Consider the following 72,089-nt stretch of genomic DNA (forward strand, 5'->3'; position numbering starts at 1 on the left):
TAAGCAGGTCAACGCCGTCTCTTCCTCCTGCTTCAACACCCTCCGCATGATCTACAAGTGGATCCCCACCGAAACGAGAAGAACAATCACCCAGGCCTTTGTCGGCAACAGGCTGGACTACGGAAACGCCCTCTACGCTGGAACCTCGGCCAAACTCCTGAAACGGCCTCAATGCATCCAGAAAGCCTCTGCACGCCTGATCCTAGACATCCCTCACCGCAACCACATCCCACCCCACCTGAGAGACCTGCACTGACTCCCTGTCAACAAGAGGATCACCTTCAAAAGCCTCACCCATGCACACAAGGCACTCCACAACACCAGACCTGCATACCTCAACAGACGACTCAGCTTCTAAACCCCCACCCGCCAGCTCGCTCCGCCGTCCTCACCCTCGCCGCAGTCCCCTGCATCCGAAGAGCGACCTCAGGTGGCAGATCCTTCTCCCACCAAGATCTGGAACACCCTCTGCATTCACCTACGGCAGACCCAAGACCCGCAGATCTTCAGAAGACTCCTCACGACCTGGCTCTTCGAGCAGTAGCGGCACTGCCCCCCCCGCACACCTTGAGACCCTCACGGGTATGTAGTGCGCTTTACAAATGTTATGATTGATTGATGGGTGCAGCGTGGGTGTTCCCACACATCCCCCATGCATTCTGGCAGATTCCCAGATTTACCATTACGGGTAGACCTGGGAATGTGTCAAAGTGCTCCGTCTCCCCAGGTGAGGTATAACGAGGAGAAATAGGTCTATTTTTTTTTCTCCTCCTTGTATGTGAGCTGCAAGGCCTCAGAGGATTGTTTTTGTGCAGGAGGGTATCCCTCCTCTGGATTGTTCTATTACAGGTTACGAGGTCGCTCTAAACTCTCCCTCCCCAAGTTCCCAGCAGAGGGGTCTACGATATCACCTCTGCACTTAGTATCAGCATAATATCATGCCCCATGGGGAGGGGGTAGAGAGTGCAGTACGCGCTCCTGTGGCACACTGGTGGGGAGGGGGCAGTTGGGACCCGAGCTCAGAGACGAAACGTGGACATATGTCTGCAACCGAACTGGTATGGTCTGTTCAAGCAGTCGGCTCTGCATTTTTCACTATAAAATATTTCAGCGAGCCTATACACCCGGATAGCATTCACAGGTTTTGCCTCAGAGATGATGCGAACTGAGCTAGGTGCGCCTCTCCAGACACAGGGTTGGTCCAGCTGGCGTGGTCCTGCGTATGGCTTTTGGAATGAGGTGCCGTCTGCCCCGTGTGACATGGTAGACTGCACTGTGCCTGCTGACCCAGTCATCGCGCTGCGGGCGATGTGAGGGATCGAGATACACTTTATAGACTATTTCTGGCATTGTCCCTTCTGTTGGCATAGAAGCAGATGAGGTAGAAGCCGGGCACCTACATTTAAGCACTGGCTATGGGATCTGATCTACTGCAATGTACAGCTAGAACTTAAAGCAGAACTACTCTCGGAGGCATCTAGGCCACAGGACATTTGGGGACCCGTCAGATCGTATTTGCGAATTCATGGTGCAGAAGCGGATTATGCTCAGCGGTCGCCATGAAGTGGCATTGGCTATGGACATGGACACTGCCCTCGAGTTGTGCTCGTAGATCCGAGCCAAGGAACTGTACGGCTGTGGCTTGAACCTGCCTTGACCTGTTTGTTTGCCTTAGCTAGTGACTGCTATCCACGTTCATGTCTCAATCTTGCTAGATTTGTTAATCCACCGTCGTGCCCTTTGTTGCATAGGAAGCTTTCTCACTGTTCTATCATCATCATGTTGTGATACCCTCAGAATGTATGTGCTTATTGGGATATAACCATATACAAGAATTTATGTAAGTTGTATCACTGCATTGGAGGAGTGTAATAATGGAAAGTAAAAAACAAACATTAAAAATAAATTATAAAAATAAGTAGAACATGTAGAAATGTAAGATTGTAAATTGTTATTAAAAATCCAATTCAACGGTGAAGTTGGATTTTTAATAAATAAGATAAAGAAGCTGTTAAAAAATTACCTTTTCCCGAACTGAAGTTCATGGAGGCTAAATTTTATTTGCTCTCCCGCTTCTGCCACCCAGTAATTGGCAATTTATATAGGTGTGAAATGCTTCACAGGAGCAAGTAGGCTTACCTGAAAGGGCAGAGATGACCCATCTGAACCTGTTCGAATATGCAGGGTGGGGGCTGTGAGCTTCCTTTTTGACATTACAATGTCATATCCTCCTGGAGTGTCAAAGCCCACTTGACAGGTCTGCTGGGTTTACATAAAACACTCACGGTTGCACTTGAAAGCCCAGAACAGGATGCCAAGAAATTCTTGTGTATACACTGTCTGTCTGGTTGCTGAAGGATGTGCTTTGTTCCACCAGACTTCTGTCTTTGGGTTTTACACATAACACTAAGGGCACCCTTGAAAGGAAGGGGAAAAGGATGCCAAAACAATTCTTATAGATCCACGGTCTGGTTGCTGGAGAACCCAACCAGGCCTCGAAAAACCATCAAAATGTTACAAGACCTGCAGGTCTTGTGAGTTAAATAATCTGCTCGACCTCTTTGTAATGCTGGTGACCCATAAACTGGTTTCAAATTATGTGAACGTGGGCAACTATTTTAATTCATTGAGCCACCATTTTCATCCTTATCACATATGAGAGCACCTTCAAATGTGTGAGTTCAGCATGTCTGCAGTACAAAAAACGTGTTTGATTTAATAGACTAAACTTTTCTTCCATATACAAATACAAATCTAGCCACAGGATGCACACGAGTTGCCTCTTCATTCATTATTAACATTGTCATCAGGGCGGGGCAGCAATGTTTCTCAAATCATGTTTAAAAACTATCACTTTTAATAAATAGATAATTAACCTCTTTGCCGCTGCGGAATTTGACGCGTGTGCAGATCAGACGGAACCCGGCTGTTTGACGCACACGCCCACCGTGACATCAGAGGGCCGACCAACGCATCGAAGGGTCGCACACTGTCATTTGTAATCTTCAGTTTTTACATTGAAATGGTCACAAACCTTCCCACTGACATGCAGCTTTACTGATAAAACTAAATAGTGTACAAACAATGTTTAGGAATGGAGTTTCTGCAAATATGTGTCATTTGTACATCACCAAGTGAAGTGTTGTGATTTGTTTTGCTTCTATTTTGCTCTTTGTTTGCATCACACTTCTTAATTACAAAAAAATATGCTTTCATAATTCCAATATATTTTTTGAAATATTTGTAATATTAATTAACAGGCTATTCATTTAAATGTTGTGTTGGAGAAAAATAGCTGACCTCTTCAGACAGCTCACTTGACAAAAACCTCTAACTCTATTAACAGAGAGAAATAAACTCAATTTTTCAAGGAGCAGTTAGTACAAAGACAAACTGCCATTTGACCTCTTTCCTTGAGCAGATAGCAAATGTGTGAAGATAAAACCAAGATTTAATGGCATCTTTATTGCCCATTCACTTTCTGAATAATAGAACACCTGCTCCTTTCCGGCCTAAATTCACTCGCCAGATGTGACTAATAAGTGCTAAAAATAGTTCGACCTGATATCATTTTACTCGCAACTGCGAGTGGGCTAGTAGATTTTTCGAGGCCTGCCTAGTATTGTTTTAGTAGACTTTGGTCTCTTAGTTTATTACAGGTACAGTGACTGCCCCAAACTGGATTTTAGTCTTAGATGTGGGAGGACACTGATTACCAAAGTACACTTCCTGAACACAGCCCCAAGTTTAGTGTGGCGAAAGACTTTTGACATCTTGAAAATGCCCAAAGTGGGGAAGGTTGGGCACAGGAACTGGTATCCCTTTGGATAGGATGTGTCCAGAAGTCATTCATACACACTAGTTTGAGCCAGGCATACATGTGGCATTTACAGGCACCCACAACACAGAGGAAGAACAGAGGAGGACTGGACCGGCCGTCTGTGACCGGAGAGGAGCCCTGAGACTGGACTGGTCGTCTGTGACCTGAGAGGAGCCTTGAAGGACTGGACCGGCCGTCTGTGACCTGAGAGGAGCCCTGAGACTGGACTGGTCGTCTGTGACCTGAGAGGAGCCTTGAAGGACTGGACCTGCTGTCCGTGACCTGAGAGGAGCCCCGAGAGACTGGACTGGTCGTCTGTGACCTGAGAAGAGCCCTGAGGGAATGGACCTGCCGCCCGATACCTGAGAGGAGCGCTGAAGGACAGGACCTGCTGTCCGTGACCTGAGAGGAGCCCTGAGGGACTGGACCTACCGTCTGTGACCTGAGATGAGCCCTGAGGGACTGGACCTGCCGTCTGTGACCTGAGATGAGCCCTGAGGGACTGGACCTGCCGTCTGTGACCTGAGATGAGCCCTGAGGGACTGGACCTGCCGTCTGTGACCTGGGAGGAGCCTTGAAGGACTGGACCGGCCGTCTGTGACCGGAGAGGAGCCCTGAGAGACTGGACTGGTCGTCTGTGACCTGAGAGGAGCCTTGAAGGACTGGACCGGCCGTCTGTGACCTGAGAGGAGCCCTGAGGGACTGGACCTGCCGTCTGTGACCGGAGAGGAGCCCTGAGAGACTGGACTGGTCGTCTGTGACCTGAGAGGAGCCTTGAATGACTGGACCTGCCGTCCGTGACCTGAGAGGAGCCCTGAAGGACAGGACCTTCCGTCCTTGACCTGAGAGGAGCCGTGAAGGACTGGACCTGCTGTCCGTGACCTGAGATGAGCCCTGAAGGACTGGACCTGCCGTCTGTGACCTGAGAGGAGCCTTGAAGGACTGGACCTGCTGTCCGTGACCTGAGAGGAGCCCTGAGGGACTGGACCTGCCGTCCGTGACCTGAGAGGAGCCCAGAAGGACTGGACCTGCTGTCCGTGACCTGAGAGGAGCCCTGAGGGACTGGACCTTCCGTCCTTGACCTGAGAGGAGCCGTGAAGGACTGGACCTGCCGTCCGTGACCTGAGAGGAGCCCTGAGGGACTGGACCTGCTGTCCGTGACCTGAGAGGAGCCCTGGGGGACTGGACCTGCTGTCCGTGACCTGAGATGAGCCCTGAGGGACTGGACCTGCCGTCTGTGACCTGAGATGAGCCCTGAGGGACTGGACCTGCCGTCTGTGACCTGACAGGAGCCCAGAAGGACTGAACCTGCCGTCCGTGACCTGAGAGGAACCCTGAGGGACTGGACATGCTGTCCGTGACCTGAGAGGAGTCCTGAGGGACTGGACCTGCCGTCTGTGACCTGAGATGAGCCCTGAGGGACTGGACCTGCCGTCTGTGACCTGAGATGAGCCCTGAGGGACTGGACCTGCCGTCTGTGACCTGAGAGGAACCCTGAGGGACTGGACATGCTGTCCGTGACCTGAGAGGAGTCCTGAGGGACTGGACCTGCCGTCTGTGACCTGAGATGAGCCCTGAGGGACTGGACCTGCCGTCTGTGACCTGAGATGAGCCCTGAGGGACTGGACCTGCCGTCTGTGACCTGAGAGGAGCCCTGAGGGACTTGCTGTCCTTGACCTGAGAGGAGCCCTGAGGGACTGGACCTGCCGTCTGTGACCTGAGAGGAGCCCCGAGAGACTGGACTGGTCGTCTGTGACCTGAGAGGAGCCTTGAAGGACTGGACCTGCCGTCCGTGACCCGAGAGGAGCCATGAAGGACTGGACCTGCCGTCCGTAACCTGAGAGGAGCCCTGAGGGACTGGACCTGCCGTCTGTGACCTGAGAGGAGCCCTGAGGGACTGGACCTGCCGTCCGTGACCCGAGAGGAGCCATGAAGGACTGGACCTGCCGTCTGTGACCTGAGAGGAGAGGAGCCCTGAGGGACTGGACCTGCCGTCTGTGACCTGAGAGGAGCCCTGAGGGACTGGACCTGAGAGGAGCCGTGAAGGACTGGACCTGCTGTCCGTGACCTGAGATGAGCCCTGAAGGACTGGACCTGCCGTCTGTGACCTGAGAGGAGCCTTGAAGGACTGGACCTGCTGTCCGTGACCTGAGAGGAGCCCTGAAGGACAGGAGCTGCCGTCTGTGACCTGAGAGGAGCCTTGAAGGACTGGTCCTGCCGCCCGTGACCTGAGAGGAGCCCTGAGGGACTGGACCTGCTCCCTCTTGTATTGGGGGAAAAGTGGACCCTAAGGGTCATAAGGCTGACCTCTATTATAGTTACAGCAACACAACAAACTATGAGGGGCCTTTTCCTGCAACTGCCAGCAGCAACTGGACTTGGGCTGGACCCTGCTGTTCGCCTCTGCTCAACACCCTGTGAGGTTCTAAGTGCCTCGCTTGAGGTTCTGGGGCATTAGACGTCTACTCCTGTGGTGGATTGGGACTGAAAGGCCTAATGCCAGAAGGGAAAACCTTAGAAACATAAGAGCACTTCAAACAGCTAGGATAAGTAGGAATCGCTTGGCAGCACTGTGGATTACTAAGAATAACATCCTGGTTCAGTGGATTGATTAATATGAAAAGGCGATACCAACTTAGTCAAAAACCTGGGATTTGTACGCACAATAACCCAATTTTCATAGCCTGCTAAATAAGGCTCCTGAGTGACAGAATATATATATAGCTCACATCACTCACTCTACACAAAAACATTCGGTACCAGAAAAAAGAAATCCCACGATATCTGTTTTAAGGGTGGGTGAGCCCACTGGTTGAAAAGTTGGACTTGTAAGGTGCGTAACTGAGATTTGTGGAATCAATGGCCTCTCTTAGCAACCTTTGCTCACCAAGTCTCTCTGAAGAAGGTTTGCAGCTAATATAGTTTACTGTTACGGATCTGCTTTCAACCTCTTTTTTTAAATGTAGGAATTTAGGGGCATATTATCAAGGGATTTATCTCCGCTTTTTTGGCTTTAAAAGCCAAGAAAGCGGAGATAAAATTATCTCCCTATCAGCAACAGGGTGCTAACACGCAAATTCGCATGTTAGCACCCTTTTTCTCTACGCTTCCCTTGCATCTCTAATGAGATGCAAAGGGGGCGTTCCAGAGAAAAATAATAGGAGAAATGTTGTTAAGCGACATTTCTCCTATTATCAAGGATTTCGCTAACCCTGTTAGTGATAAAAAAAAAGCAGCGCTAACCGCGGTTAGCGCTGCTTTTTTTACACCTGGTATTTTCCAGACTTAGCCATGATATCCTATGGAAGGTGGATATCATGGCTAAGTTTGTGAGCCCCTATCATCAAGCTAACGCCAAACTTCGAGAGATTATCGTTGGTTTTCCAGCGATAATCTCTCATTTGGCAGTTAGCGCGAGGATATTTATCACTTCTGAGATAAACCTTGCTAATAGTAAGTTATCTCTGCGATAATTTCTGGCGATGCTTAGCGTTAAAAAATTTGTTGCTAAGCCTCGTTAGCGATAAATATCGCTAATCGTTGGTAATATGCCCCTTAGTCCTAAAAAAGTTGCCTCTTTTTAGATATAATTGGCTTTTCCATCTTCTCCACACTAGCACTAAACAGCATGTACATTAATATTGCAATAAATAAAATCCTATCTTGCCATTGTATTGCTTTTAAATCACTGTGAGGTCCCACTCTTACAATACAATACTGTTTTATTTTATACAGCAGCTTCATACAAATATATCCCGATACAGTTTACTGGCACAATTAAAAAAAGACACAGCACAATGTCACAATGTGAGTCTGAGAAATCAATAACGCAGGAGGCACAGCAGGGGGTGACGAGTCGAGTGAGGGCCCACGGGACGGCACAAGGGGGTGGAACAGCAAGCGAGGCGTGGAGGGTAAATATGGCATGAAGACCCCTTGGAAAAGGAAAGGTCACGGGGCAGGGGAGTGGGAGGACTAATACCCAGGGTGGTATGAGGACCCCCTGGAAAAGGCAACACCACAGGTAATAGGGGAAAGGGGCGGTAGAGCCGGGGAGGCGTGGAGGACAGGATAAAGGAAGTGAGAGGCGTATAAGGAGGATACGGGTAAGGAGTCCGAATGGCGATAGAAAGTGAATTACTATAGAAAGGAGGGGGAAAATGGGACAGCACATGATCAAGTCCTGGTCATTCCTCTTCTGATTAAGCCTGGCTGAGGACTGGAGAATAACAACAAATGCACATGGCTGGACCCGTTCATCGGCCGGAGGAAGAGACGATGAGCTTCCAACCTTTAGTAGAAGTAAACCTGCCTAGTGAACGGACAATGCATGCAATGTACACCGTTGCACCAGCCCAGCGACTGGAGGAACCAAAGAAGAGCTTCCCATTGGAGTCGGAAGAGATGGTTTATCAAACGAAGGACAACTTAGAAGTCTTAGTGCTTGTGAAAGGTACTGAGCCAATATCTGCGCATGGACTTCTCATTTTAAGAGGGTTGGCTTTTTAAGAGAGTAGGTTGATTGCCGGCCATCAAAAGCACTGGCCTGCCCCCCTCCCAACCTAACTAAAGGGGTGGCCGAACTGAGGCGCTAAGGTTGGGGAACCACGGTTACAAGACAATTCGACCAGGACTGGATAAGATGGTGTCCCTACGGCGTATGGCAATAGTGAACAATGTATCCTATAGCTCCACGTTGGCATGATATCTGATGCATGTATTTAGCTAGGGTTGCATTCTGGTATCTCTGGAGCAGACGAGATAACTGTACGCCATCTCTAGGCACCAGGTATGGTTACACAATGAATGTACAGCTTGGGTAGGTATGCGATCAGGAAAATTGGGCCCATCTTATGAGATGGCAGAGGAATCCGTGAAGGAGGAAGAATGGGCAAGCTTTGGATCGAAACCAGAAGTTTACCAACAGATAAAGGCAAACTTCCTTACAATAACGGAAGAAGTTAATCTGGTTCTAGAATCCTGACCATTAAAAAGAGTACCCATAGAATTCACTAGGTCTACTCAAACAGTGGCCATGTCAGCATGTACTTCCCCGTTATTCAGACTCAATATGGCTTTTAAAGCACATACTAGGCACTCCTCCACAGAGCAACGAGGCTCAAGAACACAAATCCCTGTTAGGGTGCCGGCAACGAAGTAACTGGTCTTAAATTCACCACATAACCATCAATGGGCTCAGAAAGTGGCAGCTATATCACTGAAGCCAAAGTGGGCCGTCCTTATGTTTCAACTGCTAGTTGGCCTCGAGAGGTGGGACTGAATTCAGCATTTCCCTGCGAGAGGGGAGCCCAGAATCAAATTGGGAGGTGCTGGGAACACAAGGAATTTTTTTTATGGGTGTTGGTCAAACTTGAAGGCAAAGGCCTCAACTTTGCAATGTGGGAAGGGAGAATCCACTTACTAAAGACGCGTGTTCCTTTGGCCTTAGTTCTTTGAAAAGTTTCAACACCTTTATGGTCTACTAGGCTTTGAAATTTAGGAACCTTGGGGAATAATTATGATTTCCCCAAGGCAGAGGTTCTTCAGAGGGCTAATGGGGGTTTAGGTACAACAGGGGTAGAGAGGGACCTCCCGGAGACAGCAGTGTCTACTCAGACTGTTGTCTCCCAGGGCTTTGATCGACGCGGCATCTGAGAGGCAGTTGGATTCTCTTGGGTGGCGCTGATGTTCAACTTCTGCAGTCCAGGAATTTCCTGCCCAGTCTGGACCAAATGCAGGATTTCTGAGAAAGGCACAGAAGAGTCCTCATCCCCTTCCTCAACATTGCTTCCCAGCTCCTTGTTGCCAGCGGTTTCGCCATCCTTCAACTCATCGCTGGCTGGGTCTTCTTCACCTCCATTCTCCCCACACCTCGGAGAGGTAGGATCCTCTTCACGTGGCTTTATATCTTGCCTCTTGTCCCAAATCTGCACCACCTCCTCCTCCCCGGCTCCCTTCTCTTGGGTATCCATGACTGCAGAATCAGAGGTTCAGGAATCCTTGCGGGCTCCGGATTTCCGTGGAGTGCTCAGAGAGGAAGACCAAGCTACTGACACTCTCCAGTGCTAGGAATACACCTAAAAGAAAAAAGCAGTTTCATTACTTCACTTATATAACCATCAATTTCTGTAAATGCTGAAACATTAACAAGCAGGTCAGATGACATCAGACTATGGGTAGGAATTATTTAAGTACTTAATATAGCAGGGTACTTGCTCCAAGGAGTTGCCGCGCACTCTACAGAAAACGATTCTATTTCTTTAGACAAGGTCCTGCGTGTACAACAGAACAGTGCATTGGGCTCCGACTTATACTAGATTACAGAAGATTGGATATGACGGGGAGCGGAAACACGAGGACAGACTCGGGCTGTTTTTAATTTTTAAAGCAATTTATTGAAGTATTGACACAAGCAAATGCAAAGGGCTCATCCAACATGCACAGCAGATCCCTCATGCCGCCATCCCACATAAAAAGCAACTCTTGCGCTACGCCATCCCGGACACCCTTACGCTCCGCCATCCCGGACACCCTTGCGCTCCGCCATCCCGGACAGCCGTGCGCTCCGCCATCCCGGACAGCCGTGCACTCCGCCATCCCGGACAGCCGTGCGCTCCGCCATCCCGGACAGCCGTGCGCTCCGCCATCCCGGACAGCCTTGCGCTCCGCCATCCCGGACACCCGTGCGCTCCGCCATCCCGGACAGCCTTGCGCTCCGCCATCCCGGACAGCCTTGCGCTCCGCCATCCCGGACAGCCTTGCGCTCCGCCATCCCGGACAGCCTTGCGCTCCGCCATCCCGGACAGCCTTGCGCTCCGCCATCCCGGACAGCTTTGCGATTCGCCATCCCGAACAGCCTTGCGCTCCGCCATCCCGAACAGCCTTGCACTCCGCCATCCCGAACAGCCTTGTGCTCCGCCATCCCGGACACCCGTGCGCTCCGCCATCCCGGACACCCTTGCGCTCCGCCATCCCGGACACCCTTGCGCTCTGCCATCCCGGACACCCTTGCGCTCTGCCCTCCCAGACACCCATGCGCTCCGCCATCCCGGACAGCCATGCGCTCAGCCATCCCGAACAGCCTTGCACTCCGCCATCCCGAACAGCCTTGCGCTCCGCCATCCCGAACAGCCTTGCGCTCCGCCATCCTGAACAGCCTTGCGCTCAGCCATCACTAACAGCCTTGCGCTCAGCCATCCCGAACAGCCTTGCGCTCAGCCATCCCGAACACCCGTGCGCTCCGCCATCCCGGACAGCCTAGCGCTCCGCCATCCCGGACAGCCTAGCGCTCCGCCATCCCGGACAGCCTAGCGCTCCGCCATCCCGGACACTCGTGCGCTCCGCCATCCCGGACACCCGTGCGCTCCGCCATCCCGGACACCCGTGCGCTCCGCCATCCCGGACACCCGTGCGCTCCGCCATCCCGGACACTCGTGCGCTCCGCCATCCCGGACACTCGTGCGCTCCGCAAATCCCGGAGAATGTGCTCCGTCATCCTGGACACCCATGAGCTCTGCCATCCCAGACACTGTGCGCTCAGCCATCCCAGACATCCGAGCGCTCAGCCATCCCGGACACCCGTGCGCTCCGCCATCCCGGACACCCGTACGCTCTGCCATCCCGGACACCCGTACGCTCCGCCATCCCGGACACCCGTACGCTCTGCCATCCCGGACACCCGTACGCTCCGCCATCCCGGACACCCGTACGCTCCGCCATCCCGGACACCCGTGCGCTCCGCCATCCCGGACACCCGTGCGCTCCGCCATCCCGGACACCCGTGCGCTCCGCCATCCCGGACACCCGTGCGCTCCCCCATCCCGGACACCCGTGCGCTCCGCCATCCCCAGAGAGAAGCATCCTCTCTTTTCCTGCCAACTCAAGAACCCATCTTTGGGATTGGAACGGACAGTGCTTGAAAGTGTAAAACATTCATCCATATCACATCAAGTCTCCCCAGGCATGAGAACAGAAGTGTCATTCAGCTCACATCCGGTCGCATGGAGACAAGTGAAGAGGGAGTTTGCAAGGCTGACTGCCAGATATTGAATGGCCCCCGATAACTATCAGAATGAACATGAATTCTGTAAGAAGCCGACTTGGGGCTCAGAGTGGTTATGATTAAAAATCTCACATTTACCAGCTCTGTCAAACCCTGCCACACACACATTTCTCTAGGTGCAAATATCACTGGGGATCACTTGTGTGTGCACACAATGTATTGTGCACTGTGAAGGGTGACTAAAGATGGAAGACTAATCTTGGAACACAGCACAAGCGGCTTGTGTGGAGACTAAATTGTCTGCATTTTGTGGTTAACAGTGCTAAACAGAAACATCCTGCCTCCATTTTGGTATTTGGGATTATCCAGTGAGTTTTCCACCAATGGCCTTGCATCCTCAGGGCCCTGCTAGCCTAGAGTATGGGGTCTGTGTATTTGCCCACAGAAACATGGCTCACAGGAATACAGATCCGTGGGAGTCTTGTGGCCCAGGAGCCAGTGTTTGATAACACTCTGGAACCTCTGCGGGCCAGCTAGCTACTGACACTCTCCAGTGCTAGGAATACAGCTAAAAGAAAAAAGCAGTTTCATTACTTCACTTACATAACCATCAATTTCTGTAAATGCTGAAACATTAACAAGCAGGTCAGATGACATCAGACTATGGGTAGGAATTATTTAAGTACTTAATATAGCAGGGTACTTGCTCCAAGGAGTTGCCGCGCACTCTACAGAAACAATTCTATTTCTTTAGACAAGGTCCTGCGTGTACAACAGAACAGTGCATTGGGCTCCGACTTATACTAGATAAGTCTGCGGGCCAGCTGAGCGAGAGTGCGGCGCCTCTGCGGGCCAGCTGAGCGAGAGTGCGGCGCCTCTGCGGGACAGCTGAGCGAGAGAGAGAGCGGCGCCTCTGCAAGACAGCTGAGCGAGAGAGAGAGCGGCGCCTCTGCGGGACAGCTGAGCGAGAGAGAGAGAGGCGCCTCTGCGGGACAGCTGAGCGAGAGAGAGAGCGGCGCCTCTGCGGGACAGCTGAGCGAGAGAGAGAGCGGCGCCTCTGCGGGACAGCTGAGCGAGAGAGAGAGCGGCGCCTCTGCGGGACAGCTGAGCGAGAGAGAGAGCGGCGCCTCTGCGGGACAGCTGAGCGAGAGAGAGAGCGGCGCCTCTGCGGGACAGCTGAGCGAGAGAGAGAGCGGCGCCTCTGCGGGACAGCTGAGCGAGAGAGAGAGCGGCGCCTCTGCGGGACAGCTGAGCGAGAGAGAGAGCGGCGCCTCTGCGGGACAGCTGAGCGAGAGAGAGAGCGGCGCCTCTGCGGGCCAGCTGAGCGAGAGAGAGAGCGGCGCCTCTGCGGGCCAGCTGAGCGAGAGAGAGAGCGGCGCCTCTGCGGGCCAGCTGAGCAAGAGAGCGGCGCCTCTGCGGGCCAGCTGAGCAAGAGAGCGGCGCCTCTGCGGGCCAGCTGAGCAAGAGAGCGGCGCCTCTGCGGGCCAGCTGAGCAAGAGAGCGGCGCCTCTGCGGGCCAGCTGAGCAAGAGAGCGGCGCCTCTGCGGGCCAGCTGAGCAAGAGAGCGGCGCCTCTGCGGGCCAGCTGAGCAAGAGAGCGGCGCCTCTGCGGGCCAGCTGAGCAAGAGAGCGGCGCCTCTGCGGGCCAGCTGAGCAAGAGAGCGGCGCCTCTGCGGGCCAGCTGAGCAAGAGAGCGGCGCCTCTGCGGGCCAGCTGAGCAAGAGAGCGGCGCCTCTGCGGGCCAGCTGAGCAAGAGAGCGGCGCCTCTGCGGGCCAGCTGAGCAAGAGAGCGGCGCCTCTGCGGGCCAGCTGAGCAAGAGAGCGGCGCCTCTGCGGGCCAGCTGAGCAAGAGAGCGGCGCCTCTGCGGGCCAGCTGAGCAAGAGGCGCCAGAGCGGCGCCTCTGCGGGCCAGCTGAGCAAGAGAGCTGTCCAGGAAAGGAACTTGCCGCTCCTCAGATCTCGTTCGTGTCTTCTGCTCCAGCCTTCCTAAATGGAAATAAAGCTAGACTGTTCTATATCCTTTCTGGTGCATCTTCTAGACTTGGGGATAATTATCTCTTACATCATGACAGAATGAAGCATGCCACCAACAAACACTCGTGGGGGCAGAAGCGAGTCTCTTATAATACACCAGAGGGGAAGCAAAGGCTCCCATAAATATATCAGGGAAAACAAGGCTCTTGCTAACCATAAGGAGCGAGGCACACCCTCCATTAGACTACAGCAGCCCCACCAAGCGATAAGAGGGGAAGTAAGGCACTCATATTAAGACTGGGGGTGACAGACACACCATATGCTACAGCAGAACAGAAGCCGGGCAACCCCTTCAACAGAGCAATCAAGAAACCAGACAGACCACAGGTGGCGAATAAAACCTCTCGTAGACAGGTACATTTTAGATAGACTCTTACCTACTCCTGCATACTCCTAACCAGACAGTAATGTGTAAAAACAAATAAAGTTTTAACGGCCCTGCAGGTGCTCAGAATTGTAAGGCCAGATAAAATGTACTGGGAAGTTTACAATGGAGTGAGTCAAAGACGGTCACAGATTTCCATAAAACTCTGGTCAAGGACACATGTAACGCTGCCAGGGAGTCCAACGCCGGCCTTGGTGGCCCCCTGAGGAGATTCTTAAGACTTGGTTCAAATTCCCTTTTGTGTGAGGGAAACAGGAGGTTTTTGGGCCTCGGGAGAGAGAAGGGGGTACACCACCCAGAAGACATGGAGATGGAGATACTTTGTCCTCCTCTTATAAACCAAAGATCTTTGGTGCGGCTCGGTCCCACCGCCTGACGCTCCAGTCATCAGAGACCCAGCAGGTGCTGTACCCTCCAAGGCAGTGGAGTCCCACATGTGGGGCTCCCTGCTGAATCCATGCAGACTCACCAGAGAAACGCCTGGGCGGTGAGGGTACAGAACGTCTTGCACCATAGGAGGAAAGTCTCCTGGACTAACATGGGGAATCTGCAGGACAAGCTGCCACAGGCAACAGATAAGAAGATCATGCCATAGATCAAACCCCAGACTTGGGGGAGCAGCAGCAAAAACAAGCAAATGTTTAGAAACGAATGCAGACCAGACCCAGGTCAGGGGCCGAACTGGACATGTGCCACCTCACATCTGCATTCGATTTGCACCTGAAACGATACCCCTTTGGCGGGGACAGATCACATGGACGTAGTCTTGGAAGGACATCGAAGCACCAGCTAAGGACCCAGCTTCGACTTCAATCGTCATCCGCCTTTGACCCCGTACAGAGCACTGACGTCTTCCGGCCAGGCTCTACCGGACAAATACCACATACACATTTATAAAGCACAACCCCAGCTGGGGAGCAACACAGCACTGTTCATTCATGAGGGGAGGAGAAACCAATCAAGACTGAATATATCAAGGGCTTAAATTACATCTCTAAATAACACCTTCACATTACAGTTTGCACATTCACAACTGCATTGCGTTTCACATATCTGCAGTTCTAGACAATGCCAGATGGAGTCATTTACTTAATAGCGCAGGATTTTCAGTTAAGTGACGGAGCTCTGATTAGAACCTGTATCATCTGGAAGCAAATGGATATGGCCAATTTTTTTTTTAACACAGATGAAATCTTACAACTTTGCACACCAGGACTGTCCCACCACTTAGTGCAGTTTTCGTTACGGTTGATCAGTGGGACACTGGTTTGAACAGAAAATGCCTTCAGAGACAGTAAAACAGCAACCAAGGCATCTCCTCAAACAAGTTTATCTCAATATCTTTTGGGCGCTAGGTCAGCCCTCGGATTCATTTTTCCCAAGAGGCAGACAGTTCATTTTGTACAATATGTGAAATGTCACTATTATTTCAAATTTTGCCCACCTGTCCATAGCTTAGCCGCTAGACCACTACTCTAACGCCTAGCCAGAAGCTGGATTGGCTGTCGTGAGACTACTACTAACAACGTACAGCGGTTCCGTTAGTTTTCTTTTCACTAGGATACCCTCGAGAGGGATAGTGGTTTTACAAATACTCATATCATGCCTTTATCCAACCTGTAGACATCAGTCAAACAATCTTAACCAATTCATATAAATGTACACAAGCCTATCTTGGTAAATAACATAATTCTATATTTTCTGGTCCTAATGTTTAAATAATGAAGAGAAGAAACAGTGCTGAGCAGCGATTTAAACAATCCGATCCACAAATCAAACCAGGTTTGTCAAATAAATGTTCAGCAGAAGTCCAACAAAACATCTGTATATCTCCCTAATGTAACCAGTGGACAACCCTTGAAAAAAGTTTGAGGTTTTGACTAACCCTGGGCGGCCCGCTACGCTCGCGAAGTTTGCGTAGTTTGTGCTACTTCGCCCTACGCGAATTGCACTTAGCACAGTACAAAATCACGTAATGTAGTTGGCATTTTTTGCTCGCTCGCGGTCCTCAACGTCAAGTTGGCAACCGCGATCGAGCAAAAATCACATCCCGGCAAGACTTTTTCCTCGTTCACGATCAGCAACATCAAGTTGGCGATCGCAAACTAGTAAAATAAACCTCTTGGCGAGATTCTCAACGCGGGGAGGTCAGGTTTCTCATTGCGAGTGGTCGCGAATGCTCGCGACCGCTCGCTCTACTCGAGCGGCAGAAAACGACAGCTCGCACTGTGCGAGATGCTGTTTTCAATGATTGCACAGTGCGGACAAGCATCTGCCACTGTGCAATCATCGCGAACAGTGCAGTTCGCGTAGCGCTAAGCGTATCTCACGTAGCGCAACTACGCGAACTACGCCCAGGGTTAATTTTGACCCAATAATGCCAATCTGTGGGTCTCATTGGTACAAAAGCCATCTGTTTATTAACCTACAGAATAAACAAGAGGGTCAGAAGAATTACTTTAACTGGCTAACAAGTACTACAAATACAGAGTCGTAAATCTCTACACACCACACTAAGCAAAAATGTGTAAGCTTCAAAAGAAGAGCAAGATCTGTCGCCAGAGCAAACCATTCGTCATCAATGATTTGATCAAAAAAATCTAAAAACAATCACACATAAGGTGACCAGAGAAAGGTTTGAAAAAAGCTTGCATTACGATCCATAGTTTTTCTCCTACTCCTCGACTCTAGACAAAGGCCCGTCTTTCGCACATCAGTACTGACCCTGCTCCTCATGGGAACAACCCATCCTGAAGTGCCAGACATGGGCCCTCAGAAGGGAACACAAGATCCGCCAGAGTGGATGTGGCCTCATCAGCGAGGCGAAGCTTGAATCCTGTGGCCCTGTGGACTAAGGATCCATGTTTGGGCAAACTGTTGGCCACTTGGGACTCAGATTAATTGAAGCTTCCCAACCATAACTTTACTTACTTCAATGTGACGCCCTTAGTGCAACTAATATGCCCAGATATGGGCCCCAAGCTCACTGTCACTGGAACAAAGCTGCACTCCACTGAAGAACCCCAACTAGGGCAAACCGATCTTGGGCTGGTTGTCTTACAGTTCAGAGTTCAGTTGGCGGGTTGGGCAGACCTGCTCTTTCTGGAGCAGGATAATACGTACCAGAGATAATGATTTTACAAGAAATAATAAATCCGCAATTTAACGAAACCAAGGGCAAATTCAACAAATTTGACACATACCGATTTTCAACGAAACTTTGCGACGCTGTCCACGAAGATGGTAAGAGGGGTGCTGGTTGCAGGCTTGGTGCCCCACAGGGCCCTCTCCAGATTGGCAATAGTCCGGTCACCACTGGACACCTAGTTGACTGGTGTTGCGGTCACAGACCAATCCTTCCTGGGTCGATAACTCACTTTGATGACACCAGCAGCTCTCCCACAGCACTCCTGGGCTGAGTGAAGTCGGGTCCAACTCTGTGTCTTGGCCCTCGATGCCGCTTGGCGGCGATGGTAGCAGCTTAAAAACTTTGGGCTACCAACTTTCCCCAGCAGGCTTCTTCAGCTGTTGTGTCCCTGTGCTGCGAACACTAGGTCAGGCAGCTGGCCATTGGAGTTTTCTTAGCCTGACTGGGCTCTGGGGACAGGTCCTCCTTAAGCAGAACACGGCAGGTACAGTCCCTCTCTGCTAGCAGCCAGATGCAGCAGGTGCAGTCCTCGTCTGTGCAGCCTCTCTGCTGGTCCCTCGGTGCAGCAGGTGCAGTCCTCGTCGGTGCAGCCTCTCTGCTGGTCCCTCAGTGCAGCAGGTGCAGTCCTCGTCAGATCAGCCTCTCTTGGCTTGTCCCTCGGTGCAGCAGGTGCAGTCCTCGCCGGTGCGGCCTCTCTTTGCTCGTCCCTCGGTGCAGTCCTCATCCGTGCAGCCGCTCTTTGCTTGTCCCTTGGGGCAGCAGGGCAGTCCTTCTTCCAAATCAGTTGAGATCCGAGTGCCCTATTTATTTTCAGAAAATGCACCCTGGTCAGGATGCAGTTGGTAGCCCATAGGCTTCAGGGTTCCTTCCCTCCTGATGACCAGTTCCTAGGAAATGTGGCATCTGGCTATCCCAGGAGGCACCATTCTGCCCACTCTGAACACGGCGAGACCCCTCTATCGACACTCAGAGCTCCATAGCCCACTTCAGAGGTGCGGTTACCAAGGAGCTACATGTCCCTGGAAAAACTGGTTTGACAACTGACTTATCTACTGTCCCCAATACCTGCCTGAACAATAGAGCAGCCCATCTCCTAAGTGGTACCCGCTTGCCCTTCAAAGGCAGGCTCTCCATTGAAGCTCATCCTTTGGGCTAACACCAGAGTGGATTGCTGCAGGAGGAAGGTAACCCCTCTCTCGCATGCAGGCCCCTATCGTGTCCTTTCCTGGGAGTCGTTAGCTTTCTTCGCTCCCGGGGAGACATGCCATCTGCAGTAAAAGCCCGGTGTACATCAATAAACAGGCACTGGAAACTTTGGGCAACTAAAGTGGAAGCTTCTAAAGTTGCACTTTGTCCACAGAGACATTAACTTCGATTTAACCATTCAATCTGATTTAATGCACCGATTGTTTGATACCAAACGGTACCAACCTTAGTAGCCCCATTCAGAAGTTATCAGGCCTGGGGTGCCAGCCTGCAACTCTGTACTTGCCAACGGGGCTACTAGTCTTTCCACAGAAAAATACACAATTTGGGATTTTTACTGCTAGAACATGTAGAAGTCCACTTTAACATACAGCACCCCGCCTTACACACAGCACCCCGCCTTACACACAGCACCCCGCCTTACACACAGCACCCCGCCTTACACACAGCACCCCGCCTTACACACAGCACCCCGCCTTACACACAGCACCCCGCCTTACATACAGCACCTCGCCTTACACACAGCACCCCGCCTTACACACAGCACCCCGCCTTACACACAGCACCCCGCCTTACATGCAGTACCCCGCCTTACACGCAGCACCCCGCCTTACACACAGCACCCCGCCTTACACACAGCACCCCGCCTTACACACAGTACCCCGCCTTACACACAGCACCCCGCCTTACACACAGCACCCCGCCTTACATACAGCACCTCGCCTTACACACAGCACCCCGCCTTACACACAGCACCCCGCCTTACACACAGCACCCCGCCTTACATACAGCACCTCGCCTTACACACAGCACCCCGCCTTACACACAGCACCCCGCCTTACACACAGCACCCCGCCTTACACGCAGCACCCCGCCTTACACGCAGCACCCCGCCTTACACGCAGCACCCCGCCTTACATGCAGCACCCCGCCTTACATGCAGCACCCCGCCTTACATGCAGCACCCCGCCTTACATGCAGCACCCCGCCTTACATGCAGCACCCCGCCTTACATGCAGCACCCCGCCTTACATGCAGCACCCCGCCTTACATGCAGCACCCCGCCTTACACACAGCACCCCGCCTTACACACAGCACCCCGCCTTACACACAGCACCCCGCCTTACACACAGCACCCCGCCTTACACACAGCACCCCGCCTTACACGCAGCACCCCGCCTTACATGCAGCACCCCGCCTTACATGCAGCACCCCGCCTTACATGCAGCACCCCGCCTTACATGCAGCACCCCGCCTTACATGCAGCACCCCGCCTTACACACAGCACCCCGCCTTACACACAGCACCCCGCCTTACACACAGCACCCCGCCTTACACACAGCACCCCGCCTTACACACAGCACCCCGCCTTACACACAGCACCCCGCCTTACACACAGCACCCCGCCTTACACACAGCACCCCGCCTTACATACAGCACCCCGCCTTACACACAGTACCCCGCCTTACATACAGCACCCCGCCTTACATACAGCACCCCGCCTTACATACAGCACCCCGCCTTACATACAGCACCCTGCCTTACACCTCATTAGGCCGGCCATAGGGGTGACTTAAATATATTAAAAGTTGATGTTTGGGTTGTGTGATTACCTTAAATGGCAAAGTCGAATTAGCAACTTTAAACTGCTGTTCCGGTCGGCAATCGCAGCCTGGAAGCCATGTTTTAACTTGTCCCACTCAGGGTGGTACAACAAGTGCTGCAGTCCCGACGGGGACACTACCTTCGAGGCCCTGGGTACTTCCGGTACCATATACTAAGGACTTAGAAGTAAGTTAGGCTATGCCATTTGGGAACAAGCCAATTAAACATGCATAATTTTCAGGGTGAGAGCACATGAACGGAGTCCTGTTTAGCAGGACTCGGGCCATTTCAGAGCCGTTACACCAGTACATAGTAGTCAAAATGGGGGCAAAAAGTGAGGACGAACCTGCAAAAAACCTGTTGCCTTACAATGGGGAAACCGTACCATTTGGGATTAGCGTACCTGCAGATAGGACCCGGGCCCAAGGATGGCGCTCTAGTATAATTGGACGTGGGTTCCTGTGAACCATAAATCTGGCTATGTCATACATGGTTTATGCCACGAGTGGATTAAACCATTCTGTTATTATATTTTAGATACATCACTGATGACGAATGGTCTGCTCTGGCAACAGATGTTCTCTTGATGTTTATGGATTTCTGCTCACAATGAGTTATGGTGACATTAACAACACAGTATCTGCAGAACAATAGTTCTTGCGGACCCTCTACAGTTGGATTTTGTTCTGAAGAGGCGCACAGACTGGCATTACTGGGTCAAAACATCCACATTTTATCAAGGGCTGCCCACTGATTACACACAAGGACGGGCGACAAATCTGTGTTGGACTTCTATCATTGATTTGAAAACCCTTGCTGGATTTGTGAATCGGATTGATTAACTCACACGTTTACTACTGCTGAGCACTGAGCCGTCTGCACTATTGTTGATTCTCTACTAGCTAACCGTTGGACATAGAAAAAACAGAGTCCTTTTGCTTACCGTGAGAAGATGATGTGTACATTTATATGACATTGTTAAAATCAAGAGAAAAACAAGTAATATGCTGTTCCTAATGGTTTAAATACTGCGTAAATTGATACTTGTATAGCGCACTACTCACCCGCAAGGGTCTCAAGGCGCTTATACGAATACCGCTGTGGAACCCATCCTGGCTTTCCCTGTGAGGTGTCCACTCCTGGGTACCCCCAAGGTGGAGGCCAGGCATCCTTAGCGTTGTGGGGGCCGTTGTGGAGATTAAGCAAGCTATTGCCCAGAGTTGCAGAGTGGGACTCCATGATTGGAATAGGCACCGAGGCGAGAATTATCAGGTCCGTGGAATTTTTGAGCCCAAGACCCACCGAGGCGGGGAATTGAACCCTGGTCCCGGGCTAGACCTCTGCATCAGGGTCTGCCGCTCTAACCATTGAGCCACACTTCTCTAGAAGTGCTCGACTAGGAGTGATTATGGGGTGGGAATCCATTTTATTGGAATATAGGGCCCTCACACACCCAGATGGGTGTCATGCTTCATCATCGGGCTGCTCCTCGTCGGGTCGGCGCTGCAATACCCAACGTGCTCCCAATGAGGGGCACTTTGGCGTATCAACTAATATATACTGGTTGGATAAGCACATAGTACCTATAAAAGGAAATCCCACAGAACCATTGCAGATTGTTACTGCAAGTTTCCTTTGCTTCTGTTTTTGGACAGAACATACTGATCATCAAGTCGTCTACCTGGATAAAGCGCAAACACAACCTGTTGTTCCGCCCCACTGCTGTCCCAAATAAGACTAGAATTAGGACTGAACAAACAAGCACTTATGACAAAAGCTCGACTCTTGCGCTACTTTGTGAAGCTCACGGCAGGCCCTAAAAGAGCCTTTAAAGAACTGAAAGCAAGGCCTGCAGGGAAATAAATTGTATTAGGATCCTTTTATGACAACAGCAACTGAATGTTTAGAAGCTCAGAATATATTTACACAAACACTGCTGCCAAAAATAATAGCCAAGATTCTAGCCAAGAATGCAAAATTAATATCGTGGGAGGAAGACCGACAAGAACTAGCGCAAAAGGCCCACGCAGACATATGAAAGTCATTTTCTCAGGACCAGGAAAACGCCTGATATTTATCGAACTCTATGAACCCGGCCCTTAAAATGACACTTGAGGATGCAATCTGTTCTAATTCCATTAAAAACACACAAATTTGAACATTTAAGTCACCATCAACTACGGCTGCCGACTATGCTGCTTTCCTGGAAGCAAACAGGAGGCACACTGTAAACCCAGTTGAGACCGGGTGTGATTAGTATGTAACAAACAACGTCTCAACAGGTAATAATGGAAAGACAGTTAATAAAACATACACAAGGAGTTGCAAAAAGGGAAGACAGGGAGACTGAGGAAGTGTTTGAAAAAATTTCATGTGGTTTATGTGACCAGCCTGTCTCCGGCAGAAGCAGTCGCTCCACCCTGCCTCTTGGTATCGTAGCGCTGTTCTCCCCACTGCTGCCAAAACGATTCTGTGCCTTATAATCGATTTGTGCTAATTTGTGCCTGCTTAGTTGCTGTAGTGCTTAGCATTGCTTGTAATTTATTGTGCCTGTGTATGTTCCTAGCGCTCCACCGCTCGCATTGCCTGCATTGCTCCCTGAGACTTAGTAGTGCTTGATTGTGCCCACAGCATTATTTAGCATCGTGCCCCAATCTCGTCCTGTTTGCCTTGTGTTATTGTTGCTGCCATTTTGTTGTGCCTCCAGCCCCTCCCTCCCCCCGCTCCCACCTCCCAGCTGCCCCTCCCACGCTCCGCCCCCCTCCACTATCCATTTATGACAGATGCATTTTCACGCAGCGTTCACGCGCAGCGGACGCGCCCAATGCGCGCTAAAGGTAAGCCCGTCTACGCCCGTCCGTGCCTGGACCGCACCCAGCGCCAGACCCCCTGGTCCTCGCAAACCCATCTCCTCCCGCATCACATACGACGCCGCAACCCTCTCAGCCCTCAACCCGGGCCGTCCACCAAACTGCCCCAGGACACACCCATGGACCATTCACCTGCCACTCATGCAAGTTCGACTGCATCAGGACCCACACCAAACCCACAAACCCCAAACAGAGCTCCGGCACTAACCACCGCTCGGTTCACAAACACGCCATTGACCTTTGGAACCTACTCGACACCACATCCCCTGACGTCACCTTCCTAACAGAAACCTGGATGAACACCTCATCAGCTCCCGACATCGCCATAGCCATCCCGGACGGCTACAAGATCATCCGAAAGGACCGCACCAACCAAACAGGAGGAGGCATCGCCATCGTCCATAAGAACTCCATCCGCGTCACGACCAGTTCTGACGATAACCTCACTATCGCCGAACACCTTCACTTCCAGATCCACACCGACTCCAAGACCACACTCAGAGGCACCCTCATCTACAGGCCACCAGGACCCCGCACATAATTCAGCGAAGACATCACTGACTTCACCACCCCACACGTCCTCCCCTCTGAGGAATACATTCTACTGGGAGACCTCAATTTCCACCTGGAAAAGAACAACGACAGGAACACTACCACCCTTCTGGACAATCTCGCCAATCTCGGACTCAAACAACTTGTAGACACCCCCACCCACTACACCGGACACACGCTCGACCCAATCTTCACATCCAGCAAGCACATCTCCTTCAATCACACCACAGCTCTCTATTGGACGGACCACAGCTGCGTTCACTTCAACTACAAAAAGACCACGACCCACAATCACCCTCAACCAATTCTCCGAAGAAACTGAACAAAATCACCATCAACCAGCTCCTCACATCGCTTCACCAAAACCCTCCTGCCAATTCATCGGACCCAAACCAAGCAGCCACCAACCTCACACAATGGATCACCCACAGCGCCGACGAATTAGCACCCTTGAAAAAACCATCAAATCAAGCAAAACAGCAAAAAAGCCCCCTCGGTCAACGATGACCTTAAGAAATCCAAGAAGCTCTGCCGTACCCTTGAGAAAGCCTGGAGAAAAGACCCAAACACTGTCACCTTGGCCACCTTCAAAAACGCCACCCGCAAGCACCACCTACTGATCCGATCAACCAAGAAATCAGCATTCAAGGACCGACTTGACAACAACGCCCACAACATCAAGGAACTATTCAACATCGTCAAAGAATTTACTAACCCCACCGCCAGCACCAATGACATCACTCCCTCCCAAGTCCTCTGCGACTCCCTAGCCTCATTCTTCCACAACAAAATCGCTGACATACATAACAGCTTTGACAACAAGGCCGGAGACCAACCCACTCCACCCACCTCCGAACGAAACCCCCCCTCGAACAGCCTCTACACCTGGAACCCAATCACCACTGAAGACACCATCCGCCTGATGAACTCCATCCACTCAGGATCGCCAACCGACCCATGTCCCCACCACATCTTCAATAAAGCAGACTCCATTATCGCACCCCATCTCCGAGACGTCATCAACTGCTCCCTCAACTCCGCTACCTTCCCGGAAAGCTGGAAACATGCCGAACTCAGCGCCCTTCTGAAGAAACCCACAGCAGACCCCACTGAACTCAAAAACTACCGCCCCATCTCGCTCCTCCCATTCCCTGCCAAAGTCATTGAGAAAGCCGTCAACAGTCAGCTCGCCGCCTTCCTCGAATCCAACAAATCCCTCGACCCTTCACAGTCGGGCTTCCGAGCCAAACACAGCACAGAGACCGCCCTCATCGCAGCAACAGACGACATTCGAACCCTACTGGACAATGGAGAAACGGTTGCCCTCATCCTACTTGACCTCTCCGCAGCCTTCGACACAGTCTGTCATAGCACCCTTATACAACGCCTCAGCAGCGTCAGAATACAAGGAAAAGCCTTGGAATGGATCATCTCGTTCCTCACCGGTAGAACCCAGAGAGTCCGCCTCCCCCCTTTCAGATCTGAGGCCACCGAAGTCATCTGCGGCGTACCACAAGGATCAGCACTCAGTCCTACCCTCTTCAACGTATACATGAGCCCCCTCGCAACCATCGCGCGACAACACAATCTCAACATCATCTCCTACGCCGATGACACCCAGCTGATTCTCTCCCTCACCAAAGACCCAAACACCGCCAAAACCAACCTACACGAAGGGATGAAAGAAGTAGCCGAGTGGATGAAGAACAGCCGTCTAAAACTGAACTCGGACAAAACGGAAGTCCTCATCCTAGGATCATCCCCCTCCGCTTGGGACGACTCATGGTGGCCACCAGCTCTGGGAAAGGCACCCATACCTACGGACCACGCACGTAACCTGGGCTTCATTCTGGACTCCTCCCTCTCGATGACCAGACAAGTCAACGCCGTCACATCATCATGCTTCAACATCCTACGCATGCTCAAAAAAACATTCCGTCGGATCCCCACCGAAACAAGAAAAACGGTCAGTCACGCACTGGTCACAAGCCGACTGGACTATGGAAACACCCTCTACGCCGGAACCACAGCCAAACTACAGAAAAAACTCCAACGCATCCAAAACGCCTCAGCCAGACTCATACTAGACATTCCCCGCAAAGATCACATTACCAGTCACCTGAAAGACCTCCACTGGCTCCCCGTCAACAAGAGGATAACGTTCCGTCTCCTCACCCACGCACACAAAGCCCTCTACGACCTAGGACCTGAATTCCTCAACACGCGCCTATCCTTCTACACCCCCACCCGCCAACTGCGATCGTCCAATCAAGCCCTAGCCGCTGTCCCGCGCATCCACAGAGCCACCATGGGGGGGAAGATCCTTCTCCTACTTAGCGGCCAAAACCTGAAATTCTCTCCCCATCCACCTCCGCCTTACACAGAACCACCTCTCCTTCAGAAAACAACTAAAAACTTGGATTTTCGATAAGTAAATACCCCCCTTTTCCTCAAGCGCCTTGAGACCCTCTGGGTATGTAGTGCGCTATACAAGTGCTGACTTGACTTGACTTGACTTTATATTAAAAGCCAATTCAGACCAGAAGAACAGTATAGGCACTATTTACAGTAATTTAAGTAACCAGAGGATACTTGTGCACATAAGTGCTCGTGAAAGGGTGAACGGCGCAAGTGACAAGTGTAACAGCGAGAGGCGGTGTAAAAGTTGGCTAATAGCGACAACATTTACAAAAGCTTAAGGTTCACGATTATTGATTTACAGAGATGCAACAGTTTAGGCAACTTAGGTGAACTGTGGAAATGCGCCAGTATTTGCTCTGGACAGTCAACGTTTCGACCAAGTTCAGGTCATCATCAGGACCAGGTTAGAGTTTTTGTGCTGAATGGACCGTGGGGTCCCAAGTGCGAGGCTCTCCAGGGTCTAAAAGTAGGGATAAGGTATAGGGTAAGATGGCCAGCAGAGCACAGTCAGTCAAGGAGGGAGGAGTCAAAGTGGGAAAGGGAGGCACCGCGGTGCCCTGGAGCGAAAGGAGCACTCCGGCATCCCGTTGAGAATGTCAGGGGCGCTGGGAAATGAACTTGGCCAGCGTGATTGGTTCGGGGCGACAGGAGGATTGGTGTTTAACTGCGGCGTTGGACACCAATCCTTCTGTCGCCCCGGACTATTCACACGGGCCAAATTAATTTCCTAGCACCCTTGACATTCTCAAAGAGATGCCAGTGTGCTTGCTTTAGGGCCCTTGACACTCGACGGCCTTCCTTCGCCGATGATATCCCTTTGCTGGAAACCTCCTTTCGCTCCTGGGCACCGGTTTCTTCGCTTACCCGCTTTGACTCCTCACAACGTGACTGATGGAGCTCCACTGGCCTTCTTACCCTATTCCTTGTCCCTACTTTTGGACCCGTGATTGCCTCATACTTGGGACCCCACGGACCTTACAGCACAATAACTCTGTAAACTGGTCTTGATGATGACCGAAACTTGTAACAGGTCGAAACGTCGTCGACTGTCCAGAGCAAATACTGGCGCATTTCCACGGTTCACCTAAGTTGCCTAAACAATTGCATCTCTTTAAATCAATATTGATTACTGTTGCATCTCTGTAAATCAATAATGATTACATTACTATCTTTTAAAATGCCCACAAAGGGCATTTTAAAAGTTGTATTGTACACACACTTCCCAATGGTGCACCCCTTCTTCCCCATCAAGCTGCTAACGTGGGGTTCATGACGCTCCTGTGTGGTGGTCCCACTCCTCCTACAGCAATCGTTTACTAACAATCCCAATCCAACCCACATAATTCCACTCCACAACACATACATCCACTCCTAACCAAAACGCATAGATAAAAGACAGTCATGTACAGCGCCAATAGCTGTGTTTAAGAGAGATTCTTCTTGTTTTAAACAGTGTTACACACTGCACACATACACTCCATAACACATAGGTAAAGGACATTGCCATTTACAATGCAAATAGCTATAATCAATTGCGAGACCTATTGCATTTCCAATGCTTGTTGGAGTTGGAGCTGTGCCGAGTTCAGCTGGCCACCAATCAGGAGCCCATATGTTAGGGACCATTCTGAATAGCATAATCGCGGTTTTGCCTGCATTAAGCTGGAGACAGATCTCTGTCATCCAGGCCACTGTAGCTCAAGTTACTCACCCTACCGCATTGCCTCCATCATCTGCCATGTCTATCGCCAACTGTTCATTGGTTTTGTGATTTTAACTATAAATTTTGCACATGAACTGTAAATCAGCTTTATAAGAACCATTAGAGAAAACAAGCATTTGCAATGCAATAGGTCTCGCATTAGGAAAGTTTGAGCTATTGGTCTTGTAAATGACATTTTTTTTATTTATGCGTTGGTTTTGAAAATAGCGAAATTAATAGCTTTGTCATTTACACTGCCAATAGTTATAACTTTCGCAAATGTGACACCTATAGCATTTGTAATGCAATATGTGTTGTATTTACGTGATTTAGATGTATTAATATTACACATATCAATGGCTTTTAATTTTTTTAAATAATTAATACTTAAATAAAAGTTATAATTTATAATGGCCCGCCCCCTGCTCACTCACCGCGCCCCCATTGCATACAGTATCACAGTTCCCATACTTTTTTTAATGCACTTCGAAAACAAACAAAAAAAATGGACTGGGAGGCTACCCGGTGAAATTACCAGTGGCTGTAGCTGGGTGCATTAACAGTAAGTGTCCGATCGCACTAGTCTTGATGCTGCGTACAATCGTGAGACTACTGATGCCTGGTACTTCGAGCCTGAACTGAAAAATCATAACATACTAAGAGAACAAGACCCAAGCGGCAAAACTAAAAGAAACAATGTCCCCAAAGCGTATCTGTCTGCTTTCCTATGCGGTGGAGATTACCAGAAATGAAGTTCCGGACAAGTCCGTCATTAAACCCACGCACGGCTGCTGTGGCCCTCGAACCGAGATACTCACTGTTTTCTGCAGAGGTGTTTTCCTGCGTGTAGTTGGGGTGAACTCTGCCCTTGCTACAGTGTAGCTGCTGCTGGTGCCCGAGGCTAATGTACCTGAATGGTGACGGCACAGCCCACGGCCTCGCCCAGAGGGGAGGGGCGGCCGCAGCAGCTCGGAGGACTCGGCACACGGCCAACCCCGACGATGACAGACCGGAGGCGGCATGTGGGAGCGCGGGCACACCCATCTCCTTCCCTGCAGACGAACTATTGACTCTTCCATTCTAGGTTTCTACATTGCACTACCTCAGTATCAGAAACTGTTGCCATTTAAAATCCCCACCCCCCGTACAAAAATGCAAATATCGATGCAATCTTGTTTGAGACCTTGAGGACTGCTGTTTCGGCGAGTTTCTCTGCTTCACCCGTCGGAATTCTGAACTTTTCATCCCAACGACCCTCTGCTTTAAGTCACTCGTTTAATAAATTAATTAAAATTGAGTTCGTCCGTTTAAAGTAATAATTAAATACATATTTATAGCCGAGACCTCTGCATTTGTATATAGCGCCGTGTAACTACCATGCACAGCAATGTATGTAAACGTTTAAAAGGGAATGTTGAAATAGAAAATCACCTCATGATATCCGAGCATCAAGTTGCAAAGGGTTGGACAATAGCCTGGGGCATAAGAAGGAATCTAAAGTAGGCAACCTCGGTAATGGACAACCCCAGCTTCAGACTTCTAGAACTCTGCACCCAGCGCTTTTGATTTATTTTACAAATTAATCATTGGTTTTAAGCGTAAAGACATGTGACGAGGCCAGACCGTGCAACATTTAATTTGTGACGCATATCAAGCGGTTAACGCTCTGGTAGGAAAAGATGCCAATGCCTAATAGAACAAGCATTAGAAATGCAACCGGGCTCGGATTTATTTGAGTTTGAGCTAATGGCATTGTAAATGGTAATGTATTTTTGCTAAGTGTTATGGAGTGTGTTAATATGGTGTGTAGTGGAATTATGTGTGTTAGATTGTAATTGTAGCAATGGTGGCATGCACCGCTGCTGCCTGCGAGTATGAGAAGATTGCATTGTGCATCTCTGTGCTGTTCCTGTTCTTTGTAAGGGACTCTTGCTCTGTTGCTGCTGCTGCCTTGGCACAGTACCTGCTGTGAGTGTGTAAGGGAAGCTTGCACCACTGCTGTTTGTGATGTCGTTCTTGCGAGTGTGAGAAGCTTGCACCACTGCTGTTTGTGATGTCGTTCTTGCGAGTGTGAGAAGCTTGCACCTCTGCTGCCTGTGGTCTCCTTGTGAGTGTGAGAAGCTTGCACCGCTGCTGCCTGTGGTGTCGTTCTTGTGAGTGTGAGAAGCTTGCACCACTGCTGTTTGTGATGTCGTTCTTGCGAGTGTGAGAAGCTTGCACCTCTGCTGCCTGTGGTCTCCTTGTGAGTGTGAGAAGCTTGCACCGCTGCTGCCTGTGATGTCGTTCTTGTGAGTGTGAGAAGCTTGCACCACTGCTGCTTGTGATGTCCTTCTTGTGAGTGGGAGAAGATTGCACCTCAGCTGCCTGTGATGTCGTTCTTGTGAGTGTGAGAAGCTTGCACCACTGCTGCTTGTGATGTCCTTCTTGCGAGTGTGAGAAACTTGCACCTCTGCTGCCTGTGGTCTCCTTGTGAGTGTAAGAAGCTTGCACAGCTGCTGCCTGTGATGTCCTTCTTGTGAGGTCTCGCAGTTGTGAGAGATTCAGCTATTGGCATTTTAAATGCAAGTGCCTTTTATTTATGTATTGATTTTTGAAACATAAATAAAAGGCACTGTCATTTACAATGCCAATATCTTAAACTCTCGCAAATGCGAGACCTATTGCATTGCAAATGCTTGATGGTACTTGTGGCACTGGTAATACCAGAAGCGCTAGTATTGGTGGTGGTACTGGCAGTGGTAGTACTGGTGGTGGTACCGGTAGTGGTAGTGCTAGTGGTGGTGGTACTGCTGGCAGAATTACTGGTAGTGGTAGTACTGGTGGTGGTGGTATTGGTGGTGGTAGTGGTAGTGGTAGTACTGGTAGTCGTGGTACTGGTAGTAGTGTTAGTGGTAGTACTGGTGGCTGTAGTACTGGTAGTACTGGTGGTGGTGGTGGTACTGGTAGTGGTAGTACTGGTGGTGGTGGTACTGGTAGTACTGGTGGTGGTAGTACTGGTGGTGGTGGTAGTGGTAGTACTGGAGGTGCTGGTACTGGTAGTAGTAGTACTGGTGGTGGTAGTACTGGTGTTGGTAGTACTGGTGTTGGTAGTACTGGTAGTGGTGCTACTGGTAGTGGTAGTACTGGTGGTGGTAGTACTGGCGGTGGTGGTACTGGTAGTACTGGTGGTGGTGTTAGTGGTAGTACTGGTGGCTGTAGTACTGGTAGTACTGGAGGTGCTGGTAGTGGTAGTACTGGTGGTGGTAGTACTGGTGTTGGTAGTACTGGTAGTGGTGCTACTGGTGGTGGTACTGGTAGTGGTAGTACTGGTGGTGGTGGTACTGGTAGTGGTAGTACTGGTGGTGGTACCGGTAGTGGTAGTGCTAGTGGTGGTGGTACTGCTGGCCGTAGTACTGGTGTTGGTAGTACTGGTGTTGGTAGTACTGGTAGTGGTAGTACTGGTGGTGGTGGTAGTGGTAGTACTGGCGGTGGTGGTACTGGTAGTACTGGTGGTGGTGTTAGTGGTAGTACTGGTGGCTGTAGTACTGGTAGTACTGGAGGTGCTGGTACTGGTAGTGGTAGTACTGGTGGTGGTAGTACTGGTGGTGGTAGTACTGGTAGTGGTGCTACTGGTGGTGGTACTGGTAGTGGTAGTACTGGTGGTGGTGGTACTGGTAGTGGTAGTACTGGTGGTGGTGGTACTGGTAGTGGTAGTGCTAGTGGTGGTGGTACTGCTGGCCGTAGTACTGGTAGTGGTAGTACTGGTGGTGGGGGTACTGGTGGTGGTAGTACTGGTGGTGGTAGTGGTACTGGTAGTGGTAGTACTGGTGGTCGTGGTACTGGTAGTACTGGTGGTGGTGGTAGTGGTAGTACTGTTGGTGGTGGTAGTGGTAGTACTGGTGGCTGTGGTAGTGGTAGTACTGGTGGCTGTAGTAGTGGTAGTACTGGTGGTGGTAGTACTGGTAGTACTGGTGGTGGTAGTACTGGTAGTACTGATGGTGGTAGTACTGGTAGTACTGATGGTGGTAGTACTGGTGGTGGTGGTACTGGTAGTGGTAGTACTGGTGGTCGTGGTACTGGTAGTACTGGTGGTGGTGGTAGTGGTAGTACTGGTGGTGGTGGTACTGGTAGTACTGGTTGTGGTGGTACTGGTAGTACTGGTGGTGGTGGTAGTACTGTTGGTGGTGGTAGTGGTAGTACTGGTGGTGGTGGTACTGGTAGTACTGGTGGTGGTGGTACTGGTAGTACTGGTGGTGGTGGTAGTACTGTTGGTGGTGGTAGTGGTAGTACTGGTGGCTGTAGTAGTGGTAGTACTGGTGGCTGTAGTAGTGGTAGTACTGGTGGCTGTAGTAGTGGTAGTACTGGTGGTGGTAGTACTGATGGTGGTAGTACTGGTGGTGGTGGTGGTACTGGTAGTGGTAGTACTGGTGGTAGTGGTAGTCCTGGTGGCTGTAGTAGTGGTAGTACTGGTGGCTGTAGTAGTGGTAGTACTGGTGGTGGTAGTACTGATGCTGGTAGTACTGGTGGTGGTGGTGGTACTGGTAGTGGTAGTACTGGTGGTCGTGGTACTGGTAGTACTGGTGGTAGTGGTAGTACTGGTGGCTGTAGTAGTGGTAGTACTGATGGTGGGAGTACTGGTAGTACTGGTGGTGGTGCTGGTGCTGGTACTGGTAGTGGTAGTACTGGTGGCTGTAGTACTGGAGGTGCTGGTACTGGTGGTGGTAGTACTGATGGTGGTAGTACTGGTAGTACTGGTAGTACTGGTGGTGGTGGTACTGGTAGTACTGGTGGTGGTGGTGGTAGTGGTAGTGGTAGTCCTGGTGGCTGTAGTAGTGGTGACAAAGATCAAGAAAACCATTGTGTCAACAATACTCACAGAAATGTTGTGTAATTTTGCACGTGCTTAGGATATTGTTCATATTTATAGGATCCTTAGATCTTAATTTTTAAGGGGTTAGGGTGGTTCCCCCTCCCTTGAGCACCGCACCTACATTGACTCCAAACCCTTACTATTACGTTTATTTGGAGCGCCACATTTTCACCTCGTGTTTATTCACCCCACTTATTTTAAGGGCGCCAGACGGCACCGGTGCAAAGCTGCCTTATGTCCATGTTTTTTATGCAATTAAGCCCCAGTTAGAGAAACGAAGGTTCTGAAATACACGCACATACAACTCGTGGAACAGGGGTCTTTAAAAAGATGTGTTTGCAAAAGACAGTGGAGCTGTCTAGAATAAGGAATCCATGCCACAGACTGCTCGGGGGCTGATCCATGCTTACAAGATAAGACAGGCCTCTGCCTTTCTTTGATCCGTTACAGATGCGTCCCAACGACAGTTTCTGCCCCCTGCTTGGAAACACAGGAATCCCCTTTGTTGCATTATGCAGAACATCATTACTGACAAAGTACAAACTGGAAGCTCGCCGTTTGCATAGCCTGCAAGCACACTCCAACCCGATGGGAGATAGGCGCGTGCACCGCCCTTGCCACTGTTTACATATTGTGGCATTGATGGCACTGATGTCTGCTCTCTTCAAATAAAACAGATCTAATGCACCGTGGGCCGAAAGAGACGGCTGGGCCCTGTGGTAAACTCCCTTGCACGCTATGCATTCCGTGATATGGCCTCTTATCAGCTGGGGGCCTGGACCCCTCCTCGACCTGGGGCGAGAGCTGCCCGGGTCATACACATGCGAGATAGGCCAATTACAGCTCACGACCTCTGATACAGTCTGTGCTCATGTGTTGGGAGACAGGGCCTGCTCTCGATAACCCGTCGAGATAAGCGAGCCACCTCACCTGGGAGCGGTTCCCGCCATAAATCGCCGTCCCATCTGGGCATGCCAAGCTGACTGTAGGCCCGTTTAAAAATAGCCCAGGACAGTGCAGATAAAAAACAGAACGGGGTATTTTGAGAAATGTGGAAAGAAAACGATCTGCTCCGGAGAATTGTTTCAAACATCGTGTTCCAGCCCTGCGTCCTTATCTGCTCTGCCAGCAGCTTATCTAATAACAAAGTGTGGAGGCAGCAGGGCTTACAGTACGCGCTAGCCTGAGCACTCACATTACACGCTGCAGACGAACGCGCGCCCGATACATGCAATGCAGAATGGTGAATGCGCTCCCACCATCTGGATTGCATTACAAGGGCACCCTGACAGCTCCTAATTAAAATTAATGGACTGCCGTGCGCGAAACCGCACAGAAAATGCCAAAAATGGCGGACGGAAATGACATATGCCCTATCGCATCAAGAATACTAAAAAAAACAGCACCGCGAGGACCAATCACCATTCAGATTACAAAATAAAGCACTGCAAATGCACAAGCAAAAAAGAATTTATCCAGCATGAGCCAGAGACCCGCTACAATACGGCTCGCAGCTCCTCCCCACTTCGTAGTGACTTCGCCGAGCCCGTAAAAATGATTTTGCTAGCGTCTGGTCACTGCGCATGCGCGTTTGAGCCAGTTCCTTTGGGCGGGACTTCCGTCTTCGGAAGTCCCGCGCACGCGCCCACGGAGTGCCTGAGAGCGGGGCTCCCATGCCCGAGGGAGAGCCCCGGCTACAGAAGTCCCGAATGGCGGTAAGTGGGGCTTTGTTCTAGGGGGGGGGGGGGTGCGCTTGTGTGTGTGTGTGTGTGTGTGTATGTGTATGATGGCGGCGGGTCTTTGTATGTGTGCGTGCGTGTGTGTAGGTGCGCTGGTGTGTGTGTGGGGGGGTCTCGGTGTGACCGTGTAGGTGCGCTAGTGTGTGTGTAGGTGCGGCGGCGACGGGGGGGTGTGTGTGTGCCTGTGTTCCCTGTGTTCCCTGAGAGCTGGAAACACGCCGAACTCAGCGCTCTACTCAAGAAACCAACAGCGGACCCCACCGACCTCAAGAACTACCGCCCCATCTCGCTCCTCCCGTTTCCAGCCAAAGTCATCGAGAAGACCGTCAACAAGCAGATGGCCGCCTTCCTCGAGACGAACGGATCCCTCGACCCCTCACAGTCCGGCTTCCGAGCCAACCACAGCACCGAGACCGCCCTCATCGCCGCCACCGATGACACCCGAGCCCTGATGGACAATGGAGAAACAGCGGCCCTCATCCTCCTAGACCTCTCCGCGGCATTCGACACGGTCTGCCACCGCACCCTAGTACGGCGCCTCAGCAACATCGGAATCCAGGACAAGGCGCTGGAATGGATCATCTCCTTCCTCGACGGAAGAACACAGAGAGTCCACCTACCACCGTACAAGTCAGAGGCCTCCGAAGTCATCTGCGGCGTCCCTCAAGGATCATCTCTGAGCCCCACCCTCTTCAACGTCTACATGAGCCCCCTCGCGGCCATCGTACGCAAACACAACCTCAGCATAATCTCCTACGCCGACGACACCCAGCTGATCCTCTCCCTGACCAACAACCCCGCCGCCGCCAGAGCCAACCTGCACGAAGGGATGAAGGAGGTAGCCGAGTGGATGACGACCAGCCGCCTAAAACTGAACTCGGACAAGACGGAGGTCCTCATCCTGGGACCCTCACCCTCCGCCTGGGACGACTCCTGGTGGCCTCCCGCCCTGGGCTCCGCACCCAAACCAACAGACCATGCACGCAACCTGGGCTTCATCCTGGACGCCTCCCTCTCCATGACCAGGCAAGTCAACAACGTCTCCTCGGCGTGCTTCAACACCCTACGCATGCTACGGAAGATCTTCTGGTGGATCCCCACCGAGACCAGGAGGACCGTCACCCAGGCCCTCGTCACCAGCCGACTGGACTACGGCAACGCCCTCTACGCCGGTACCACCGCCAAGCTCCAGAAGAGACTCCAGCGGATCCAGAACGCCTCAGCCAGACTCATCCTCGACATCCCACGAACCAGTCACATCTCCGGACATCTCAGAGACCTTCACTGGCTCCCCGTCAGCAAAAGAATAACCTTCCGCCTCCTCACCCACGCACACAAAGCCCTACACGACCAAGGCCCGAGCTACCTCAACAGCCGAGTCAACTTCTACGCTCCCAAACGCCACCTGCGATCAGCCAACCACGCCCTCGCCGCCGTCCCCCGCATCCGAAGAGCGACTTCAGGAGGAAGGTCCTTCTCCTACCTGGCTGCCAAGACCTGGAACTCCCTCCCGACCGACCTACGCCTGACCCAAGACCACCTCTCCTTCAGGAGGAAGCTGAAGACCTGGCTGTTCGAGCAGTAGCGGCACCCCCCCGCCCCCCAGCGCCTTGAGACCCTACGGGTATGTAGCGCGCTTTACAAGTGTCATTGATTGATTGATTGATTGATTGTGTATGCGTGTGGCTGTGTACGCGTGTGGCTGTGATGTGCGCATGCGTGAGTGTGGGTGCGCGTGCACGCAGTCAAATCCAGCACAAGAGAAGCGCGTGGCACCCTCTTGTCCCTCATTCCCCCGAGACAGGCAACATTAAGTCTCCAGCTGGACGCATCCTTCGGATGCAGTACCAGCGAGACCTAAAAAGACAAGCAAGTGTCAAAAAAAGATTAAATATATATACAATTTATAAATAATAAAATGAATTGTTGATTTATCAATTGGGTGGTTAGTCTCTGTACTGTTGGGCTACAACATTACATATTTTACCAATGCCTTTCATACCCACTGGTTTGTAACTTCAGTTTTTTCACTTGGCTATAGACTGTTCTCAAAACACTGTAGCTCTCAGACCAGCTACAAAACGTCCTTTTACTGCGCTAGATTCACAGTCAGAGGGAATCAGAAGCTGTGTCTCGTCAACATAAGAGTACAATTCCAGTCCATATGATTTCAGCATTGTAGCCATTGGTGCCACATAGATATTAAATAACGTAAGGCTCAAACACGAGCCCCGAGGGACACCCTTGTCCAATAGTGCAGAGCGAGATCTAAAGGAACCCAAACTTATAGTCTGTTCTATTAGCCAGAAAGACCTTGACCCATCACAGAGCTAGACCCCAATGCGTGACTGTGTCGAAAGCTGCAGATAGATCGAGTAATACTAACATAATCGGACTGTTAGTAGCTACAGAACATCTAATATGATCAGCTACAGACACTAAAGTAGTTTTGGTGATATCAAATCAATCGATCAGGAATTTATATAGCGTAGCTACTCACTCGTAAGGGTCGCAGGGTGCTATGACATGGTCGAAACCCTGATTGTGAAGAATCTAAAAGGTCATTTGCTTCTAATATCAATCAGGAGTTTGTATAGCACCCTACTCACCCGTGAGGGTCTCAAGGCGCTAATCGACCCTATGTTGGCCGTTTATCTGGCCTTCCAGCAACTTACTCAATAGGGAAGCAGCGAAATAGGGCGATCGCTATTTAAACCATTGGACACCACATTAGGTTTCTTTTGTATGGGGATCACCTGTGCAGCTTCCCAAGCTAAGGGGGGTTTGCCCACTAGTTATCAAGAGATTAAGCAAAGTGCAGAGAGGGAGCGCGGCGGATATCCTAGGTGGACAAATATCTATAGGAGAGACAGATTTCCCCAACGCAAAAGCCGCCTGGATGGATTCCGTCATAAAAATAGTAAAATGCTCAAGACTGGAAGTACATCTGGGATTAGAGCATTCGAAATGCGGTACTTCAGTTATCTGAAGATTTACCTGAGAAAAGTTCTCATAAATCAAGTTAATTTTCTCATCTAAATAGTTGGTCAGCCAATCGCACAAGGCCTGTGTGAATGGAGTACAAGCTGGGAGATTAATACAGCCATTTAGAGCTTAAACCCCTTGCCCGCGGCCGGAATTCCGCTCCTGTGCTGGACATTCCGATCGCGGGCGTGGTCATGACGGCTCCCGGCCGTCATCAGCACAGGAGCACTGTAATGCATGACGGACGGGAGCCGTCATCAGCACGCAAGGGGTTAAAGAGTTCTCTGGAGGAGCGGCCAGCTGTAGTGATTGTTTTAGCATTATAAAGCTTTCTCGCTCTTTTACGATTATGGTGTTCACTAATCAAAGCCGCCTTATAAGATTCATCGACAATCAACGGAACCCACAGATGCGAGGTTTGTACGGTTTACATTACAAAGCTCCACAGGCAGCTGTGGATGGGAACATGGGCTGCAGCGGTCGGGACAGGCAGATACAAGGGTCTTGGGACAGCACAAGTGGGTGGGGAGGATGGACCATGGACACAGGGGATGTGTGTGCTGGAGGTACGATGCAGGGCGTGAATGCAGGGGTGGGGGGTGGACGTCCCCACCGATGCTCCCCACGCTCCCCCCCTCGCTGAGGCCGGCCACTCTCCCTCCCTCCTCAACCCTTTACCCATCTCATCCCCACCCCCTTGCCCCCTCTACGGATCCCCCCGTATGGCTATGAATCTGACGCCCCGGTGGTATTCTCGCACATTTGAGACCCCCCACCTCCCTCCCACCAACCTCTCGTCCCTCCCACCTCTAATCCACCCCCTCCCCTTTACAAGCCCCTCCTGTCAACTAATCCAGCCCCCTCCTCTCACATCTCTGCTGATCTCAGTCTCCCACTCCCCCTCCTCACCTACTGCCCCACCCTGGCACCTGTCTCCCCCCCAGCCTTCAGGGCCCCCTCTCCCTCTCAGGCCCCCTCCTCCTCCAGCAGCCTCCACACCTCCCCATACTCTCCCACCCCTCTGCAGGCGCCCCCCTCCTTAATCCCCTCACAGCACCTCTCCTCCTCCTGCAGCCCTCATCACCCTTCTCACCCTCGAGCCCTCATCACCCTCCTCCTCCGGCCCTCATCACCCTCCTCCTCCTCCAGCCCTCATCACCCTCCTCTTCCTCCAGCCCTCATCACCCTCCTCCTCCTCAGCCCTCATCACCCTCCAGCCCTCATCACCCTCCTCCTCCAGCCCTCATCACCCTCCTCCTCCTCCAGCCCTCATCACCCTCCTCCTCCAGCCCTCATCACCCTCCTCCCCCTCCAGCCCTCATCACCCTCCTCCTCCAGCCCTCATCACCCTCCTCCTCCTCCAGCCCTCATCACCCTCCTCCTCCTCCAGCCCTCATCACCCTCCTCCTCCAGCCCTCATCACCCTCCTCCTCCTCCAGCCCTCATCACCCTCCTCCTCCAGCCCTCATCACCCTCCTCCTCCTCCAGCCCTCATCACCCTCCTCCTCCTCCAGCCCTCATCACCCTCCTCCTCCAGCCCTCATCACCCTCCTCCTCCTCCAGCCCTCATCACCCTCCTCCTCCAGCCCTCATCACCCTCCTCCTCCTCCAGCCCTCATCACCCTCCTCCTCCAGCCCTCATCACCCTCCTCCTCCTCCAGCCCTCATCACCCTCCTCCTCCAGCCCTCATCACCCTCCTCCTCCTCCAGCCCTCATCACCCTCCTCCAGCCCTCATCACCCTCCTCCTCCAGCCCTCATCACCCTCCTCCTCCAGCCCTCATCACCCTCCTCCTCCAGCCCTCATCACCCTCCTCCTCCTCCAGCCCTCATCACCCTCCTCCTCCAGCAGCCCTCATCACCCTCCTCCTCCAGCCCTCATCACCCTCCTCCTCCTCAGCCCTCATCACCCTCCTCCTCCTCAGCCCTCATCACCCTCCTCCTCCTGCATCCCTCATCACCCTCCTCCTCCTCCTACCCTCATCACCCTCCTCCTCCTCCAGCCCTCATCACCCTCCTCCTCCTCCAGCCCTCATCACCCTCCTCGAGCCCTCATCACCCTCCTCCTCCTCCAGCCCTCATCACCCTCCTCCTCCAGCCCTCATCACCCTCCTCCTCCTCCAGCCCTCATCACCCTCCTCCAGCCCTCATCACCCTCCTCCTCCTGCATCCCTCATCACCCTCCTCCTCCAGCCCTCATCACCCTCCTCCTCCTCAGCCCTCATCACCCTCCTCCTCCTGCATCCCTCATCACCCTCCTCCTCCTCCTACCCTCATCACCCTCCTCCTCCTCCAGCCCTCATCACCCTCCTCCTCCTGCCCTCATCACCCTCCTCCCCCTCCAGCCCTCATCACCCTCCTCCTCCAGCCCTCATCACCCTCCTCCTCCAGCCCTCATCACCCTCCTCCAGCCCTCATCACCCTCCTCCTCCTCCTCCAGCCCTCATCACCCTCCTCCTCCTCCTCCAGCCCTCATCACCCTCCTCCTCCTCCAGCCCTCATCACCCTCCTCCTCCTGCAGCCCTCATCACCCTCCTCCTCCAGCCCTCATCACCCTCCTCCTCCTCCAGCCCTCATCACTCTCCTCCTCCTCCAGCCCTCATCACCCTCCTCCTCCTCCAGCCCTCATCACCCTCCTCCTCCTCCAGCCCTCATCACCCTCCTCCTCCTCCAGCCCTCATCACCCTCCTCCCCCTCCAGCCCTCATCACCCTCCTCCTCCAGCCCTCATCACCCTCCTCCTCCAGCCCTCATCACCCTCCTCCAGCCCTCATCACCCTCCTCCTCCTCCTCCAGCCCTCATCACCCTCCTCCTCCTCCTCCAGCCCTCATCACCCTCCTCCTCCTCCAGCCCTCATCACCCTCCTCCTCCTGCAGCCCTCATCACCCTCCTCCTCCAGCCCTCATCACCCTCCTCCTCCTCCAGCCCTCATCACTCTCCTCCTCCTCCAGCCCTCATCACCCTCCTCCTCCTCCAGCCCTCATCACCCTCCTCCAGCCCTCATCACCATCCTCCTCCTCCAGCCCTCATCACCCTCCTCCTCCTGCAGCCCTCATCACCCTCCTCCTCCAGCCCTCATCACCCTCCTCCTCCTCCAGCCCTCATCACTCTCCTCCTCCTCCAGCCCTCATCACCCTCCTCCTCCTCCAGCCCTCATCACCCTCCTCCTCCAGCCCTCATCACCATCCTCCTCCTCCAGCCCTCATCACCCTCCTCCTCCAGCCCTCATCACCCTCCTCCTCCAGCCCTCATCACCCTCCTCCTCCTCCAGCCCTCATCACCCTCCTCCTCCAGCCCTCATCACCCTCCTCCTGCTCCAGCCCTCATCACCCTCCTCCTCCTCCAGCCCTCATCACCCTCCTCCTCCTGCAGCCCTCATCACCCTCCTCCTCCAGCCCTCATCACCCTCCTCCTCCTCCAGCCCTCATCACCCTCCTCCTCCTCCAGCCCTCATCACCCTCCTCCTCCTCCAGCCCTCATCACCCTCCTCCTCCTCCAGCCCTCATCACCCTCCTCCTCCAGCCCTCATCACCCTCCTCCCCCTCCAGCCCTCATCACCCTCCTCCTCCAGCCCTCATCACCCTCCTCCTCCAGCCCTCATCACCCTCCTCCAGCCCTCATCACCCTCCTCCTCCTCCTCCAGCCCTCATCACCCTCCTCCTCCTCCTCCAGCCCTCATCACCCTCCTCCTCCTCCAGCCCTCATCACCCTCCTCCTCCTGCAGCCCTCATCACCCTCCTCCTCCAGCCCTCATCACCCTCCTCCTCCTCCAGCCCTCATCACTCTCCTCCTCCTCCAGCCCTCATCACCCTCCTCCTCCTCCAGCCCTCATCACCCTCCTCCTCCTCCAGCCCTCATCACCCTCCTCCCCCTCCAGCCCTCATCACCCTCCTCCTCCAGCCCTCATCACCCTCCTCCTCCTCCAGCCCTCATCACCCTCCTCCCCCTCCAGCCCTCATCACCCTCCTCCTCCAGCCCTCATCACCCTCCTCCTCCAGCCCTCATCACCCTCCAGCCCTCATCACCCTCCTCCTTCAGCCCTCATCACCCTCCTCCAGCCCTCATCACCCTCCAGCCCTCATCACCCTCCTCCTGCAGCCCTCATCACCCTCCTCCTCCTCCAGCCCTCATCACCCTCCTCCCCCTCCAGCCCTCATCACCCTCCTCCTCCTCCAGCCCTCATCACCCTCCTCCCCCTCCAGCCCTCATCACCCTCCTCCTCCTCCAGCCCTCATCACCCTCCTCCCCCTCCAGCCCTCATCACCCTCCTCCTCCTCCAGCCCTCATCACCCTCCTCCCCCTCCAGCCCTCATCACCCTCCTCCTCCAGCCCTCATCACCCTCCTCCTCCTCCAGCCCTCATCACTCTCCTCCTCCTCCAGCCCTCATCACCCTCCTCCTCCTCCAGCCCTCATCACCCTCCTCCAGCCCTCATCACCCTCCTCCTCCAGCCCTCATCACCCTCCTCCTCCTCCAGCCCTCATCACCCTCCTCCTCCTGCAGCCCTCATCACCCTCCTCCTCCTGCAGCCCTCATCACCCTCCTCCTCCTCCAGCCCTCATCACCCTCCTCCTCCTCCCCTCATCACCCTCCTCCTCCTCCTCCTCCCCTCATCACCCTCCTCCTCCTCCTCCAGCCCTCATCACCCTCCTCCCCCAGCCCTCATCACCCTCCTCCTCCTCGAGCCCTCATCACCCTCCTCCTCCAGCCCTCATCACCCCCCTCCTCCTCCTCCAGCCCTCATCACCCTCCTCCTCCAGCCCTCATCACCCTCCTCCTCCAGCCCTCATCACCCTCCTCCTCCTCCTCCAGCCCTCATCACCCTCCTCCTCCTCCTCCAGCCCTCATCACCCTCCTCCTCCAGCCCTCATCACCCTCCTCCTCCTCCAGCCCTCATCACCCTCCTCCTCCTCCAGCCCTCATCACTCTCCTCCTCCTCCAGCCCTCATCACCCTCCTCCTCCTCCAGCCCTCATCACCCTCCTCCTCCTCCAGCCCTCATCACCCTCCTCCTCCTCCCCTCATCACCCTCCTCCTCCTCCAGCCCTCATCACCCTCCTCCTCCAGCCCTCATCACCCTCCTCCTCCTCCAGCCCTCATCACCCTCCTCCTCCTCAGCCCTCATCACCCTCCTCCTCCTCAGCCCTCATCACCCTCCTCCTCCTCAGCCCTCATCACCCTCCAGCCCTCATCACCCTCCTCCTCCAGCCCTCATCACCCTCCTCCTTCAGCCCTCATCACTCTCCTCCTCCAGCCCTCATCACCCTCCTCCTCCAGCCCTCATCACCCTCCAGCCCTCATCACCCTCCTCCTCCAGCCCTCATCACCCTCCTCCTCCTCAGCCCTCATCACCCTCCAGCCCTCATCACCCTCCTCCTCCAGCCCTCATCACCCTCCTCCTCCAGCCCTCATCACTCTCCTCCTCCAGCCCTCATCACCCTCCTCCTCCAGCCCTCATCACCCTCCAGCCCTCATCACCCTCCTCCTTCAGCCCTCATCACCCTCCAGCCCTCATCACCCTCCTCCTCCAGCCCTCATCACCCTCCTCCTCCAGCCCTCATCACCCTCATCACCCTCCAGCCCTCATCACCCTCCTCCTTCAGCCCTCATCACCCTCCAGCCCTCATCACCCTCCTCCTTCAGCCCTCATCACCCTCCTCCATCCCTCTGGCCCCTCTCCCCCCCGGCCCCGCCCCTCGTCCGTGCCCACCTCTCTCTGGCTCGGTGTCGCCCCGCACCGCAGCTCCAGGCCCCGCAGCTCCCCGCACCGCACCGCAGACAATGGAGGCAGAGATGGAGGAGCACCAGGGAGAGACCACCGCGGCCGGGAGGGAGGGGGCGGACCGTACCAAGAGCCTGGGTCTGCGGCGGCGTGAGTCACTGCGCCGCCGACACTGAAGAGGGACTGACCCCGGAGCACCGGCAGGCGGCCATCTTACCACTGAGAGAGGCGTGGGAGCAGCAGACACTGAAGAGGGACTGACCCCGGAGCACCGGCAGGCGGCCATCTTACCACTGCAGAGAGGCGACGGAGCAGCCGACACTGAAGAGGGACTGACCCCCGAGCACCGGCAGGCGGCCATCTTACCACTGCAGAGAGGCTCGAGAGCAGCCGACACTGAAGAGGGACTGCACCGAGAGCACCGGCCGGCGGCCATTTTACCACTACAAATGAGATGGAGCTGCCGACACTGAAGAGGGACTGCACCCTGAGCACCGGCAGGCGGCCATCACCACTGCAGAGACCCGAGGGAGCCGCCGACACTGAAGATGGACTAACCCCAGAGCACCGGCAGGCGGCCATCTTACCACAGCAAAGAGGGGGCGGGAGCAGCCAACACTGAAGAGGGACTGCACCGAGAGCACCGGCAGGCGGCCATCTTACCACTACGTAGGCGAGGGAGCAGCAAACACTGAAGAGGGACTGACCCTGGAGCACCGGCCGGCGGCCATCTTACCACTACAGTGAGACGAGAGGGAGCAGCTGACACTTTATTTATTTTATTTATATTATTTTATTTATGCGTTTTTATATAGCGTGGACTTTACCCGAAGGCGTCAGAGCGCTTCACAATAGGAACAGAAAATTACAAATGAGCAAAATTACCAAAGCAGACCATAAGCATTCCCTTTTTGTTGATCAATATCACAATAGTCGTTTAGGGAGGATCAAAAATGATTTCATTTTTTTCACTCACGACACCTCCTCTTGGTCCACCAGCTTATACAAGTCCCTTAATGTTACCTCCTCCTCCTCTATCCCTCATGGGAAACTGCTAAAAATCTCCCCCTCCACACGTTTCAACGTCTCCCTCACCACCTCACTCTATAACAACGGTACTGTCATGATCCAAGGTAATGACACCTGTCTCTCGCTCTTTGACCACCTCTTCCCCTCTCTACTCCCCTCCGCTGCGACCGGGTTCTCACCCGACTCTCCTTCTAGCTCCACCCATTACTTCCTCTCGCCTCCCCTGACCCCCCTACACTCCAATTGGCTGCACCCTCAAGAATCACAGGTCGGCCCTCTTCCCGCCCCCTCCCCTATGACCTCCTCTCCTATTCTTCCCCCCTCACAATTTGCCCCACCCCACTTCACTTCAGCCTCACCGCTAGCTAATGCGCTCCTCGTCCAATCTGCATCCTCCCGGTACTCCAATCTCTCCCCCCCCCCATTTTCCTTCCAGTCGCCCCCCCTTTTAGTCCTCCTCTCCTCCAACCTTCTCCCCCAGTGAATTATCCCTACGCTCCCCTTATCCCTTCCTCCATACTTCCTGTCCACCTCCCCCTCCCCTCGTTATTCACCCGGATTTCGCCTCAATCCCACTGCGTCTCTCTCCTCCCTCCCACTCCTCCAGCAATGCTGTGTCACTCCCTTTCCCCCCCTGGTAACCCTGTCCATTTCACTCCCTCGGGTCCAACAGTACCACTTCCTTTCCCCAACTTCCCTACCACCCAAACCCCCCCACTCAGCCAGATGCCCGTTCCCTCACAGCCTCCTCTCCTACCTGACATGCCCTCCTCAACCACCTCACCTATTTTCCTCCCAAACCTCCTTCAGTCCCATGACTCCACACAGTCCTCCCCTCTCCTCCTTCCCTACCGCTGTGTTCCGCACCCATCTCCCCCTAAAGTTATCCCTAATTCCTCTCCTTGCAACACCAACAAAGGCAACTCTTCCCTAACCTCCGATTCATTAACTCCCGCTCTCAACCTCCGCCTCTCCCCACTTCTGAACCTCACACCCCAACTCACCTCCTATCCCCCCACCTCTCCCTGCCTTCCACCACCAATTCCACCCCTACCTGTGTCCATCGATCCACCCAACCTTCCGTGCTCTGCATTACTCTCGCTGGAAAATATGCTAGGTTCCCTTATCACCTACATCTCCCAGCTTACAGATGCAATTTCACTGCTAAGCTCTAAGATTTCCACCTTTCCGTGCACCCCCTCTCCGTCCCAACTTCCTACGAGATGCACCTCGCCCCCCTCATCTCAACTTAGCCAAGCTCAATCAGTCGTCTGCAAACTTTGTTAATTCTGATGAAGCAAAGCTTCGCATATTTTGCGACTTACCGAATTCATGAACCTCGTTTATGTGTAACATGGTAATAATTTGTACGTCTTACTAATGTTTATTCTATGTTTAAACGAGGTTCCCCGACGCTTGCCTATGTGTTTTACTAAAATAATTAACTCGAGTCCTTTAAAATGGCCGCTGCTTGGAAGTAAGTGTCTGCGCATGCGTCAGTCACACTCACGTGTCCTGATGTGTTCGCGGGTTTGGAGGGAAATAGTTGCGCATGCGTAATGCATAGCTTTGCCAGTAACGTGGTACTGCTCGTGCCACTGCTCTTGTGAACGTATTCATGTAGCTAACATTTAGACAGCATAAGTATATTTTATAGTGATAAGTTGAAAGAACAAACCCTGTGATGTGTTTTCATAATGTTATTTCTATGTATTAATTTGTTCTCGCTTACTTTTCATGTACCGCGGGGAATGGGGGTCTGACTGAGCTGAATGCCATCTTGGAGGGCCTTTCTGCGCATGCTCCTCCATCTGGGGAACTGACAACCTTGGCTGATGGAACTTGGCCAGCTGGCAGGGATGGGCAAGATGCTCCTGAGAACTGACCTGAAAACCCAGGAAAACTGAGCCATGTGTCCCTATTCAGCAACAATGTAAATTGTCATTGTCTTTCCCTGCAGTTTCTCATGGGAACCCCAATCTTGCTAGGCGGTACCCAAAGATGCAAATTAGGCATCCAAATAGTGTGTTATGATTGGTGTGTTACCCAAAGCCTACCTTAGGACCAATCCAAATTGAGGGATTCTGACACTTTGCAACATTGGGGGGTGGTACACCGTCCCCAAACTGTATATCTACCCTGGGTTCACCTAGGGAATTGTCCGACTTGTCTGGTTTAGCTGACCTGTCACTGACCCATCGTACTCAATAGGTGACTGAAGATACAGAGCGCTGCGGAGCACTCTGTCCGAAATTGACCATAGACTAAGGTTCTACTGAACCTTAAAGTGCTGGCGAAGCACTTTGCTGGGAGTTCGCTGACTCAATCGGGGTCTTGATCGATAGCTGCAGAGAGGGTGGAGCGCAGGCGTTGCTTCCAAACTGCGGGCGCGGTCCTGTCCTGAGCGGTCCTGTCCTGAGGGTTTGCTGTCCTGTCCTGAGGGTCCTGTCCTGATTCCTAATCTGAGGGTATCCTGTCCTGTCCTGGGTGTCCATTCTGCACCTGCTGTCCTTTGAGGGGTATCCTTCCTTGAGGGTTTCCTGTCCTTAACTGACCCGTGGCCAGGGTTTGGTTTCCACACCAGTCTAGGTAAATATTGCTCTAAACTCTTTAAACTTGCACCTTTCTATTTTTCTGTCTTTGCTTTAATAAAGAGACATCTTTGCACATGTTGATTTTTCCATGCTTTTTGCCACAATTTATTGAAACATAAAGTCAATTGCATAGCTTTTTCTTGTTCCTATGTTACCCTACCTTTTAGAAATCATATTTTGCATTGCAGTTTGTCATTTTCTGATATGGTCTAGAACGGCCTTACTTAAACTGTCTAAAGAATTGTTGCCTTCAATTCATAGCGTTTCCTGTTTTCCACATCATATTAGTATTTCCATGATTACCCTGACTTTGTTTCTCTATAGTTATGTACTTTTCATTATTTTGATTATTGATTGTCTTATTCTTGTAAACTTAATGCTCAACGAAAACGAACTTTAGATAAAGCTTTTAAAACTTCCAGTTGTCCGTGGTCATTTTACAACAGTATTGAATGTTATTTTGAGTTGGTATTTTGCTGCCTTTCTTTTACAGCTAGCCACCTGATCCGTTGTGGTCATAGGTACCCGTGTCGGTGGATGGTAAGTCGGGTACTCTGAGTAATAACAGTAGGGAATTCACACAAATTGGTAGCAGCCCGTGAAGTCACCCTGTCAATGAATAGTGTGAATTGAAAGTATATGGGCCCGAAGCCGGAAACGGCGAAATTATTGGCTGGGTGACCTCGCGCGCTCTATCAGTTTTTCTGGCTAGCAGAGGATGGTTAGGGACTAGTTGAAGGTTAGGCAGGATTAGTTAGGCTAGCTAAGTCGGTAGCTGCTAGTATATTAATGCTGCTGTAGGAGCGGCTGTTCCGAGAGATCTGATCATTCTCTTGTGGACACGCTGTTTTTGAATATATGAATTGTTTTATCATTGTTATTCTTGTTCTTATATTATTATATGTACTAATCCATGCATTTGTAAACCGTCTCGTTTTATGTTGTCCGAACTCCCCGGGGAATTGAAAGGGCAAGTGGTGAATAGAATCCATTGTCCTGAGGTCGCAGGCTCGAGGAAAGTTAGGTGCAGGTTAGGATAACTGGGAAGCACTAACTAGGGTTTTTCCTGAATACATGTGTGAATAAATGTCAGTAACGAAGTTCATTGGCGCAATTCCCATAGTGGCGTAACCTAGTAAGGGTCACATCGGAAGAGTAGCAGGTTCTTCGGAGCTAGGGTGAAAGCAGAGGGGTCCGCTGGGAAACCTTAGACTCGAATATATCCCGGAGAAGTGGATGAGTTTAGGGGAATAACAGGTTCACTAATGCTAGAGTGAAGGGTAGGCGGAAGAGATCTACCCGCAGCGCGTGAAAAGTAAATGGAAGTAGTTTACTTGCAGTAAAACAAAGCTATCCTGTCTAGACACTTGAGCACTGTGGCGAATGTGTATTCGTTGTTAAATAACCAAGCACTGAGCACTTTAGAAAGAAAGAAAGTTTCCGTTACCTTGTAAAGGGAGGGAGTCAGCCGCGAAGCGTCTCTGACGTCACTCCGTGCCGCGCTGGGATTGGTAGAAGCAGCGGGCGGGTAGCGGGACTGGAATTATAAAGGAGGGGTGAAGCGCCGGAGCGTGAGGACAGTCTCACGAAGGGGCCGCGCACCCATTGGCCGAAATTAATTGAACGCGCGCACCTCATTGGTCGCACGAAATTGCAAGACGCGTTCTGATTGGAGGTGACTTTGTAAACAGAGTTAAGCGTAGAAATCGTATGTGGCACTCGTATTGTCCAGAGACTAGACCCGATCCAAGAAACCAAGGGTTTGAAAGGGATCAGTGGAAAGCCAATAGATACGATATTATGTACGGAGCTAAGAGAAAAATGTCTCTTGTAAATAGGGTAAAGAATTATTTCAAAACGGACAAACCAATTAAGTCCAGAGAGGGCGTTATTGTCCCGCCACCGAATACTCCCGCCTCGTTCATGATGTTTGACCGGGGGTACAATACCTGTGTGTGGTTGGAAAATTGGGTAAAGTACACAAAAGATGACGGAATATTGGCTTTTCCGTTAGACGGTACTTTCAATGGCAGGATTTTATTTAATTTAAGAACCCGAATGAACGAATTACATCCCAGACCGAGACTAACGCAGTATGAGGCATTAGAGGAATGGGAGATTGTGTCGTGTATTTCTATAGGTTCTGAATCGATCCCCCTATTCCTGACCCTATTCTGGTTAAACTAACTATCTAGTTAACTAACAGTCAGCCCATGAGGCAAGAAATCCCCCATGATGCAGATACCGTTATCTGACGCAGTCACACTCCGGCACAGGAACGTGTTATCTGATTAGGTCATAACGCTTGAGATCTAATTAGACAAGCGACATTCCTCCAGCCCCTGATAAGGCATACGACGTTCTCATAACAAATCAAACCTATGACAACCTGGATAATCCGTGCGGCCATTGTTTTGATTTCACAGAGAACTTTAGTAAAGAATGTGCTAACGAGCAAGTCGTATGACATCTTTATTGACGTACCTATGTCCATCCTTACGTCAATCCCGGCACCTTTAAGGTATAAATATTGCCGACCTTGCCCTATGCAAACACACGCGTGGTGACAAGACGGAGCAGCCATATTTGCCGAAGCCGAGAGCAGAAGCAGACCCCGCTGGCAGCAGCCCCGCCTTCCTGACGCGCTGAGAGACGCGCTGCTATCTCAAGCCGAGAGACCCAGCACCGGCGCTTCCGGGTAGCCCTCGCAGGCAGCCTGGAATATCGAGAGCAGAGAAAGAGATACCATTCCTCATCCATCCTAAATTCCAGGTACAGAACTGAATAACCCCTCACAGAGAATTCTTTAGTTATTCACTTGGCAAAAACAAACTTAACTTAAACTGTAACTTTCTATTCCCGCCCACGCATTAGACTTAGGTCAGGTACACGGGGTAGGCGTATTTAGAAACACCAGTTGAGTGCGTTTAGTCAAATGTATATGTGTATGTAAATATATTTTAATCATTTTAAACATCATATGGCTCAGAAACCATATCAATGTTTTTACAGTATTATTTTATACTATTGCTTTTAATGTATGCACTTTACTTAACTATAAGTATTGCAATAATATCGATCCATTTCTCTTGTACGAGAAAAGAGACTGATCAATAAATAACATCTTTTATTGAACACGCCCGTCTCTTCCTTTTCTCTACATTCTGATGAGACTAAGAATGCACGTACTGACTGAGTAAAATAATTGCCTTGTGCTCACACGACTCTTGAGATTGACTCTTGATTAGGGGAGAGCAAAGTTGTCATGTTCTATGGTTGTCAGAAACTAAATCCCTTCTTGTCTAATCAGGGGAGTTAATCCTTCCTTGAACATTCGAGAAAGTTTCTAGCGAACTCTGAGCTTAGCTGGCAAACCCAAAAATTAAGTCTAGTATCGACAGTAGTAGACCTAGTTAACGTCTGGTCTAGGCCTTTACTGCTGTAGGTACTATTCCAATGCGCAGAGCCTATTGGGAAAATAGGAGCTACACTACATGGCGCCCAACGCGTTTGGAAAGGGCGATAAAACTAACGTAAGACATTTAGAGTAACTCAGTCGTGCTTTCTCACTCAGACCCCTTTTCCCAAATACTCCAAAGACGTCTGGAGTGGGTGAAAGGTTATATCCTCCAAAACCTCGCAGGAGGGAACTCCTATGTATGGTTTTTGGTCAAGTCAACGTTGAAGGATAAAACAGTTCCAGAATATTGTGCATCTACTCTCTGTCTCCATAAGAAACCTGATCTGCAAACAAACATAATACCATCCTGTCTGTAAAATGGCAGAGAGTGATGATGAAAGAGAGGCAATTAGATTAGCTACTGAAATAGCAGATGCTGATGCTACCATGCAAACAGCAGACCCGGATATAATACTCATCCAGGTCGCCAAAAGGAGATCTATAACCTTAAAACTTATAGAAAATGGACTGACACCTAGAGGTGGCACAGTCATATTCGTAATTGAGGCACACGAATATCGGCAGACAGAGGTATACTATACATGGATACATTTTCCAGCAGCAAATGCTGTAACAAAGTACTTCCACTATTACAAAGTAGAGGAACCTCCTGAAACGTACACTCCTTTCGAGGAGGTGGAAGTACCACTCAAATTCCAAGAGCATTTGCTCTTATTTGATGGCGCCCTAAAACACAATAATCACATTACAAGGCTCGGTCCTTTAGGAAGACCAGGAGCAACGTGGCCGGTCCTAGCCGGATACACACACCACATCCAGACATCGATAGGATGCCTGCAGCTGAATTATTAACACAGCTGAAACAATTACTAAAAATTCATAGACAATTAGTTCAGTATGTAATGCGGACTTCAACAATTCAGCCAGCGATTAAACTACCACAGCTGACCCCACACCAGGGGAACACAAATAAAATTACACCACAGAACATCCAATCCTGCCTAGGTAAAGTTCCAGCTAAACGGGAACAGATACCATTCTGGTTGGCACAGAAAATTACCCAAATAGAGGCGGTGTTTCCTGACACCACCCCGCTGGAAAAACACAGGATTCTGACTATATGTCTCCCAATGGGAATCGCACCACACATTGAGGACTGTGACACTTGGGGTACAGTCTTTGCTTCCATCTACACAAAAACGCACGGTGTTCCATCCATTTCGGTAATACCAGATGTGCTTAAACAAATTCAAGATGAATACGGTCCAGAACCTGCTTTAACTCTTGGTATGAAATTACTGAAAGACTTCAAGCAGGTCTCGGCTATATTACTAGCCAACATAAAGGGTGAAGCAGCAAACGTGGCGATCCGCCAGAGGTTAAAAGAGACAGATATAGCAGACCAACCAGCTGAAATTGCCAGAATCATAGAAAAATCCTATGAAGAACTAGGCAGAGATAGTCTAGGTGGAATACCAGTAAAACCGCAACTGACTACAAATCCAGAAAAAATGTTTTTTAACAATAATAATAATTCACCAAAAAAGAACTGGGATGGAAACAAACAATCCAATCCTAAAGAAAAGAAATTCCAGTCCAGAGGAAGGTCGCCTAGGCGAAGAGAGAAATCTCCAAACCCAAGACAAAGGTCACCCCAGAGTGACCCCTCTGGGAATAGATATAACCTTAGAAATAGGGATAATATTAAAAAACCTGATAGATATCAAGACATTGATACACGTCCCTCTCAATCTTTTCAGAATTCCTCGCAGAAATCGGAAAGAAGAGGACGATCAGAAGAGCACGCCAAGTCCAAAGACAAGGAACCTGCTCAGCTAAAAAAGAAATTACAATTTCCAAAAAAGAAGGTAGCCAGTATCAAGGTAGTTAACAATGCCGAGAATACTGAGGACACAACTGAAAAACGGAGAATGGGCTCAGACAATGCTAGACAGCGCAGCAGAGGTGAGCATAGCTCGCAAAGTCCTTATGAATCATCTGGAGACAGTGGACACGAATGAATACCTTCAAGTGGAAACTGCAGACACCAGAGTTAGCAAGCCCCACAAGATATACGAGATAACATTACGTATAGAGGGAGATAAGACTAGGAAAATAAGGGGACTATTTTGGGATAACCTATCCAAGGGCTATGACATCCTTCTAGCTGAAAAAGACTGGCCACCAGAATTTGTCAGGGAGTGCCCTCATGGCGAAGAGGTAATTATGCCTGCCTTCTCGAATCAAATACCGATTCATAAAAAATACACACTTGCTAGAAAGTGGGCAGTGGCCTTAGCACCTGCTTTATATAAAAATCATGTAGGATGGGATGAGGATTCTCCTCCTCACAAAATCCAGTTAAAATCACAACCAACTGCACAAAGGCAGTACCCAATTAAGCAAGAAGCTAAAAAACAGGTAAATGAAATACTAGACCAGCTAGAATACCAGGGGGTGATTGAAACTTGCACCTCACAAATGAACAATCCTTTGTTTCCGGTCTCCAAACCAGACAATTCGTACCGTCTAGTTTTGGATTACCGACACCTTAACACATGTTGCAAAACCTTTGCAGTGCAAAACTCACACAGTGCTGCACTAATGAATAACATAGTGCGCAAAAAATACAAAACAACCTTGGACATCTCCAATGGATTCTTTTGTCAAAACATAGCACCAGAGAGCAGATCTTTAACTGCATTCTCAGTAAATGGCACTCAAAAACAATTCTGTCGGTTAGCCCAGGGGTACAAGAACAGCCCAGGGGTATTCTCAGCGAGAGTAACAGAATTACTACAACTATATGATGATGAAGCATTATCTTATGTCGATGACATTTACTTAACAGATGATGACTTGGAGACTCACTTGAAAAGAGTGAACACCATAATACTTGGGTTCGCTGCAGAGGGTTACAAATTCAACTTCAAAAAATCCAGAATTGCCCATCTAAAAATTCTATACGAAGGATATGAATTATCAAGTATAGCCTGGTTGACAATTTTTTGAGAACTAGAAGAATTAAAAAATCTAAAATATGAAAAGACGTATCCTCTGCCAATCGACATTCTGCCTCTACGACATTACGCCTGTGTAATCTATACAGACGGACATGCTCAACCCTCCGTTTGGGGAGAACATGCATACAATCCCACATGTGAGATTACAAAAGAAGTGTGGCGCGGAGGTAAACTAAGACCTCTATTAACAAAATCACACTCAGTAGAAACTAATTCAGAACTACAAACTGAAATAATAGCTTTGAAAATGGCGCTAGATAATGCGGATCGCGAATTCCCGACACTTATAGTGTCAGATTCATATTACTGCGTCAAAGCATATAACAAGGATTTGCAGACATGGATTCAGAACGGTTACAAAGATGACACAGATGCACCAATAAAACAGAGACTGCTCTGGGAACATGTAGCTCTTTTGAAAAAAGAACTACCAAAGACTCACGTGACACACTCACTGAGTCATCAACGTGATGGCGTTCACGTTGTAGGGAATTCATTGGCTGAAACAGCCGCAGCGGCAGCCACTAAACCGGCTCCCGTAGATCGAAAAAAGCGTACATTAAAATACATTGACGGTGAAACATTGCTGGCGGTGAAAACGTCATCAAAAGGCGACTGCTCAGCGTTACCGATCAACTATCCACTCAATTATACATACATAATCGATGCAAACTCCGTCCCTTTTGCTCGAATCCCTGGAGTGGGGGATAGAGTGATTCCAAACATGGACAGGAGAAACTTGTTAATCGCAGACGCACACATGGGCGAGGGTCACAGACACCTTAAATTAAAAGATTCTCTGGAAGAATTACAATCACGGTACTGGTGGCCAGGCATGAGCCTGCACTACACCATGTTTGTAAAAAACTGCCCAAACTGCAACAGAGATCGCAGAGGGGAGAGAAGCAGTTTAATACCTCGTCGAATCAAGGCAGATAATATTACCAGCAAAAAGAATGGCTTGCGATTAACATATACAGGCTAGTTTACACTTATAATGTAGATCCACGGCACTCGGCTGACGTCCGGACTGTTATACAAGATTCGCGAGTCTAAATGGCATATACGCTAAGAGCATGCTACGTTCGACCATTTCTTTCACTCGGGCAAACCAGCCTGGGGGGGAAACATGGCTAAATGAGCACAGCCCAGCGGGAATCTTCTCACTTCCTTCCTGAGGGTATGGGATGGTGTAAAGAAAAAACCAAGGCAGAAAGCAATCTATAATAGAAAGGATATTAGGTTCGGGAGCTGGGTGGGTCAAACATCTAATAAGTGTCCAACGTAGTCTAAATAACTTGCCAAGAAATTCTCTGAAGGGATTCAGTCCGTACGAATTATTATTCGGAACTAGGATGTTGATCTCTGACCTTGATAGTCAGACTTCAGTGGTAATAAAAAAAACCTTTGATGTCAAAGACCGTTTGGCTATTTTGCAGGACTTAAACAAAACAAGAAAAGACCTGAGCAACATACAGTTGAAACAACAGCCAACAACCACTGAAGAATCACCACCTGTCCCAGCAAGACCTGTCTGGATTCCAAAAGTCGGGGATCTAGTCAGGGAGAAGATCGCGGTAAAGAAGGAATTTGGGCCTTCTTACAGAAAAGCAGTTCCTGTTTGTCTGTCAACGGGACAAGATCAGTTGTACTACCGCCACTTGCTGGAAAAAAGGAGAACCGAGTTGTATCCATCGACCTGGTAAAACCACAACATGTGGCCAATAACAAACAGTAGGCCAAGTGGACTCCCAATAAGTAGCAGAACACCAAGGTTTGCTACCAGTACAGAGGTCCTATCAAAGAGGCTCATCACATTCGAAACGCCTACAGAAGAACAACAAGGACTATGCAACAATGCAATAGAACTAAGACCTCTGAAAACCCAAATAAAAACATTTAGCAGAGACACACCAATCTACAATGAAGTTCCAAGTGAAAATGCAAGAAACAAAAATCCTGAACCAATTGGAACAATTGACAGAACTGCATCTGGTTACTTCATCAACTTCGATGATTCCTCTGAAGGTTTCAGCGAACAAAAGACACAGCCATCATCAAAATCCTTTAAAGACAAAGCTAAGGAACTTTTGAAACAACTGAAAGAAACATATCTGGTTTCCCCATGGATTGAATTTTGGGTGGGTTTTGGTGCATTTATCCTCATACTTTGGCTCATCATGGTATTTACTTTGGGACGCTTCATTGAGGGAAAATATGCTAAAATGGACACAGCAAGTCAGAACATCAACTTGGTCCTCAAACCACACACATCTTCACACGTCGAGAAAAGAGAACTTTCTTCAGAACTTTCTTCAGCCAACTTCACAGCAATTCCAATACCTGGTGGGGTAGCCTGGGACAACACTGACTATGAAATGTATGGTCCGGTCGAGATCCTGAAATATCCACACCAAATCAAGATCTCCTTGAGTGACTTTGCAAAACCAAACTCATTTGCTGATGATTGGGACTTTGAAAGTATAAACAATATGATGTCTGACTTAGTAATGTCTGCTAAATTTACAAAACATGATTATTTGCAAGGTTCTACAAATTATAATAGTATGTATTGCTATAACCATTATGGTAACAGTTTTTTGCATAAATCTGCACAACCAAGAAATGTTTTAAATTATAATCAATGGGAACATTGTGCTACACCTCCAAAAGGGAGCTCTAGAACCGTTTATGACAAATATTCATACTTTCAAGGTTTTAACACTAGTAATGCTGAAACATTTTATTACAAATTGTCAAACAAGACAGGGATGAAAACCATGATAACCAACACAAAATTGATATATTCAGATTCATTCTTTGAAAAAATGAATACTTTTGGATTTGATTATTGGGACAAAAATGTTGATTTGAAAAGTGTTTGGGGTACAAAAGAATGGCAAGTACAGGGTTTAGAAGCTTTGTTTAGAGCCTGCATGATCCCAGAACAAATGATATTTTTAAATGACACTGTTCAACAAACCACCTGTCTTGGCTTAGCCAAAATCAAAGATTTAAAAAAACCCGTCTATTCCAAAGCCAACAATGTTTAGCAATAACTCTGATACAGATGAAGAGATAGACGTAAACCATATATTAAACCAAAACAGAACACATCCTGATTGGAAACAATGGTTGATCTGGCCCACAGATACAAATCACTGTCAAGATAGATTCCTGAATAAAACACAGGGTTTCAAAATGACCAGGCCAGACCCTAGATATCCCCAAAGACATCACCCAGGGATAATAACAACCTACAGTGTGGGCAAATTATGCCTTCAATGGCTACAGTCTTCCACACTGCCTGAAATTAAGCAACACCTAACTTTACTTACTGATGGTGCTGACTTGCGTGATTTCATACTGGGACCACGCAAACAGCGTCAAAAGCGTTTCATAGCAGCCTCTGTATATGCAGCATACAATGAGGCCTGGAAGGTTACTCAAATTGAAACAGCAGAAAGAATACGGGAAATTGACCGTATCAATTTGGAAAAATCACTTTCTGTAGTGGACAATGGGTTAATGACTCTGTCCTCCAGAATTTTTTCATTGGACAGCATTGTGTCTTCAGCAATCGATATACTATCGCAAGACTTACTGTTATTACAACATGGTCAGTCACAATTGCGTTCTATTGTACAGCTTGGCTGGACGTTACAAAATCTGCGTTCAGGCTATGTGCCTTGGCGTTTAATCAACACAACGTCACTATTCCAAATCTTTAACCTTACTGATAGACAAATCGGTATGGCGCAAAAGGGTGCTGATTATACAATCTTGAGCATTGAAAAACTAGAAAGATTACCAATGACAATGTCAGAACGACCTGTCAGTGAATGGATAATCCACGGAATCATAAATATTCCAATCTCAACCTTCAGGTTTCAATACTGCCAAAAATATATACAGGCTGGCATGTACGAGAAATTGGGAAAGGGGTACCTTAAAACAACTTGGAACCTGCCCTATTCACATGCATGTGTCAGTAATAAAGGACAGAAAGTGTTTCTTAGTGGCAACAATTGTGCTATGTCACTAAGCGGCACACTTCTGTGTAACGGTATTAGTTTGCACGGAGCCTGTGAAGGGAATTCATACAACCTTTCATGTCACCAGCAAGGCGCACCTGCAACTGAAATAGAACCATTCTTTCAAAGACTCTATAATGGGAGTTACATTCTTATTGTAGACCGCAGATGTTGTAGTCTTATGCCCGGGACTCCTTATCTCGTCACTACGACGGCGAAGGTCAAGTGCTGTGGACGTTCTTTATTCCCCAGCTCCTTTCCGGACAGGGAGGCAAGGGCATGGCCCAGTTTGAAAATTACTTCTATTCGAATAGACACTTTAAGCAGAATGAAAACAGTGCTTCTTCAGACGCCTACAAGGCTCACGTCATCAAAAGAAACATATGATCTACAAGTCGCAAGGACGACTGCAGAGATACATACATTATTATCAACCAATTCCCCCGTACATTTCGCGGAAATCCTGAGCGAAATCTTAAATATTTCTGATACCACTGGGGTCTCAAAGGTATTTAAGACAGTATTTTCGATGGCATTAACACCATTCAAAGCCATACTGGGTATTTTTCCAGATTTCGTCCATTCGATTTTTGGCGGACTTCCCCTGATCCTGGGACTAATTGCAGGAATCCTATTCCTAGTCCTTATTTTTCGTTATGGCAACCCATGTCACAGATCAAACTCTCGCGACAATGGAAGATACGATCCTAGCCATTGGATACCGGGACCGGATATCAAAAATCCTGGGACTCTCCCGGCTTAGAGACCTAAACATGACTTGGTTTCTATCATTTCGACCAATGTGGCAAAGGTGTGTTTTACCTGTACTAAGGTGTCTGCTATGCGGAGAAGAATGCGTGTTAGACACCTGTCTGACGCTACAATCGGATGCGCCGGTGGATGCAGATACACTGTTGGTTCCTACCAAGGTTCACGCTTTGTGCTGCCCTCAAAGGCTGCCAATCCTGATGACGGCATTCCTGGAATCTTCACCACTGCGATTGAAGAGTTGTGAAGTTCAAGATGAAAGCAGCATCGAACAGGTACGACCTTCTGTCAGCAATGCAAATAAGAATGTCAATGCAGACAATCATGCGCATGAATGCATGGTTACACCTATTTCCGACTTAGTGGAACTTTCCCATGAAGCTGTTGACAGTTTTTTCGAAAGCCTGAATGATATGATGTTCTCTCCGGAACAGAAATAGAGACTTTTGAGTAAACTCGCACACGGCGTTCCCTGAATTCGGCCTTCAACTTTTAAAAAATAAAGTCACATGAACAATTACAATCCAGTTCACGGACAGCAACTTTTTTCAGCAAGCCCCTTAAAATATTTTTTATATATATTTTTTTTTCCGGGACACTGATCTTCTGCTTAAAGTAAGAAACTATTCCTAGAGAACTAAGATTTCTATTTTTAGATACTTTATATAGACTTTAGCTGCCCGCTGGTATGTTCACAAATATTTTATTATGTGATGAAATGGTCTCGACTTTCCTTTCTGTATAGCTATATTAAGAGCCATTTCATGTGTACTACTCAAATACCAAAGAGCAATAAGCATTTAATTCATAGCTTAAGTGCATACAATATATATGACTGCAATTTTTCAGTATATTTGAAAATTTCGAAATGCATTTATGTATTTTGGGGTGGTAAAGTATACACTATACTCTATAGTATGTTGTACTATGTTATACTATGCATAGATTAGTAGATATGACCATAGTTAGCGTGGAGTGGGTGTCGTGTATTTCTATAGGTTCTGAATCGATCCCCCTATTCCTGACCCTATTCTGGTTAAACTAACTATCTAGTTAACTAACAGTCAGCCCATGAGGCAAGAAATCCCCCATGATGCAGATACCGTTATCTGACGCAGTCACACTCCGGCACAGGAACGTGTTATCTGATTAGGTCATAACGCTTGAGATCTAATTAGACAAGCGACATTCCTCCAGTCCCTGATAAGGCATACGACGTTCTCATAACAAATCAAACCTATGACAACCTGGATAATCCGTGCGGCCATTGTTTTGATTTCACAGAGAACTTTAGTAAAGAATGTGCTAACAAACAAGTCGTATGACATCTTTATTGACGTACCTATGTCCATCCTTACGTCAATCCCGGCACCTTTAAGGTATAAATATTGCCGACCTTGCCCTATGCAAACACACGCGTGGTGACAAGACGGAGCAGCCATACTTGCCGAAGCCGAGAGCAGAAGCAGACCCCGCTGGCAGCAGCCCCGCCTTCCTGACGCGCTGAGAGACGCGCTGCTATCTCAAGCCGAGAGACCCAGCACCGGCGCTTCCGGGTAGCCCTCGCAGGCAGCCTGGAATATCGAGAGCAGAGAAAGAGATACCATTCCTCATCCATCCTAAATTCCAGGTACAGAACTGAATAACCCCTCACAGAGAATTCTTTAGTTATTCACTTGGCAAAAACAAACTTAACTTAAACTGTAACTTTCTATTCCCGCCCACGCATTAGACTTAGGTCAGGTACACAGGTAGGCGTATTTAGAAACACCAGTTGAGTGCGTTTAGTCAAATGTATATGTGTATGTAAATATATTTTAATCATTTTAAACATCATATGGCTCAGAAACCATATCAATGTTTTTACAGTATTATTTTATACTATTGCTTTTAATGTATGCACTTTACTTAACTATAAGTATTGCAATAATATCGATCCATTTCTCTTGTACGAGAAAAGAGACTGATCAATAAATAACATCTTTTATTGAACACGCCCGTCTCTTCCTTTTCTCTACATTCTGATGAGACTAAGAATGCACGTACTGACTGAGTAAAATAATTGCCTTGTGCTCACACGACTCTTGAGATTGACTCTTGATTAGGGGAGAGCAAAGTTGTCATGTTCTATGGTTGTCAGAAACTAAATCCCTTCTTGTCTAATCAGGGGAGTTAATCCTTCCTTGAACATTCGAGAAAGTTTCTAGCGAACTCTGAGCTTAGCTGGCAAACCCAAAAATTAAGTCTAGTATCGACAGTAGTAGACCTAGTTAACGTCTGGTCTAGGCCTTTACTGCTGTAGGTACTATTCCAATGCGCAGAGCCTATTGGGAAAATAGGAGCTACACTACAATTGAGGCTTTTGAAAGAGAGAAACCCCGGTTGGACAAAGGTCTGACCAAGTGGTATCCAAGGCTGAAACAAGAGACCAGGGATAAAAGGATGAAACAGTGGAGACAGAGCATGATTGTTGAGGGTCTGTTTCCAATGATGCCAGCGGGTGCCCCTTCTGCGGGAGAGAAAAAGACAGAAAAGAGTAAGCATTGGGGAGCGCCTGGGGAGTCAGACGATGAATTATTAGATGACATTTTCACGCGAAGCCCGCCCCCTTATAATGAGGGAGCCCGACCTTCTAGTACCGGCGAGAATCCCCAGCGTCCATCTATTAAGGAGGAAGACAGATCCCTAATTAGGAGGGGAGGTGGCCAGTTAATGCCCTATTTTGAGAATCCCGGACCCGCGGAGGTACAAAGATATATATCCTAGAATGCCCGTAAGCCCGGAGGAAAAATATTCCCGTGAAAGAGCCTTTTTCCCCAGATCTCTTTATGAGAACGAAGAAAAGCCATTACGTTCAGGAATGCCCTTTTTGCAGCCTCCATATGGGGAAGAGCGCAGGTCATTTGGCACCGGAACTTTGTTCCCAAAACCAAATTATGGTGGAGGACCAAGTGAAACGCATCCTACTGCCCCGAGTTTTACCCCTCACCTGACCCCACAGATAATACCTGACCGAACATTAGGAAGAGTACTAGATGAAAGGGAGCAAGAGGCCATAGCTAAACAGAGGACAGAAATAATTCAGAAGATCTCCCAGTTAAATGCCAGTCCTGAGGCTTTGACTATTCCGGTAACAATCAGACCAGTGGTTCCGTTGTATGGGAATAATCAAGGAAGTTCAAACCCTCCAGTTATGAACCCAATCATGGCCCCGCCGAGGCAAGAGCCCCTACTGATAGACGATCAGTCCAGTGAGTGTGAGTCTGAAGTTGTGTTCTTGGACCTGCCAAACAAACAGAACGGAAAGGGAGTGCCGAAGCGGCAAAATCCTTTTAATGCGAAAGAGATTAAATTAGAATCAGCGTCAGGTACTAGGAGTGTCTCTCTGGTAACTCCGGAAGAAATTGAAAACTGGAGTCGTGAATTAGAAAAACAGGCTCCGCAAACGAAACCTTTAGACCTCTACAAACTGAGAGTAGAAATAGAGGAATTAATGGCAGGAAATGTGGGACTAGACAGATTAAATACCTACTCGGAAGAAGAGTTGCTGTTTATGTGTAAAAGCCTTACCAGGAGTACCCGAGTGCTCCACGAAAAGTTGACAGACACCGCAGCTAGTATGGGGGTAGATATTTCAAGATCCAAGCCCTTACAAAAGCCTTACAGAGCTGAATTCTCAGACAAAGATATAGAGAACTTGAATGTGTCAGGGAAAAAGTTGCAGATTAAAGAGTTGCTTGCAGTTTTGCAAAAATGGGGAGACGTGGAAAAATGGAGAAGCAGGTGGGCACGAAAGAAAGATGAGGCTCGATCCAGACAAGCCACCCCTGAGTTCCCTTTGAGAGAAGTAGACAAGCCCGAAACGTTATGCCCCATGCGTGAAGTACCAGGTGGGAGGTATGTGCACGTTCCATGGTCCAGACAGGATATTGTGTCCTTTACTAACGATTTCCCGAAATTACGCGAGAAGCCAGTTGACTGGTACCGGCAAGTGGAAAGGTTCGTAAAGGTGCAAAAATGCCTGTGGAAAGACCTGGATGGATTTTTCGACATTGTGGTTCCGGTAGATCTATGGACCGAGTGTAAAATTGCTATAGGCTGGCCTAGTGAGGAGTACCCGAGGGACTCTAGCACAGGGGAGCCGTCGATTGAAGTGATGAAAAAATACGAACAAGTAATGCTGCATTTGAAAAATAAGGTGCCCGCAAAGGAAACTGATTGGACCAGGATAGATAGAACCACGCAAGAAAGAGACGAGACAGTGCACTCCTATTATGAAAGGCTGTTGCAGGTGTTTGGAGTAGTGTGGCTCACTGGTTAGAGGCGGCAGGCCTGAGAGCGGAAGTCAGCCTGGGACCAGGGTTCAATTCCCGACGCGGCAGGGTCGTGGACCTTGGTCAGCGGACTCGATAATTCTCGCTTCGGTGCTTACTCTAATCAGGGGTTCCACTCGGCAACTCTGGGCATTAGCTTGCCTAATCTCCACAACGGCCCCACCAATTCCGGGGATGCCTGGCTCCACCTTGGGGACTCCCAGCAAGGGACCATCCCACAGGGAAAGCCAGGACGGGTTCCCCAGAGTTATACAGCGCCGGGACGCCCCGTTGCTGGGGCAGCTGTGCGCTTTACAAGTATACTACATTTACATTTACATTTACATTTAAAACGTACAGTGGTATAGATAACATCGAGATGAAGGATATGACACATTTCATTTACAGGTTTGTAAACGGTTTAAGGCCTGAAATTTGTCAGTGGATAAAGGATAACAAAATTTGTTGGCACTCCAAAAAGATAGATGAGGTCCTGCGGTACGCAAAGTACTGCGAGGACGAGATGGCAGAAAAGAAAAAGGCGCTCAAGGAAAAGGTCATGTGGGCTCAGGTGAAGCTCGCAGAACAGCAGGAAAAACAGTTGAGTAATATGGTCAAAACAACTCAGAACCAAGGTCCTGGGGGTGGGGGAGGAGGCAAGCCCCGGCCCAAAATGAGCAGAGAAGAGGCTATGAAGAAATTTCCCTGTCACCAGTGCGGAGAAATTGGACACTGGCATAACGAATGTTCTTATTTACCTGACGATAACCCCAAAACACCTGATTTAACTCCACAGACGCAGAAAGAAAGACCAAGAAAGACTCAACCACAGGTAAAAACGGTTCAGGTGCCCCGAGCTCCTAAGCAAGTACATAAGGGAAAAGGCGCAGAGGGTGATGAGATAGAAGTCTGGGAAAGCAATGAGAACAGAAATGCAGCAACTTCGCAGTATCTGTTAAACGATACCTTCCTTTGTGATGACCAATACTGACGGGGCCTGAGAGGGGAGGACGAGGAGTGCGTACTTGGCGCCTCTTTGCCGGTAGACCAGTCCGGACCATACATAGAAGGAAAGGTTGACGGAAATGATGTCACCTTTCTGTTGGACACTGGCGCTACCCGTTCTACTGTGAGAACAGTGGACGTTCCAAACCTACCCCTCTCGGGAGAAGCCATCCAAGTAGTAGGTGTATCTAATCAATTGATTAGTACTCCTGTTACCAAGCCCATGGAGATCTCAATCGGAAACTTTAAGGAAATGCATAGATTTGTCGTTTGTGACACCAGTCCAGTGAACTTACTGGGACGTGATTTGCTGTGCAAAATGAACTGTACCATCTTTTGCACACCAAAGGGTGTTGAAATTCAGACCCCAGATGAAGATGGCATTTATAAATTAATGTTACTCAGACCGGACTCAGAAATTAAACGAATGACAATGCAGGATTTGCCCAAAGAACTTCAAGAAGCAGTGAAGCCAGAGGTATGGGACTTCACTGGGAAAGACGTAGGGTTAATGAAAAATGTGGACCCCATACAAATAGCAATAAAGGACAATGCAGTGTACCCCAATACTAAACCCTACAGAATGAATGCAGAAGTGAGAGCTGGTGTTACCCTGGAAATACAGAAATTGCTAGAAGGAAACATCATACAGGAAGTAATGAGTAGCCCATGCAACTCCCCGATTATGGGCATCAAGAAGCCTAGTGGCAAGTACAGAGTAGTGCAGGACCTACGAAAAGTCAACAAGATAGTGGTCCCCTGCTGCCCTATTGTCCCGAACCCAGCAGTGATTCTGTATCAGATTCCCTGGGATGCTGAGTGGTTCACTGTGATAGACCTGTGTCATGCATTCTTTTCCATTCCCTTACATCCAGATAGCAAATTTCTTTTCTCATTTGCCTTCAATGGTCACGTATATGTCTGGAACCGGGTCCCTCAAGGGTACACAGAGAGCCCCTCTATCTTTAATCAGATCTTGAAAAAATGTTTGGAAACTTTGGTCTTACCTGGGAACTCTGTCCTAGTGCAGTACATAGACGACCTCTTGGTGGCGTCTAAAAGTCATAGGGATTGTGTGATTGACACCATTGCCCTCCTGAATCACCTGAGTGAGAAGGGACATAAAGTGGCCCCTGACAAATTACAGTTCTGTGCAAAATCAGTGAAATATCTGGGGCACCAGATAGAGAAAGGGGTCAGGAAAGTGACATCAGAAAGGGTGAGAATAATACAAAAGATGCAGTTACCCCGTACTCAGAAAGAGATCAGGATGTTCCTGGGAGTGATAGGATACTGCAGGCAGTGGATTCTGGGATTTGCAGTCCTGGCTAGGCCCTTGATAAAAATGACCAAGAGAGGAACTCCAGATATTGTAGAATGGGATGATGAAAGCTTAACAGCCTTCACCAAACTGCGAGATTGTCTGTGTACAGCCCCTGCATTAGGGATGCCAGACTATTCCAAGGAATTTGCCCTATTCTGTGACACTCGCGATAATTGCGCGTTGTCAGTCCTGACACAAAATCATGGCACAACGAGAAGGCCTGTAGCATATTTCTCTGCCACCTTGGATCCAGTGGCTGCTGGATTACCTGGTTGTCTGAAAGCGGTAGCTGCTACCTGCGCAAATTTAGAACAGAGTGAGTCCATTGTCATGGGACACCCTGTAACTGTGTATGTCCCACATGGAGTGGTAATTTTGTTGACCAGAACAAAAACTCAGTATATCACCCCTAGTCGGCTGACTAAATACGAGAGGATTCTTGTGGGTGCTGCAAATGTAAACATTGTTAGGTGCAGTATTCTGAACCCAGCCACTTTACTCCCCGACCCAAAGGATATGGAAGGTGGGGTGGATGATGAGCATGATTGCATTGATTTAACAGAATTCAATACCAAGCCACGTCCAGACATTTAAGAAACACCATTGCCTGAGCATGACAAGGAACTATTTGTGGATGGTTCATGCCTAAGACATGAACAAGGAGGCCTGAGTGCTGCCTATGCGGTAGTCTCCTTAGACAAAATTGAAGAAGCAGGTTACCTATATCACATAAAGTCTGCACAAGTAGCCGAATTGATTGCTATGATAAAGGCTTGCCAAATTGGGAAAAACCTACGCATAACAGTGTATACTGACAGTCAGTACTGTTATGGGGTTGTGCATGACTTTGGCCAGTTGTGGCTACAGAGGGAGTTCCTGACTTCATCAGGTACCCCTATTCGAAATGGAAAAGTTGTTCAAGACCTTTTAGAGGCAATCCAGTTACCAAAGGAACTGGCAGTGGTAAAATGTGTTGCTCATCAGAAGGGCATTGACACTGTATCACTGGGAAATGATTTTGCTGATCGAGTGGCCCAATGGTGCGCCAGAGATCGGTATATCATAAATCCAAAACGAGGGGGGCCAGGAACCAGCTGCCAACTTCAGGTGTTTGAAGAAGTGCCTACATGGGATGAAGTGAAAGAGTGGCAGCAGGCGGCACCTTGGCAAGAGAGAGAGAAGTGGAAGGAAGATGGGTGTAGACCAAGACGTGTGGATGGTGTCATCTTGGGCCCAACTGGTATGCCTGTGTTACCTAGACACTTACTTAGCACAATGGCGAGGTTGATACATGAAGGATCACATATTGGTAGGGACGCCATGATTCTAGTGTTCCAACAGACTTGGTACAGTAAAAAGTTCAGGAAAGTAGCAGAGTCCCTCTGCCAGAGGTGCCTGCCATGTCAAAGGATGAACGCAGGCAAGAAAACTGTGGTGGAACTGGGGAAAATTGGGAGATCAGGGGGTCCCTTTGTAAGAATGCAGATTGATTTCATCACCATGCCCCGTTGTGAAGGGAAGCGATATGTCCTTGTCATGGTCTGTTTATTTTCGAAGTGGGTGGAAGCTTTCCCTACTCCCCAGAATGACGCGCTGACCGTAGCCAAGTGTTTACTGAAAGAACTGATACCTAGGTTCGGGGTTCCAGTCACTATTGAATCAGATAGAGGCAAACATTTTCAGAATGAAGTGATCGACGAACTCTGTAAGGCCTTTGGAATCTCACAAAAGCTCCACTGTGCATACCGTCCAGAGGCTTCTGGAATAGTGGAACAAGTAAATGGAACTATCAAAAACAGACTAGCAAAACTGTGTGATGCATCTGGCATGACCTGGGTGAAGGCCCTGCCCCTGGTCCTGATGGGACTCAGAAGTGTTCCTGACCGTAAGACAGGCCTAAGTCCCCATGAAATCATTATGGGAAGAGTGATGAGACAAGCATGGGTGCCAGGAAGCAAATTGTTGAGTATTACTGATGATTTGGTGCTTGAATACTGCAAGAGATTGGGTGACCAAGTGCGTTCTATCTCTCGCCAGATCGGAGAAGACGCCATCCTCAATCCAACGACTCCTCTCCACAAGCTGGTCCCGGGGGACTGGGTAAAGATAAAGAAGCATACTCGGAAGAGCTGCCTGGAACCAAGGTGGAGAGAGAAACGTCAGGTGATCCTGGTAACTACCACAGCAGTAAAGTGTGCAGGGGTTCCACGTTGGATACACGCCAGCCACACCCAGAAGGTATTACCAGACAAGGAGCCAGAAACAGAAGGGCGTCCAGCAGAGGACTCTGCAGGAGCCAGACCGGAGGTAGCTGACGACGTACAGCCCAGTACCAGTCGAGCTGCAGAATCGGCAGACGTTGGCCCAAGAATAGTTGACAACGAACTACCAAGAGCCCAACCTGCTGAAGGGGTCCAAGAAGCTGAGCCAGAAGTAGCTGAAGACGAGCTGCCGAGCATATGGCCAGAGGAGTGGATTCCATTGATTGATCTCACTGAAGACCCCATTCGAACAAGTGAGAGACTTTGGGAAGGTAGAGAGTGGACTAGAGAGGAAAAGCAAGGCACAGGCAAAGAACCTCAGAATCTTGAGATTCACATCAAAACTGAGGAAGGAGAAGGTCAGACAGGGACAGAACAAGTGATTGATACAGAACAAGTGAATGATACAGAGCAAGTGCTCGATACTGAACAAGTGAAGGATACAGAGCAAGTGATTGATACTCCTCCACTGACTCCTGATATCGAGAAGGGACAGACTAGACATAGTGTAATAGTTCGAGCAGAAGAAAATCAAGAGATCGAAGTGCTTGAACAGGATCAGATAGAATTAGAAGAACGTGTTCAGGAAACAGAAACAGAGACATTTGAAAGACAAAACCAAAACTGTCCTGAACAAGGCCAGATTAGTGACCAGGCAGAAGAAATAGATGCGAGCCCTGGAATTAGTCAGATAGAAGAGGAAGAAACTGAAAAAGAATTGCCACAAACTAATGAAAACAAGAGGGCTAGAAAAGAAAACGAAGTCCAAGTACCAACTAAAAGACTTAAGAAAAGAAAGCACATTGAGCCTGGATACATAAAGAAGTTGAGACTGAGAATAAAAACGGTAGAAGAAAAACGTGCAGAAGAAAGGAGAAGTGCTCGCATAGCAGAGCAACAAGAAGGTACTTCCAAAAGAAGGAGTGATCGAATAAAAAGACAAAACAAGAAGTACAAGTCACCTGAATGGACACTTGTGTTGGAAGAACTTGAAGATCTTGATATAACTGACGTAAGCGACGGAGAGCCCGTCCCTGAGTACTCTGACGAAGAGGAAGAAGAGCCACCGTGAATTTGCACAAAGTAAGCTACTCGTGTAAAGTCACAAAGAGGGGTCGAGAAACTTCTTCTGAAGCCAAAATGTCTGATTCAAACGTGAATGGTAGCTCTAGTTGCAATCGTTGCAAAACATGCTGCAAGGTATGTGTCTGTAGTATAGTTGTACTGATATTACTCTGGATAGGACTAACAGTTTTCATTCCCTTTGCAGTAAGCAAAAATACTAATATTGTCCCTACTGAAATTGTAAATACTGACAGTGAGGAGCTGACAACACAGAGTGTAGCCAGACACGAGAGAGCACTTAGACAAACAAAACAAGACTTAGAAGCATCAGATGAGGGAGAACGACATTATCATGGAGTTAAGAACAGGACACACTTAAATGTTTTCGCAAACTTGTTAATACACTATGTAGAGACTATGGAAATTGAAGATTGCTATGTCTGCATGAAGCTACCTACCTCTGTAGCTGAAGGCGTGACATACCATCACTTGCCACTGACATACGGAATCTCCTGTAGCATTTTAGCTAGTTTATTTTACAAAAGAGGACCGTTACAGTACTATTACTCTAACAATGACGTGATCTTTTCTGAGCTTCCTATACGTGGGAACTTGAATCCTGTACATACCAAAAGCGACGTAATACGATATATGGGAGACTATTTTCTGACTATTGGTGATATCGACATAGGTGACGCACACAGAGATAACTTGACTTGTTCTTTGCGTGAGCAGGAAAAGATGTTCCTGAACATGGCAGAGAAAAGGAGAATTAAAATACAAAAGAAGGCAAATGACGAAAGTCAGAAAAGACCAAGGTGGGCAGAGAACATGGAAGGCACCTCAACTGGTGGGGCGGGTCCTGCTCTGTTGCTGGATTTTGAAAAGAAAGGCAAGCTATGTCTTCACCGCGAGAAGACTAGCTATTATAATAACATTTTCATTGGTTCCAGTGAATGCGAACATAATTACAAGGTAATTGGAGGTTGGGGTTTCAAAAATGGGTCAGAGCCTGTGTTTCCTGGAATTTATTATATTTGTGAGGACAAGGCTTATTTCAAATTGCCGGATCACTGGTATGGAAGCTGCTACTTTGGCATTGTCTTCCCGAAAATATACCATGTGAATGGAGTTGCTGGAAGCAGTGAAAATACTAATGGCTTAGTGCGTAGTAAAAGAGAAAGTATAGGTGAAATAATGGGTAGTATTTTCAGTGCACTGATACCTGGAGTGGGAGTGGTTCTGAACACTCACAGAATTTGCAAATTGTCCACTATAGTGGATGTATTGTCTACTGACACAGCTCATGGATTTCTGCTGGTCAATACCGAAATGGTTGCGATCAGATCAATGGTTTTGCAGAACCGACTTGCTCTTGATACCTTATTAGCGAAAGAGGGCGGAGTCTGCCGGATGTTGAAGGCGCAACATTGTTGCACTTATATTCCGGACAAAAGTGTGCAGCTCAAAAGATACGTGAAAAACATTACTAATTTGGCAAAGGAACTCAAACCACTCGAGGTTGACAGTGCCTGGAAGAGACTGGTAGATGGTCTCTCAAATGTAGGTCATTGGTTTGCTAGCTTAGGTAAAAGCTTATTGTTCAAGGTCCTGATGCCAATTGGAATCATAGGGCTTATCCTATTTTTCATATTTGTCTGTTGCAAGTGTCGTAAACACACTGGAAAGCATCAAGTGAATGCCAGAGGAGTGAAACGAAGTGTGGATGAGCTTGAATTGGAAGAAATGAATAATCAGATATACAAAAGGGTGAAGAATTCTCACCCTACCAAAGATGAAAAGGAGAAATTGAATCGTTTGCTGGAAGAGATAGAGATGTATAAGGTGTGATAAGTTGGCATCTGGTTCCATTTAATTTGTGATGATAGTAAATATCATCAAAGAGGGGATTGATGAAGCAAAGCTTCGCATATTTTGCGACTTGCCGAATTCATGAACCCTGTTTATGTGTAACAAGGTAATAATTTGTACGTCTTACTAATGTTTATTCTATGTTTAAACGAGGTTCCCCGACGCTTGCCTATGTGTTTTACTAAAATAATTAACTTGAGTCCTTTAAAATGGCCGCTGCTTGGAAGTAAGTGTCTGCGCATGCGTCAGTCACACTCACGTGTCCTGATGTGTTCGCGGGTTTGGAGGGAAATAGTTGTGCATGCGTAATGCATAGCTTTGCCAGTAACGTGGTACTGCTCGTGCCACTGCTCTTGTGAACGTATTCATGTAGCTAACATTTAGACAGCATAAGTATATTTTATAGTGATAAGTTGAAAGAACAAACCCTGTGATGTGTTTTCATAATGTTATTTCTATGTATTAATTTGTTCTCGCTTACTTTTCATGTACCGCGGGGAATGGGGGTCTGACTGAGCTGAATGCCATCTTGGAGGGCCTTTCTGCGCATGCTCCTCCATCTGGGGAACTGACAACCTTGGCTGATGGAACTTGGCCAGCTGGCAGGGATGGGCAAGATGCTCCTGAGAACTGACCTGAAAACCCAGGAAAACGGAGCCATGTGTCCCTATTCAGCAACAATGTAAATTGTCATTGTCTTTCCCTGCAGTTTCTCATGGGAACCCCAATCTTGCTAGGCGGTACCCAAAGATGCAAATTAGGCATCCAAATAGTGTGTTATGATTGGTGTGTTACCCAAAGCCTACCTTAGGACCAATCCAAATTGAGGGATTCTGACACTTTGCAACATTGGGGGGTGGTACACCGTCCCCAAACTGTATATCTACCCTGGGTTCACCTAGGGAATTGTCCGACTTGTCTGGTTTAGCTGACCTGTCACTGACCCATCGTACTCAATAGGTGACTGAAGATACAGAGCGCTGCGGAGCACTCTGTCCGAAATTGACCATAGACTAAGGTTCTACTGAACCTTAAAGTGCTGGCGAAGCACTTTGCTGGGAGTTCGCTGACTCAATCGGGGTCTTGATCGATAGCTGCAGAGAGGGTGGAGCGCAGGCGTTGCTTCCAAACTGCGGGCGCGGTCCTGTCCTGAGCGGTCCTGTCCTGAGGGTTTGCTGTCCTGTCCTGAGGGTCCTGTCCTGATTCCTAATCTGAGGGTATCCTGTCCTGTCCTGGGTGTCCATTCTGCACCTGCTGTCCTTTGAGGGGTATCCTTCCTTGAGGGTTTCCTGTCCTTAACTGACCCGTGGCCAGGGTTTGGTTTCCACACCAGTCTAGGTAAATATTGCTCTAAACTCTTTAAACTTGCACCTTTCTATTTTTCTGTCTTTGCTTTAATAAAGAGACATCTTTGCACATGTTGATTTTTCCATGCTTTTTGCCGCAATTTATTGAAACATAAAGTCAATTGCATAGCTTTTTCTTGTTCCTATGTTACCCTACCTTTTAGAAATCATATTTTGCATTGCAGTTTGTCATTTTCTGATACGGTCTAGAACGGCCTTACTTAAACTGTCTAAAGAATTGTTGCCTTCAATTCATAGCGTTTCCTGTTTTCCACATCATATTAGTATTTCCATGATTACCCTGACTTTGTTTCTCTATAGTTATGTACTTTTCATTATTTTGATTATTGATTGTCTTATTCTTGTAAACTTAATGCTCAACGAAAACGAACTTTAGATAAAGCTTTTAAAACTTCCAGTTGTCCGTGGTCATTTTACAACAGTATTGAATGTTATTTTGAGTTGGTATTTTGCTGCCTTTCTTTTACAGCTAGCTCCCTGATCCGTTGTGGTCATAGGTACCCGTGTCGGTGGATGGTAAGTCGGGTACTCTGAGTAATAACAGTAGGGAATTCACACAAATTGGTAGCAGCCCGTGAAGTCACCCTGTCAATGAATAGTGTGAATTGAAAGTATATGGGCCCGAAGCCGGAAACGGCGAAATTATAGGCTGGGTGACCTCGCGCGCTCTATCAATTCGCACAAGCCTTTGAAAGCCGCCCTTCATCAACCTACATACCTTAGCAAGCCTACTATTTACACTATTCCAACCATCTCCTCTGTCAGAACCAAGCAACCACCGAAACCCTCCCGAGCACCCCCACATAAGCACAACATCCCGATCACCCTTCAGAGCCCAAGTGCCCCCGTCACCAAAACGGTCCTGACAGAGCTGCGTTGTCTGCTCCACAACTGCAGATCTGCAGTAAAACATAAACTTGAAATCTCAGATACCATCACCCACCACAATATTGACATGCTCTTCCTCACAGAGACCT

General features: G+C 49.4%; 1 long non-coding RNA gene across 1 annotated transcript; it reads right to left on the bottom strand.

Annotated features, from left to right (window-relative positions):
- Positions 1-7,524: 7,524 nt before the first annotated feature.
- On the bottom strand, positions 7,525-43,213 carry LOC144762110 (uncharacterized). Its single transcript, XR_013596054.1, has 2 exons — positions 43,025-43,213; positions 7,525-9,897 (listed from the first exon to the last, which is right to left on the bottom strand). It is a non-coding gene; the product is annotated as an uncharacterized LOC144762110 (long non-coding RNA).
- Positions 43,214-72,089: the final 28,876 nt, after the last annotated feature.

The sequence above is a fragment of the Lissotriton helveticus genome, chromosome 6 (genome assembly GCF_964261635.1).
Source record: "Lissotriton helveticus chromosome 6, aLisHel1.1, whole genome shotgun sequence".
Taxonomy (NCBI): Eukaryota; Metazoa; Chordata; class Amphibia; order Caudata; family Salamandridae; genus Lissotriton; species Lissotriton helveticus.